Source organism: Anabrus simplex, chromosome 14, assembly GCF_040414725.1.
Source record: "Anabrus simplex isolate iqAnaSimp1 chromosome 14, ASM4041472v1, whole genome shotgun sequence".
Taxonomy (NCBI): Eukaryota; Metazoa; Arthropoda; class Insecta; order Orthoptera; family Tettigoniidae; genus Anabrus; species Anabrus simplex.
The window spans coordinates 54,888,052-54,960,140 of record NC_090278.1 but is presented as its reverse complement, the minus strand read 5'-3'; the positions used below and the strand labels follow the sequence as shown (position 1 = coordinate 54,960,140).

Below are 72,089 nucleotides of genomic sequence, written 5' to 3'. Positions count from 1 at the left end.
AACAGTGTTCCACAGACCTTGGGCTGTTATCTCGACAGAACATTCATTGCAATGGAACAGTGTTCCACAGAGCTTAGGCTGTTATCTCGTCAGAACATTCATTGCGATGGAACAGTGTTCCACAGAGCTTAGGCTGTTACCTCAAGAGAACATTCATTGAAATAGAACAGTGTTCCACAGACCTTGGGCTGTTATCTCGACAGAACATTCATTGCGATGGAACAGTGTTCCACAGAGCTTAGGCTGTTATCTCGACAGAACATTCATTGCGATGGAACAGTGTTCCACAGAGCCTAGGCTGTTACCTCGACAGAACATTCATTGTAATGGAACAGTGTTCCACAGACCTTGGGCTGTTATCTCGACAGAACATTCATTGCGATGGAACAGTGTTCCACAGAGCTTAGGCAGTTATCTCGACAGAACATTAATTGCGATGGAACAGTGTTCCACATAGCTTAGGCTGTTACCTCAAGAGAACATTCATTGCAATGGAACAGTGTTCCACAGACCTTGGGCTGTTATCTCGACAGCACATTCATTGCGATGGAACAGTGTTCCACATAGCTTAGGCTGTTACCTCAAGAGAACATTCATTGCAATGGAACAGTGTTCCACAGACCTTGGGCTGTTATCTCGACATAACATTCATTGCGATGGAACAGTGTTCCACAGAGCTTAGGCTGTTACCTCAAGAGAACATTCATTGCAATGGAACAGTGATCCACAGACCTTGGGCTGTTATCTCGACAGAACATTCATTGCGATGGAACAGTGTTCCACAGAGCTTAGGCTGTTACCTCAAGAGAACATTCATTGCAATGGAACAGTGTTCCACAGACCTTGGGCTGTTATCTCGACAGAACATTCATTGCGATGGAACAGTGTTCCACAGACCTTGGGCTGTTATCTCGACAGAACATTCATTGCGATGGAACAGTGTTCCACAGAGCTAAGGCTGTTACCTCAAGAGAACATTCATTGCGATGGAACAGTGTTCCACAGACCTTGGGCTGTTATCTCGACAGAACATTCATTGCGATGGAACAGTGTTCCACAGAGCTTAGGCTGTTACCTCAAGAGAACATTCATTGCAATGGAACAGTGTTCCACAGAGCTTAGGCTGTTACCTCAAGAGAACATTCATTGCGATGGAACAGTGTTCCACAGAGCTTAGGCTGTTACCTCAAGAGAACATTCATTGCAATGGAACAGTGTTCCACAGAGCTTAGGCTGATACCTCAAGAGAACATTCATTGCAATGGAACAGTGTTCCACAGAGCTTGGGCTGTTACCTCAAGGGAACATTCATTGCGATGGAACAGTGTTCCACAGAGCTTAGGCTGTTACCTCAAGAGAACATTCATTGCAATGGAACAGTGTTCCACAGAGCTTAGGCTGTTACCTCAAGAGAACATTCATTGCGATGGAACAGTGTTCCACAGAGCTTAGGCTGTTACCTCAAGAGAACATTCATTGCAATGGAACAGTGTTCCACAGACCTTGGGCTGTTATCTCGACAGAACATTCATTGCGATGGAACAGTGTTCCAAAGAGCTTAGGCTGTTACCTCGACAGAACATTCATTGCGATGGAACAGTGTTCCACAGAGCTTAGGCTGTTACCTCAAGAGAACATTCATTGCAATGGAACAGTGTTCCACAGACCTTGGGCTTTTATCTCGACAGAACATTCATTGCGATGGAACAGTGTTCCACAGAGCGTAGGATGTTACCTCAAGAGAACATTCATTGCAATCGAACAGTGTTCCACAGACCTTGGGCTGTTATCTCGACAGAACATTCATTGCGATGGAACAGTGTTCCACAGAGCTTAGGCTGTTACCTCAAGAGAACATTCATTGCAATGGAACAGTGTTCCACAGACCTTGGGCTGTTATCTCGACAGAACATTCATTGCGATGGAACAGTGTTCCACAGAGCTTAGGCTGTTACCTCAAGAGAACATTCATTGCAATGGAACAGTGCTCCACAGCCCTTGGGCTGTTATCTCGACAGAACATTCATTGCGATGGAACAGTGTTCCAGAGAGCTTAGGCTGTTATCTCGACAGAACATTCATTGCGATGGAACAGTGTTCCACAGAGCTTAGGCTGTTACCTCAAGAGAACATTCATTGCAATGGAACAGTGTTCCACAGACCTTGGGCTGTTATCTCGACAGAACATTCATTGCGATGGAACAGTGTTCCACAGAGCTTAGGCTGTTATCTCGACAGAACATTCATTGCGATGGAACAGTGTTCCACAGAGCTTAGGCTGTTACCGCAAGAGAACATTCATTGCAATGGAACAGTGTTCCACAGACCTTGGGCTGTTATCTCGACAGAACATTCATTGCGATGGAACAGTGTTCCACAGAGCTTAGGCTGTTACCTCAAGAGAACATTCATTGCAATGGAACAGTGTTCCACAGACCTTGGGCTGTTATCTCGACAGAACATTCATGCGATGGAACAGTGTTCCACAGAGCTTAGGCTGTTACCTCAAGAGAACATTCATTGCAATGGAACAGTTACCACAGACCTTGGGCTATTATCTCGACAGAGCATTCATTGCGATGGAACAGTGTTCCACAGAGCTTAGGCTGTTATCTCGACAGAACATTCATTGCGATGGAACAGTGTTCCACAGAGCTTAGGCTGTCACCTCAAGAGAACATTCATTGCGATGGAACTGTGTTCCACAGACCTTGGGCTGTTATCTCGACAGAACATTCATTGCGATGGAACAGTGTTCCACAGAGCTTAGGCTGTTACCTCAAGAGAACATTCATTGCAATGGAACAGTGTTCCACAGACCTTGGGCTGTTATCTCGACAGAACATTCATTGCGATGGAACAGTGTTCCACAGAGCTTAGGCTGTTATCTCGACAGAACATTCATTGCGATGGAACAGTGTTCCACAGAGCTTAGGGTGTTACCTCAAGAGAACATTCATTGCAATGGAACAGTGTTCCACAGACCTTGGGCTGTTATCTCGACAGAACATTCATTGCCATGGAACAGTGTTCCACAGAGCTTATGCTGTTTCCTCAAGAGATCATTCATTGCAATTGAACAGTGTTCCACAGACCTTGGGCTGTTATCTCGACAGAACATTCATTGCGATGGAACAGTGTTCCACAGACCTTGGGCTGTTATCTCGACAGAACATTCATTGCAATGGAACAGTGTTCCACAGAGCTTAGGCTGTTATCTCGTCAGAACATTCATTGCGATGGAACAGTGTTCCACAGAGCTTAGGCTGTTACCTCAAGAGAACATTCATTGAAATAGAACAGTGTTCCACAGACCTTGGGCTGTTATCTCGACAGAACATTCATTGCGATGGAACAGTGTTCCACAGAGCTTAGGCTGTTATCTCGACAGAACATTCATTGCGATGGAACAGTGTTCCACAGAGCCTAGGCTGTTACCTCGACAGAACATTCATTGTAATGGAACAGTGTTCCACAGACCTTGGGCTGTTATCTCGACAGAACATTCATTGCGATGGAACAGTGTTCCACAGAGCTTAGGCAGTTATCTCGACAGAACATTAATTGCGATGGAACAGTGTTCCACATAGCTTAGGCTGTTACCTCAAGAGAACATTCATTGCAATGGAACAGTGTTCCACAGACCTTGGGCTGTTATCTCGACAGAACATTCATTGCGATGGAACAGTGTTCCACATAGCTTAGGCTGTTACCTCAAGAGAACATTCATTGCAATGGAACAGTGTTCCACAGACCTTGGGCTGTTATCTCGACATAACATTCATTGCGATGGAACAGTGTTCCACAGAGCTTAGGCTGTTACCTCAAGAGAACATTCATTGCAATGGAACAGTGATCCACAGACCTTGGGCTGTTATCTCGACAGAACATTCATTGCAATGGAACAGTGTTCCACAGAGCTTAGGCTGTTATCTCGACAGAACATTCATTGCGATGGAACATTGTTCCACAGAGCTTAGGCTGTTACCTCAAGAGAACATTCATTGCAATGGAACAGTGTTCCACAGAGCTTAGGCTGTTTTCTCGACAGAACATTCATTGCGATGGAACAGTGTTCCACAGAGCTTAGGCTGTTACCTCAAGAGAACATTCATTGCAATGGAACAGTGTTCCACAGACCTTGGGCTGTTATCTCGACAGAACATTCATTGCGATGGAACAGTGTTCCACAGACCTTGGGCTGTTATCTCGACAGAACATTCATTGCGATGGAACAGTGTTCCACAGAGCTAAGGCTGTTACCTCAAGAGAACATTCATTGCGATGGAACAGTGTTCCACAGACCTTGGGCTGTTATCTCGACAGAACATTCATTGCGATGGAACAGTGTTCCACAGAGCTTAGGCTGTTACCTCAAGAGAACATTCATTGCAATGGAACAGTGTTCCACAGAGCTTAGGCTGTTACCTCAAGAGAACATTCATTGCGATGGAACAGTGTTCCACAGAGCTTAGGCTGTTACCTCAAGAGAACATTCATTGCAATGGAACAGTGTTCCACAGAGCTTAGGCTGTTACCTCAAGAGAACATTCTTTGCAATGGAACAGTGTTCCACAGAGCTTGGGCTGTTACCTCAAGGGAACATTCATTGCGATGGAACAGTGTTCCACAGAGCTTAGGCTGTTACCTCAAGAGAACATTCATTGCAATGGAACAGTGTTCCACAGAGCTTAGGCTGTTACCTCAAGAGAACATTCATTGCGATGGAACAGTGTTCCACAGAGCTTAGGCTGTTACCTCAAGAGAACATTCATTGCAATGGAACAGTGTTCCACAGACCTTGGGCTGTTATCTCGACAGAACATTCATTGCGATGGAACAGTGTTCCACAGAGCTTAGGCTGTTACCTCGACAGAACATTCATTGCGATGGAACAGTGTTCCACAGAGCTTAGGCTGTTACCTCAAGAGAACATTCATTGCAATGGAACAGTGTCCCACAGACCTTGGGCTGTTATCTCGACAGAACATTCATTGCGATGGAACAGTGTTCCACAGAGCTTAGGATGTTACCTCAAGAGAACATTCATTGCAATCGAACAGTGTTCCACAGACCTTGGGCTGTTATCTGACAGAACATTCATTGCGATGGAACAGTGTTCCACAGAGCTTAGGCTGTTACCTCAAGAGAACATTCATTGCAATGGAACAGTGTTCCACAGACCTTGGGCTGTTATCTCGACAGAACATTCATTGCGATGGAACAGTGTTCCACAGAGCTTAGGCTGTTACCTCAAGAGAACATTCATTGCAATGGAACAGTGTTCCACAGACCTTGGGCTGTTATCTCGACAGAACATTCATTGCGATGGAACAGTGTTCCAGAGAGCTTAGGCTGTTATCTCGACAGAACATTCATTGCGATGGAACAGTGTTCCACAGAGCTTAGGCTGTTACCTCAAGAGAACATTCATTGCAATGGAACAGTGTTCTACAGACCTTGGCCTGTTATCTCGACCATCGCCCTCTACTATGACTGCGCTAATACGCCTTCCCAATACAGCAATATGAGCGATATGGGCCTAGTTCCCATTTCTACCACCGAGCGCTGCTTCGCTGGCATTGAAACACGATTGTTCATTGCAGCACACGTTAAGTGTTTAGTATATTTCTGTTCAAATGTATAGCCAATCACTCAAAAAACATATTCGAATCACACCTTACACCTTAATAAAGAAATTCAGTGAAGAATGTACCCCTCCACAGCGGAAAAGCTGTACAAAATAATGTTAACGGTAGCTAGTAAATACTATAGAAACTTATATTCACACACTTTTCTGTTTAAGTGTTTCGCATTGTCGCGTTCAAATCTTTCAAAGATCTCTGTTATTTATCTGGCTATATTATTTAAGAATACAGGAATAGCACACTCGCAAATAACTTCACTCAAAAACTATGAATGTCCGATTTCAGGACAACTGAAGTGAGGAAAATCACGCAACACAGGCTCTAAATAGTCACTCATAGATGCAAGAGGATTTTTAGGCACAAATGGTTGTGCTATCAATAAAAAAATCATGAATAACTTTCAAAACCCACAGTGGCAAATCAGATGGGTACTGAGGCCTGCTGTTTTAATCTCTTTTATAAATCAAGTCCATTAGCACTGTTGGACACCTTGGTCTTGTCAAAAGAATCAAGCATCTTGTCTCGCTACAATGTTGCTACGTTTGTGCTACTGACACGTATGTCGAATAACTTTTTATCGATAACTTTTATTTGACAATGGTACCTGCATTAAAAATCTTGCATATCTGTATACGAATGGTCTTTCAAATATTATAGGGCTGTTACTACTTCAGTCGCGAAATTATCTTTCGGGCGCAGCATATTCATTTTCTTAAACTTAGACGGCTCGATGTTTTTGCGTGTAAGAAAAAATTAACCTGTTACACAGTTTAATTTGATTGTATCTGATACAGTTTCTTGATAACATCACCTTTTGTATCCTGGGAAACATTATTTCCAGAATGTACCATTTGTCGAAAGCAACAAGAGGCATTTCACTATCAACAGGATGACAGATCTTTGGTTTAATGTGTTTTGAAGAAGACAGTCTTCTTATCCTGCTAACATTAGTCTTATGATTGTCACTCACAATGCGCAACACGAAAAAACCGCAAGCTTCGACTTCCTTTATTGTTTTGAGAGTTAAAGTATGTATCTCTGTACCTAAGTGCCTCTTAAAGAAGAAAAATGCTGTTGTAATCTTTATTTTGTAGTCACAGCAGAAATTATAAAACAGAAAATGTTATTGAGCAGGGTAATTCGATTTCTACATTCGCTTGCATGACAGTCATCTTCAGTAGTTTTTATTAGCTCAACATGGAATGAAGCGTCTTTCTGTTGAAAGAAGGTGTCGAGTTTCTTGTCATATAACAACTACTGTTCGATGGACTACCAACAATCACAATCTCTCTGCTTCATTTACGCACTGACTTTCTGCTAAAGTGTGTTATTCCTGTCTCGCAGTTTATATCTCCTACGTAGCGTGAAAGTGTGGATTTATTCGGTGTGGCAAACATATCGTTTCTATGATCTTGAATTGAAATTCGACGAGAAATAAATGTTTTGAAGTAACATTTAGCCATTTATAACGTTACTCATTGAAAGTAAATTAATGAAACCAAATTCCACTTGCCGATCTGCTTTTCATCTTACATTAAGGAACACAGTAGTAAATAATATTATTTACATAAACATTAAAACGGTTCACGACCAACGAAACAATCCAAACAAGGTAAACACTGGCTCAAATTACACTAGCACTATTAGCAATGTCACCGAGCGTGTCTCGTCAAGCAGACTAATGCCAGCTTCTCAGCGCTCCAAGTGCCTGAACTTGTAACTACGCCGTGTTCGCTCGTTTACATGTGTAACCGGGCGAATGAGCAGGCGTATTAGCGCAGTCATAGTAGAGGGCGATGTCTCGACAGAACATTCATTGCGATGGAACAGTGTTCCACAAGGCTTAGGCTGTTATCTCGACAGAACATTCATTGCGATGGAACAGTGTTCCACAGAGCTTAGGCTGTTACCTCAAGAGAACATTCATTGCAATGGAACAGTGTTCCACAGACCTTGGGCTGTTATCTCGACAGAACATTCAGTGCGATGGAACAGTGTTCCACAGAGCTTAGGCTGTTACCTCGACAGAACATTCATTGCGATGGAACAGTGTTCCACAGAGCTTAGGCTGTTACCTCAAGAGAACATTCATTGCAATGGAACAGTGTTCCACAGACCTTGGGCTGTTATCTCGACAGAACATTCATTGCGATGGAACAGTGTTCCACAGAGCTTAGGATGTTATCTCAAGAGAACATTCATTGCAATCGAACAGTGTTCCACAGACCTTGGGCTGTTATCTCGACAGAATATTCATTGCGATGGAACAGTGTTCCACAGAGCTTAGGCTGTTACCTCAAGAGAACATTCATTGCAATGGAACAGTGTTCCACAGACCTTGGGCTGTTATCTCGACAGAACATTCATTGCGATGGAACAGTGTTCCACAGAGCTTAGGCTGTTACCTCAATAGAACATTCATTGCAATGGAACAGTGTTCCATAGACCTTGGGCTTTTATCTCGACAGAACATTCATTGCGATGGAACAGTGTTCCAAAGACCTTGGGCTGTTATCTCGACAGAACATTCATTGCAACGGAACAGTGTTCCACAGACCTTGGGCTGTTATCTCGACAGAACATTCATTGCGATGGAACAGTGTTCCACAGAGCTTAGGCTGTTATCTCGACAGAACATTCATTGCGATGGAACAGTGTTCCACAGAGCTTAGGCTGTTACCTCAAGAGAACATTCATTGCAATGGAACAGTGTTCCACAGACCTTGGACTGTTATCTCGACAGAACATTCATTGCGATGGAACAGTGTTCCACAGAGCTTAGGCTGTTATCTCGACAGAACATTCATTGCGATGGAACAGTGTTCCACAGAGCTTAAGCTGTTACCTCAAGAGAACATTCATTGCAATGGAACAGTGTTCCACAGACCTTGGGCTGTTATCTCGACAGAACATTCATTGCGATGGAACAGTGTTCCACAGAGCTTAGGCTGTTACCTCAAGAGAACATTCATTGCAATGGAACAGTGTTCCACAGACCTTGGGCTGTTATCTCGACAGAACATTCATTGCGATGGAACAGTGTTCCACAGAGCTTAGGCTGTTACCTCAAGAGAACATTCATTGCAATGGAACAGTGTTCCACAGACCTTGGGCTGTTATCTCGACAGAACATTCATTGCGATGGAACAGTGTTCCACAGAGCTTAGGCTGTTATCTCGACAGAACATTCATTGCGATGGAACAGTGTTCCACAGAGCTTAGGCTGTTACCTCAAGAGAACATTCATTGCGATGGAACAGTGTTCCACAGACCTTGGGCTGTTATCACGACAGAACATTCATTGCGATGGAACAGTGTTCCACAGAGCTTAGGCTGTTACCTCAAGAGAACATTCATTGCAATTGAACAGTGTTCCACAGACCTTGGGCTGTTATCTCGACAGAACATTCATTGCGATGGAACAGTGTTCCACAGAGCTTAGGCTGTTACCTCAAGAGAACATTCATTGCAATCGAACAGTGTTCCACAGACCTTGGGCTGTTATCTCGACAGAACATTCACTGCGATGGAAAAGTGTTCCACAGAGCTTAGGCTGTTACCTCAAGAGAACATTCATTGCGATGGAACAGTGTTCCACAGAGCTTAGGCTGTTATCTCGACAGAACATTCATTGCGATGGAACAGTGTTCCACAGAGCTTAGGATGTTACCTCAAGAGAACATTCATTGCAATGGAACAGTGTTCCACAGACCTTGGGCTGTTATCTCGACAGAACATTCATTGCGATGGAACAGTGTTCCACAGAGCTAAGGATGTTACCTCAAGAGAAAATTCATTGCAATCGAACAGTGTTCCACAGACCTTGGGCTGTTATCTCGACAGAACGTTCATTGCGATGGAACAGTGTTCCACAGAGCTTAGGCTGTTACCTCAAGAGAACATTCATTGCAATGGAACATTGTTCCACAGACCTTGGGCTGTTATCTCGACAGAACATTCGTTGCGATGGAACAGTGTTCCACAGAGCTTAGGCTGTTACCGCAAGAGAACATTCATTGCAATGGAACAGTGTTCCATAGACCTTGGGCTTTTAACTCGACAGAACATTCATTGCGATGGAACAGTGTTCCACAGACCTTGGGCTGTTATCTCGACAGAACATTCATTGCAATGGAACAGTGTTCCACAGACCTTGGGGTGTTATCTCGACAGAACATTCATTGCGATGGAACAGTGTTCCACAGAGCTTAGGGTGTTACCTCAAGAGAACATCCATTGCAATGGAACAGTGTTCCACAGACCTTGGGCTGTTATCTCGACAGAACATTCATTGCGATGGAACAGTGTTCCACAGAGCTTAGGCTGTTATCTCGACAGAACATTCATTGCGATAGAACAGTGTTCCACAGAGCTTAGGCTGTTACCTCAAGAGAACATTCATTGCAATAGAACAGTGTTCCACAGACCTTGGGCTATTATCTCGACAGAACATTCATTGCGATGGAACAGTGTTCCACAGAGCTTAGGCTGTTATCTCGACAGAACATTCATTGCGATGGAACAGTGTTCCACAGAGCTTAGGCTGTTACCTCAAGAGAACATTCATTGCAATGGAACAGTGTTCTACAGACCTTGGGCAGTTATCTCGACAGAACATTCATTGCGATGGAACAGTGTTCCACAGACCTTGGGCTGTTATCTCGACAGAACATTCATTGCGATGGAACAGTGTTCCACAGAGCTTAAGCTGTTACCTCATGAGAACATTCATTGCAATGGAACAGTGTTCCACAGACCTTGGGCTGTTATCTCGACAGAACATTCATTGCGATGGAACAGTGTTCCACAGAGCTTAGGCTGTTACCTCAAGAGAACATTCATTGCAATGGAACAGTGTTCCACAGACCTTGGGCTGTTATCTCGACAGAACATTCATTGCGATGGAACAGTGTTCCACAGAGCTTAGGCTGTTATCTCGACAGAACATTCATTGCGATGGAACAGTGTTCCACAGAGCTTAGGCTGTTACCTCAAGAGAACATTCATTGCAATGGAACAGTGTTCCACGGACCTTGGGCTGTTATCTCGACAGAACATTCATTGCGATGGAACAGTGTTCCACAGAGCTTAGGCTGTTACCTCAAGAGAACATTCATTGCGATGGAACAGTGTTCCACAGAGCTTAGGCTGTTACCTCAAGAGAACATTCATTGCGATGGAACAGTGTTCCACAGACCTTGGGCTGTTATCTCGACAGAACATTCAGTGCGATGGAACAGTGTTCCACAGAGCTTAGGCTGTTACCTCAAGAGAACATTCATTGCAATTGAACAGTGTTCCACAGACCTTGGGCTGTTATCTCGACAGAACATTCATTGCGATGGTACAGTGTTCCACAGAGCTTAGGCTGTTACCTCAAGAGAACATTCATTGCAATCGAACAGTGTTCCACAGACCTTGGGCTGTTATCTCGACAGAACATTCACTGCGATGGAACAGTGTTCCACAGAGCTTAGGCTGTTACCTCAAGAGAACATTCATTGCGATGGAACAGTGTTCCACAGAGCTTAGGCTGTTATCTCGACAGAACATTCATTGCGATGGAACAGTGTTCCACAGAGCTTAGGCTGTTACCTCAAGAGAACATTCATTGCAATGGAACAGTGTTCCACAGACCTTGGCCTGTTATCTCGACAGAACATTCATTGCGATGGAACAGTGTTCCACAGAGCTTAGGCTGTTACCTCAAGAGAACATTCATTGCAATTGAACAGTGTTCCACAGACCTTGGGCTGTTATCTCGACAGAACATTCATTGCGATGGAACAGTGTTCCACAGACCTTGGGCTGTTATCTCGACAGAACATTCATTGCGATGGAACAGTGTTCCACAGAGCTTAGGCTGTTATCTCGTCAGAACATTCATTGCGATGGAACAGTGTTCCACAGAGCTTAGGCTGTTACCTCAAGAGAACATTCATTGAAATAGAACAGTGTTCCACAGACCTTGGGCTGTTATCTCGACAGAACATTCATTGCGATGGAACAGTGTTCCACAGAGCTTAGGCTGTTATCTCGACAGAACATTCATTGCGATGGAACAGTGTTCCACAGAGCTTAGGCTGTTACCGTGACAGAACATTCATTGCAATGGAACAGTGTTCCACAGACCTTGGGCTGTTATCTCGACAGAACATTCATTGCGATGGAACAGTGTTCCACAGAGCTTAGGCAGTTATCTCGACAGAACATTAATTGCGATGGAACAGTGTTCCACAGAGCTTAGGCTGTTACCTCAAGAGAACATTCATTGCAATGGAACAGTGTTCCACAGACCTTGGGCTGTTATCTCGACAGAACATTCATTGGGATGGAACAGTGTTCCACAGAGCTTAGGCTGTTACCTCAAGAGAACATTCATTGCAATGGAACAGTGTTCCACAGACCTTGGGCTGTTATCTCGACAGAACATTCATTGCGATGGAACAGTGTTCCACATAGCTTAGGCTGTTACCTCAAGAGAACATTCATTGCAATGGAACAGTGTTCCACAGACCTTGGGCTGTTATCTCGACATAACATTCATTGCGATGGAACAGTGTTCCACAGAGCTTAGGCTGTTACCTCAAGAGAACATTCATTGCAATGGAACAGTGTTCCACAGACCTTGGGCTGTTATCTCGACAGAACATTCATTGCGATGGAACAGTGTTCCACAGAGCTTAGGCTGTTACCTCAAGAGAACATTCATTGCAATGGAACAGTGTTCCACAGAGCTTAGGCTGTTATCTCGACAGAACATTCATTGCGATGGAACAGTGTTCCACAGAGCTTAGGCTGTTACCTCAAGAGAACATTCATGCAATGGAACAGCGTTCCACAGGCTTTGGGCTGTTATCTCGACAGAACATTCATTGCGATGGAACAGTGTTCCACAGACCTTGGGCTGTTATCTCGACAGAACATTCATTGCGATGGAACAGTGTTACACAGAGCTTAGGCTGTTACCTCAAGAGAACATTCATTGCGATGGAACAGTGTTCCACAGACCTTAGGCTGTTATCTCGACAGAACATTCATTGCGATGGAACAGTGTTCCACAGAGCTTAGGCTGTTACCTCAAGAGAACATTCATTGCAATGGAACAGTGTTCCACAGAGCTTAGGCTGTTACCTCAAGAGAACATTCATTGCGATGGAACAGTGTTCCACAGAGCTTAGGCTGTTACCTTAAGAGAACATTCATTGCAATGGAACAGTGTTCCACAGACCTTGGGCTGTTATCTCGACAGAACATTCATTGCGATGGAACAGTGTTCCACAGAGCATAGGCTGTTATCTCGACAGAACATTCATTGGGATGGAACAGTGTTCCACAGAGCTTAGGCTGTTACATCAAGAGAACATTCATTGCGATGGTACAGTGTTCCACAGAGCTTAGGCTGTTATCTCGACAGAACATTCATTGGGATGGAACAGTGTTCCACAGAGCTTAGGCTGTTACCTCAAGAGAACATTCATTGCAATGGAACAGTGTTCCACAGACCTTGGGCTGTTATCTCGACAGAACATTCATTGCGATGGAACAGTGTTCCACAGAGCTTAGGCTGTTACCTCAAGAGAACATTCATTGCAATGGAACAGTGTTCCACACTCCTTGGGCTGTTATCTCGACAGAACATTCATTGCGATGGAACAGTGTTCCACAGAGCTTAGGCTGTTACCTCGACAGAACATTCATTGCGATGGAACAGTGTTCCACAGAGCTTACGCTGTTACCTCAAGAGAACATTCATTGCAATGGAACAGTGTTCCACAGACCTTGGGCTGTTATCTCGACAGAACATTCATTGCGATGGAACAGTGTTCCACAGAGCTTAGGATGTTACCTCAAGAGAACATTCATTGCAATCGAACAGTGTTCCACAGACCTTGGGCTGTTATCTCGACAGAACATTCATTGCGATGGAACAGTGTTCCACAGAGCTTAGGCTGTTACCTCAAGAGAACATTCATTGCAATGGAACAGTGTTCCACAGACCTTGGGCTGTTATCTCGACAGAACATTCATTGCGATGGAACAGTGTTCCACAGAGCATAGGCTGTTACCTCAAGAGAACATTCATTGCAATGGAACAGTGTTCCATAGACCTTGGGCTTTTATCTCGACAGAACATTCATTGCGATGGAACAGTGTTCCACAGACCTTGGGCTGTTATCTCGACAGAACATTCATTGCAATGGAACAGTGTTCCACAGACCTTGGGCTGTTATATCGACAGAACATTCATTGGGATGGAACAGTGTTCCACAGAGCTTAGGCTGTTACCTCAAGAGAACATTCATTGCAATGGAACAGTGTTCCACAGACCTTGGGCTGTTATCTCGACAGAACATTCAATGCGATGGAACAGTGTTCCACAGAGCTTAGGCTGTTACCTCAAGAGAACATTCATTGCAATGGAACAGCGTTCCACAGGCCTTGGGCTGTTATCTCGACAGAACATTCATTGCGATGGAACAGTGTTCCACAGAGCTTAGGCTGTTACCGTGACAGAACATTCATTGCAATGGAACAGTGTTCCACAGACCTTGGGCTGTTATCTCGACAGAACATTCATTGCGATGGAACAGTGTTCCACAGAGCTTAGGCAGTTATCTCGACAGAACATTAATTGCGATGGAACAATGTTCCACAGAGCTTAGGCTGTTACCTCAAGAGAACATTCATTGCAATGGAACAGTGTTCCACAGACCTTGGCCTGTTATCTCGACAGAACATTCATTGCGATGGAACAGTGTTCCACAGAGCTTAGGCTGTTACCTCAAGAGAACATTCATTGCAATGGAACAGTGTTCCACAGACCTTGGGCTGTTATCTCGACAGAACATTCATTGCGATGGAACAGTGTTCCACATAGCTTAGGCTGTTACCTCAAGAGAACATTCATTGCAATGGAACAGTGTTCCACAGATCTTGGGCTGTTATCTCGACATAACATTCATTGCGATGGAACAGTGTTCCACAGAGCTTAGGCTGTTACCTCAAGAGAACATTCATTGCAATGGAACAGTGTTCCACAGACCTTGGGCTGTTATCTCGACAGAACATTCATTGGGATGGAACAGTGTTCCACAGAGCTTAGGCTGTTACCTCAAGAGAACATTCATTGCAATGGAACAGTGTTCCACAGAGCTTAGGCTGTTATCTCGACAGAACATTCATTGCGATGGAACAGTGTTCCACAGAGCTTAGGCTGTTACCTCAAGAGAACATTCATTGCAATGGAACAGCGTTCCACAGGCCTTGGGCTGTTATCTCGACAGAACATTCATTGCGATGGAACAGTGTTCCACAGACCTTGGGCTGTTATCTCGACAGAACATTCATTGCGATGGAACAGTGTTCCACAGAGCTTAGGCTGTTACCTCAAGAGAACATTCATTGCGATGGAACAGTGTTCCACAGACCTTGGGCTGTTATCTCGACAGAACATTCATTGCGATGGAACAGTGTTCCACAGAGCTTAGGCTGTTACCTCAAGAGAACATTCATTGCAATGGAACAGTGTTCCACAGAGCTTAGGCTGTTACCTCAAGAGAACATTCATTGCGATGGAACAGTGTTCCACAGAGCTTAGGCTGTTACCTCAAGAGAACATTCATTGCAATGGAACAGTGTTCCACAGACCTTGGGCTGTTATCTCGACAGAACATTCATTGCGATGGAACAGTGTTCCACAGAGCTTAGGCTGTTATCTCGACAGAACATTCATTGGGATGGAACAGTGTTCCACAGAGCTTAGGCTGTTACCTCAAGAGAACATTCATTGCGATGGTACAGTGTTCCACAGAGCTTAGGCTGTTATCTCGACAGAACATTCATTGGGATGGAACAGTGTTCCACAGAGCTTAGGCTGTTACCTCAAGAGAACATTCATTGCAATGGAACAGTGTTCCACAGACCTTGGGCTGTTATCTCGACAGAACATTCATTGCGATGGAACAGTGTTCCACAGAGCTTAGGCTGTTACCTCAAGAGAACATTCATTGCAATGGAACAGTGTTCCACAGACCTTGGGCTGTTATCTCGACAGAACATTCATTGCGATGGAACAGTGTTCCACAGAGCTTAGGCTGTTACCTCGACAGAACATTCATTGCGATGGAACAGTGTTCCACAGAGCTTACGCTGTTACCTCAAGAGAACATTCATTGCAATGGAACAGTGTTCCACAGACCTTGGGCTGTTATCTCGACAGAACATTCATTGCGATGGAACAGTGTTCCACAGAGCTTAGGCTGTTACCTCAAGAGAACATTCATTGCAATGGAACAGTGTTCCACAGACCTTGGGCTGTTATCTCGACAGAACATTCATTGCGATGGAACAGTGTTCCACAGAGCTTAGGCTGTTACCTCAAGAGAACATTCATTGCAATGGAACATTGTTCCATAGACCTTGGGCTTTTATCTCGACAGAACATTCATTGCGATGGAACAGTGTTCCACAGACCTTGGGCTGTTATCTCGACAGAACATTCATTGCAATGGAACAGTGTTCCACAGACCTTGGGCTGTTATCTCGACAGAACATTCATTGCGATGGAACAGTGTTCCACAGAGCTTAGGCTGTTACCTCAAGAGAACATTCATTGCAATGGAACATTGTTCCATAGACCTTGGGCTTTTATCTCGACAGAACATTCATTGCGATGGAACAGTGTTCCACAGACCTTGGGCTGTTATCTCGACAGAACATTCATTGCAATGGAACAGTGTTCCACAGACCTTGGGCTGTTATCTCGACAGAACATTCATTGCGTTGGAACAGTGTTCCACAGAGCTTAGGCTGTTACCTCAAGAGAACATTCATTGCGATGATACAGTGTTCCACAGAGCTTAGGCTGTTATCTCGACAGAACATTCATTGGGATGGAACAGTGTTCCACAGAGCTTAGGCTGTTACCTCAAGAGAACATTCATTGCAATGGAACAGTGTTCCACAGACCTTGGGCTGTTATCTCGACAGAACATTCATTGCGATGGAACAGTGTTCCACAGAGCTTAGGCTGTTATCTCGACAGAACATTCATTGGGATGGAACAGTGTTCCACAGAGCTTAGGCTGTTACCTCAAGAGAACATTCATTGCAATGGAACAGTGTTCCACACACCTTGGGCTGTTATCTCGACAGAACATTCATTGCGATGGAACAGTGTTCCACAGAGCTTAGGCTGTTATCTCGACAGAACATTCATTGCAATGGAACAGTGTTCCACACACCTTGGGCTGTTATCTCGACAGACCATTCAATGCGATGGGACAGTGTTTCACCAAATACAGTAGAGATAATACGCGACACTTACGGATTTCGCCTTGCTAAAATGGGAGACAATTCGACGGTGGCGCTCCTAGTGACTTGACCTGAACAAACCGCGCTAAATTCAAATATCAATGGAAATGTATATACGGAAATTGATAAATAAATTACGTCTAGAAAGAAAGTGTTATTGAGATATTAACTTCGAAGTTGCTAAAGCAATTCTGGATAAATGAATGAAGAATTATTTAAAAGGTTATTATTCAAAGACTGAAATTAGACACATAAACAAGATATGAAATTGGCTGCTGTGAAATTGCTTGATCTTTCATTTATGCATTACTTTTTTAGCTTTAGCTTTCCTGCCTGAACTTTTACGGTTGGATTTGTCTTTTTTCTCATTTAATAACATTTTATCATCACATTAAGACACTTGTCAAAGAAAATATCAGCACATTCCTTACACACATGATGCAATGAATTAACAATTAAAATCTGGACATTTTCCTCTTAATATGAAGCCTACTAACAGAAAGAAAATCTATAAAATCCCGGCTCTATTCTGAGAAGAGGGATAAAAAGAGAAAAGTATGAAAATGTTGTCGATAGTGATGCTTTAAGGAATATTTACGTACAATTAGAGCAAAAATGTAACATACCCTTGGCTGTATTGTCGAGGAATTCTAAAGTCGCTGGCCTGGAAATGATCTGAACAGATCTTATAATTCTTATATAAGCGTAACGTCCCTTCTTTCTTGTACACCTTATCGAAATCGCTTCTGTGACATTTCAAAACCCACAGATCACACCTACAACAACACATCGGCATTGAAGGTTAACTGCTGCACTATACAATAAAATATGCGTATTACATTTTAAGCCAGTTAAAATATGGGTCGAGCAGGTCAGAAGATTATGAAGTACTATAAAAATCTGTCACTGGAAGAATATATATGCAAACACAATATTACTTACATGTTCTTGTCACGAGGGAACCGGAAGAACGACCGCGCATTTTTCTCTACTTCGTACTTACTGCAGCCAAACACAGCACATACCTTTCCCCTCATGTTGAGAGGAGATATCAAGGAATGACACATGCTACTATTTAATGACGTCAACTCACTGAAAACGCATAAATCAAAAATACACGTGCTATTATGAGAGAATCAGTACTGTTCAGGTCTATCCGCTAGAGTGAGCTCCAATAGCTGTCCCTCGATATCTCGCTCAGTGTCGCGTATTGTCTCTACTGTATTTGGTTCCACAGAGCTCAGACTGTTACCTCAACAGAACTCTCGTTGCGATGGAACAATGTTCGATAGAGTAACAACGAAATGTATTAGGACGCGCGCTTCGGTTGTTACCTCAGCAGAAAACTCGTTAAGGTGGAACAGTGTTCCAAATTCACGGGATTCAATCAAGAACCATGCTAAGTTGTAATGAACTAGAATCACTTCAGTAATTATTAATAAAATAATGAAGGGTTGAGGAAGAACAGCTATCTGTTACAAATATAACAGGGTTAGTTGAGTAACATGTGATTCTGGTAACATGTTACCAGGCTGGAACACTGTTATCTTAACTGTTATGTTAAATACCGCCCATCTCTACCCAAGAGTTCCTTCATGTGTAGAGATGAGCTTAACCGATATTTCAGAATATCGGTGACAGGCGTATCTGTGACACAAAAATATCTGTGACTTTTATCGGTGATTCTGTCACAGGTAGCACGAGCATATGATTATCGTCACGGTCAGTCGGTCACTCTTCCGTCGCGGGCGGCCAGTATGGAAATACTGTACTATAGTTGATATGATAAGATATATCATCGGGCAGTATTTTTGCGGAAGATTCGGGACTTTAGAAGTGGGAAAAAAATAATATTCACTTTAAAATTGTAAAGTTTTAATAAAGCATAGGGAAAAAGTTATTAACATGATGTACAATAAATTAACAATCGGAATGTGTCTCCGGGATACCTGGTGCTTACAGTACTTAAATGTAGGTTTAAGAATAAAATGACTAACTTTTATGACGAGTGTTACTCATACAGTATAATGTCATACAAGTACAACATACAACAGGGGCTGATAATCAACCTTGAGGTCCGTTACAGAAACAATATTTATTTATTTATTTATTTATTTATTTATTTATTTATTTATTTATTTATTTATTTATTTATTTATTTATTTATTTATTTATTCATTTATTCATTTATTTATTTATTTATTTATTTATTTATTTATTTATTTATTTATTTATTTATTTATTTATTTATTTATTTATTTATTTATTTATTTATTTATTTATTTATTTTATACACCTGCATGACAAAGTGCAATGAAGATTGAAGAAAATGGAACAGAAAAACGAAGGCATATTATATTCATAGTTTCTTCACTAACAACGAGTAAGAAATTGATGAACTTAATACAAAGATTCCTCCCATATATATTTATCATTCAATACTGAGTTACAGTGTAAACTGTGGCACACTTCTTAAAGCTTACTGTATCACAGTTGCAAAGTACTGTAGCAAGCATTCGTCAGCTTACAATTGGACACACTTGCTGTTCTGCATGATAATTTAAGTCCTGCCACAAGCATTTGCAGGTACTCTCTCTTTGCTTGTTAACTGTGCATTTCCAATAGACCTATAGGGCCTACTTTATCACAGAACGTAAAAGAGTAGTAACTATTATGACATGCACTCTAAACGACAGTCCTAACACCATCATAAATGGAAAATTCACTGTACTTTCCATATACAATGATGGATTGTAAAAACAAATTTAAAATGTGTACCGGTACCTATTAAGTTATAACATTGTACAATTTTAGCAAGTACTGGTAACTGGACTTCACCCTTACAACCTGGAAGAAATTTTTCAGCCAATTTTGCCCTTTCTTGCATTTAGTTATGCAAATTATGGTTTATTTGAATGGAAACAAATGTGCTTTATAATGTAGCTACTAACTAAAACGATGACATGGTGCATAAGTGCACAATACTAAAGTTGCGCTTCGAATTGCTACTTTACCCTTGTAAAATCAGAAAATAGCATTACACAAAATGACATGTTCTTTATGAACTGAATTTCAAGTAAAAGAAACAAATAACCATGAAGATCTCTTAAGTAGCTCTTTAAGAAAAATAACACACACACTATGAGAGGTTGTGTTGATAATTAAAAAGCATATCAACGATAATGCGTATAGTACATGTCCGTATTTACAAATGTACACAACACATAGGAAGAACACTAGCATGTTTCATTACTCTTTTCCAGGACACTTTCTTCAAGATGACAAAAGTAGTCACTGAAATAGTTGGTTTAGTAATCTTGCAAAACAATACCTAAAGTAGGGCCCACGAGAGTTGAGGTCTGACAGGTGAGCGGCGAAAGCTGTAACTACGAAGTACGCTGCGTTGTCATAGTTACCTCCATTTGCGGCCTACCACCCTTTCAGACAGGCTGAGTGTTTAATAAAACATGTAAGCCTAGGCCTAATGCAATTCATTTACCCTTGACCGGTTCCTAAGCTCGTGTTAATAATTCCAGCATTTAAGACAGAACACGACATTATCGATATATATATATATATACAAGATTTCATAATCACTAACAAAAACATCAGTTTCTGACAATAATCTCAACAAATGCACATGTTAATTACAGTATAGAACAACACTACCCACATTGATAGTTTTTTTATTATTTAATGCCGATTGTTAACGGTACCTGTACAATTCAGGAATAAACTACGGTTAATAAACACAATAGGAAGACGATACTTCATCTAGAAAAGAAATCAGTCAGAATATGAATGACAATAATGGAATTAAGGAAACATTTAGACTTTCCCCCGTAATTGCTCAGAAAATAGCAATAAAATGTACAGACATGTAATGTACACAAAACAGTGAATCGAAATATTTGTTTTAAAAAAAGTACTCACTGCTCTGCCGACAGCAATCAGTCATCCAGAAGGGACTCTATCCCATCCATATCCTCTCCTCTACTATCCTGCTCGTTGTCACTGTCACCTCTTTCGAGTAAAAGAATCCTTCCATTAATTCGCCTGTACTCGAAACCAATTTTGTGTAGTAATCTCTGCAGAGACGTTCTTTCTTCACGAAATAACTTACTCCGTTTCAGAGAGGATAGTAATTTCTTAACACAGTGCGATGCTCCCGCCTTATATAACAATCATACACATGGCGACGAATAGCATCCTCCTGGAATGAATCAATGCTCGTAATATTCGCGCACCCAGGCCTGTTTTTACCTGGAGTTGTTAATTTCTCTTCTGGGGAAGTGAATTTCTCCTTTGAGACCCTCCAAACAGTACTTTTGCTAATTCCCATGGCTCTGGCAGTCGTTCCTGAACTTTGTTGAAAGGTATTAGAGGAGATCCTGTTTCCTTAATACTGTATGCTTCCCTTTCGAAGAAATCCCGCACTGACACAATCATTTCTCTTCCCTGGCTTCGAACAGTCATACCTCGGCCAGTTGTATTTTTTGGCGTTTCTTTTGACTTGGAAGTCATTGTAAAACAATCAAAAGAACCGATCAAATAAAACTACACGGATTCTTAATGAATGATGGAGTACTTCACACTAACACTATAGTCACACTACAAGACCGCTAACACCTACAGACGAACAAAACTAGGAAAACTGAACAACTAGCCACTGATAAACTTAAAGAAATAAACTAACACCTAACATAATATTCTGAAAACAAACACATTAAGCAGCAACAACAAGCACAGCTAAAACAGTACCATTCGGAATAACATCACAAAAGCGACTGAGAGCAAGCCAACCCACGTGGTGATAGCGTCCTAAAATGTTGCAACTCTGGTATCGTTGCCATAGCAACCACTGCCTTCGTAATATACAGACCATACTGTAGAAAGCGCGTCAACCAAATCAGCTGATCAATTGAGGCGAACCAAGCGAATGTTACAAATTGTACTGGTGAATGTAATCCACAAGGATTGGGGGCATTCTTAGGATAATTGTGACCGTTGAGGGACAAAAATGTATATTTAAGTATGTTGCATGTTTTTATTTAAATTTATCACATCAGGATTTACGTAAACAGCTGTTAATAAAATAATGAGACCTCACAGCTTAGGTTAGATCTGGTATCTTCACGCGGTGAGTAATGCAAATTCAAGGGACGTAATATTTCTCGTGTAAATTATTCATTGAAGTGTCATCGTATATGCAACAAATTTAAATGCAGTGTGTGAAAGTACGCATTTGCCACAATGCTAAGAACTTGTGTGTACCACTGAGAAAATACAACTATCCAAGTAAATATACATTAATATTTTCATTTTCTTCTTATGGGGGAAGGTTACCTTTATGAAAAACAAAAATCCCAACTCAAAATATACCTGTTACGAAGAATAAATGTGTATGTTTCACTCATTTTCCAGAGCTAATGATGAGTTCTGCTTCTGACATTCTTGTTACACAGACTTACGGCAGAGCGTTTTATTGTTGATACAGAACAAGTATAAAAATGTACAGTAACCAATTGAACCTACATATGTTCATTTCTTGGTTTCGTAATGTTGAGTACGCGCTGCTTTTTCTCCTCAAACTTAATGCGAGTAAAAACCATTCCTCGGCAGTTTCCGTGAATGTGGGAAGTAACTAATAGATCTGGCTGATCAGTGCATTAATATTTGGGGAAACATGGGCTATTCCTAAATAAAAAAATGATAAATTATTTGTATAAAGAAAGGGTCTCGTGAAAGTCTTCGAAGGAAAGTGCCAGAAGTCTCAACAACAACAAAAACCCATGGCCATCTAGAGGTATGGATATAAAGTTTTTTATTACACGTTTGTTATCTCCATATTTGTATTAATTCATAACAATTATTTGTTGGGTACATTGACGAGCAAAACCCTCAAGCTTTGACCGCGTAGATCATACTTCAAACCTACTTCTCCTAAAATTACCCAGACCTGACTTTGATGCGATTACAGATTTTAGTGATCTCACCTGTAATATTAATACAATATTTGTAAATATTTCATAATTACAAAATGTATAGACGCATCATGACCTTGCATTACACGGTTCGGGCGGAGGAAACAGTTCGCCTCTTTGTGTGACGTCATCGGAGGTACAGTACGGCCTGTACATCACGAAGGCAGTGATAGCAACAGACCATTTTCGAGCAGCGTTAGTCAACTTTTTCTCGCCGGTGGCGCTAAACGTCAGACTTCAACTCTCGTGGGCCCTATTGTAGCTTCACAAAACCAGTAGCACAGCAGCTGCAACAAGACAGCACCACAACCCAGATGAACTGGGCAACAATCATTGTGATCGTTACCACATCATATGTGAGAAAAGACAAGTGCCCGTAACCGAGTTCTGTACCAGAGACTAGTGAAAACATTTTTTACAAGTTTATGTACATTGTGCAAATTTCTTCTTAATAATAAAATAATAAATATGCTCAGAATATAAACATTGATTATCACATAGGCCTACTTAGTAGGAAGTATAAAATACATTTAAATATAGACATTAGAGACTGCAAATGTAGGATGTTGCTAGGTTTGGAAGTTGCAGTATCTAGACTTAAACAAGACAACGAAAAAACCCTTTTCTACACTCCAAGTTTGGAATTGAGGAACAAGTTTTGTTGTGCCTTTTTTCATGCAATCTCCTTCTCCTGTCATTGAAGACTAAGCTCCCCTTGGAGAAGACTCGTTCACAGGGTACCGAAGTAGATGAAACACACAACATTTCTTGAGTTATTTCACTCAAGAAGGGAAACTGAACTTTGTGTTCACACCACCATTTTAATGCATCTTCAGTTCTACTTAGAATATCACATTCTATAAGTATCTCTGAACTTCAATAATTGACCTGGATGTAGGAGTCCCTTGTGGAAGTGCTTGAGGTCTATTAGTGACCATGGAGAAAATTCATCTCTGTTCTCAACAGTGGGACTTTGAGGTTTATCACCTTCCACAGACCTAAGGTTCGAAGCGATCAAATGTTGTAGCTTCTTTTTACAGTTTTCCAATGCTGGGTGATTTTGAAAAGCAAAGTTTTATAATCTTAGATCAAGAAAGGTGCATAATCCAAGAGTGTTGCTGTCTTCAACATGGCCAAATCTCTTCTTGAGCCTAGAGCTCAATGTTTGTATGATATTTTCTGACAAGTCCGTAAAAGTTTCAGTACTAAATTTTTCATAAACTGACTGTAAGATATAGCAAGATATAGCAGATATCCTGGATTCAGGAGGCCAAATGGACTGTATTGCGATTGACTTTATCCCTCGCACACACACCCCTCACTAGTCCCACAGCCTTTGCATTCTCCGTTTACCCCACCATGCTTCCCTTCATGCTTATAATTCAGTAAATAATCTTTGTAACATGCTGCAACCGAAATTTTAAATCTGTAACCATTATTGGGAATAAAATCTCTCAACACACTACACCCCCCCCCCTAGCCAAGAGGCCCTTTTCTCACCACTCCTTAATATTACACATCTCCTTCTTCTATCAAATCTCCTCAACTCCGCCCAAGCTCCCTGCCAGAGGGAGGGCGGAACCCTTCAAGTGGCCCTCCCCACCCCTTCAGGGTGGGGAATGAGAACAGGTTCGAACGAACGAACGAACGTGATGGAGAACAACATTCTTCGTCGACTGCAGTGATAGGGCATTTCGCCGTCTGTCTCTACAGTGGACTGCATACTCCTTTACCTCATTTTTTTTTGATTCGGCCGGGTGACGCCGCAACTCTAACATCGCACCCAACCGACCCATTAAAGCATATCAGCCAGACACCAAGTTGGAAGTCGGCCTCCTCAACACCATGGATAGCTGTGTGATCCTTGACGTTGACCCTGCTCTCCAAGACCACGCCATCCTGACACAACTCCAACGGAAAGGCGTCGCAGCTGACAGCGTCTCTAGAATACTGCAAGACGACGTTCCTACACGTCGTGTCCTTCTTCGTCTCTTCAGGCCAGACCATCTTCAACGAACCGTCACCAACTGCCAGCACCACTGAGTGGAACCTAGTCCTCCGTATTAGATGACGCATCCACAGCACCACCACAACTGACACCTCCCCACTCATCATCGTCCTATTTCTCTCCTATTCCTGTCACCACCACCGCCACCATTATCACCACCGTTACAGCAACTACCACGAAAACCACCCCTCTCTTTTCCCACATTCCGGTCACTACTGTTGTCTCAAGCCAGCATTCACCACTCATGACTTCTTCCCTTCCTGCACAACCTCAACACCCATACCTACCAGCCCCATCATCAGCGTCTACCAACTGTGCACCGCCTTCGTCATCTTCACCTGCCGACGAACCAGCAGCCTCCGCGCCACCATCGCCATCGCAGCCCTCTTCAACTCTTCACACCATGTCAAGTTGTGTGATCCGCGGTGTGGATCCTGCTCTCTCCGAACGAACCATTCTTCGTCAACTCCAAGCTGAAGGCGTCCCAGTTCGTCGCGTCTTCCGAATTCAGAACAGATCCGGCCCAACCTATATGGTTCGTATCCACGTCCCGAGCGCCGCACACGTCGAACACCTAATTAACAACGGCGTTCACATCTATCACCATCGCCATAAAGTGGAGCCCTCTATGTCCCCACCCCAACCTGTTCGTCATCCCATCAACAGCCCTCATCGTCGCACCTGGCCAGCAACTTTTTATCAATCTCGTCCATGTGTCAGTCCACCCCTCTACCCACCTAGTTTCGTCCCTTACTCACCTCCGACGCTTGAAATCATACGATACTTAACATCTTCCATCCACAATATCTCTATGTCCCTACACCTCCTAACCCTCCATTTCCATCTCCGTACACTTCTCTAAAACTGCACTCCTACTGCACACCCCCTTTCCTTCCTGTCACCGCAGCCAAGAGGCCCCATCATCTAATTCTACACATCGTTCTACCCACCTTCTTCATTCTTCGCACCACACAGCTCTCTTCACTTCTCCTGGTCCGAGAGAAAGCGTAACTTCTCACGCACGCAGTGACAGTTTATACCACTGCATACGTCTTCACGTCCGTCGACATCCGCACACCAAACTCTAACACGGCGATTTATAGTCGCTTAAAAAGTGTATAGACAGGTGGTCTGAGTGGTGCTCAAATTGAGGTTTCACTTCAGGAATGGTATTTCTACTTTAGGGAGACTTCTCCCCGCTCACCGAGAGGACAATCTACATTTCCGCCTTCCCCACCGAATCTTGCAGAGCAGCGAACTGGATTGGCATGTACCGTTAGGCCGTCACCACCACCAGCGATACATGTACCACCTATACATCGACGACTTCTATTGCGTCCGCCGCCTTCGACTCCACCACCGTGGCCTACCATGCTGCCATCATGTCCCCCTTCGCTGATCCCAACTACCAGGCGAGATTTCTACCTCAAGTTGAATCTCAAACGTGGGACACCAACAGCCCTCAGTATAAAAGGTCCGCCCCAACCACCCCTCCAGAAGATGCACAACCAACCCGACGCTTGGCGGTCAACACGACAGATACTCGTCAGGACAATCTAGATCAATCTCCACGTATTCCCACCGAAACTGCATCTGAACCTCCTCTTCCTCCCACCAGCGACTCGCTTTCAGTCTCAGAAGGGACTAAAAGGGGTACCTGACTTGAGAGAGGATGGGTTAGCGAACTAGGGGTCTTTAGCTGAGTCGAGGCATGATGTGTGCTAAGCTGTTGTCTATCTAACCTTCTTGGCGAACTCTTGTAGGACATTTTATTCAGAGGCGGTGGGGTCGAGCAGAGTAAAGCTCCTCCAGAGGCACCCTTGCCTTAGGTAGCAGCTGAGCAACCTGTGCTGTTGTTGTATTTGCACTGGTGAACTCGAGGAGTCTTTAGGTGAGTCGAGGCATGATGTGTGCTAACTCTTGAAAGTATCGGCCAAAGAAAGACAAAGGCCACGAAGGGCGTGGAAATGAGAGAGCTCTAATAACATCGCAGCCGAAGAGAACAAGAGTTGGGCAAGCCAGGCCGGAAAGGATAGATGAAAGTGAGGAGCCTGGGACAAGTAAGTGGAAGCAATGCTAGGACTCAGCTGAGGGCCCAGTCGTTGCAAACACACGCTCCCAAATAAAATCCCTTTTAGTCGCCTCTTACGACTACCACTCACGTTCCCTCCGGGAGTCGGAACAATCAGCCAACAACGGTACCCCGAGGTTTTCCAACACCTAGACCGTGGCGTTGCTAGACCACTCCCGGCGGAGTGCCGGCGATACGGAACCCTGTCATTTCTGAACAGAATGTTGCTAGACCACTCCCGGCGGAATGCCGGCGATATGGAACCCTGTCATTTCTGAACAGAATGTTGCTAGACCACTCCCGGCGGAGTGCCGGCGATACTGAACCCTGTCATTTCTGAACAGAAAGTTGCTAGACCAATCCCGGCGGAGTGCCGGCGATACGGAACCCTGTCATTTCTGAACAGAATGTTGCTAGAGCACTCCCGGCGGAGTGCCGGCGATACGGAACCCTGTCATTTCTGAACAGAATGTTGCTAGACCACTCCCGGCGGAGTGCCGGCGATACGGAACCCTGTCATTTCTGAACAGAATGTTGCTAGACCACTCCCGGCGGAGTGCCGGCGATACGGAACCCTGTCATTTCTGAACAGAATGTTGCTAGACCAATCCCGGTGGAGTGCAGGTGTTACGGAACCCTGTCATTTCTGAACAGAATGTTGCTAGACCAATCCCGGCGGAGTGCAGGCGATACGGAACCCTGTCATTTCTGAACAGAATGTTGCTAGACCAATCCCGGCGGAGTGCAGGCGATACGGAACCCTGTCATTTCTGAACAGAATGTTGCTAGACCACTCCCGGTGGAGTGCCGGCGATACGGAACCCTGTCATTTCTGAACAGAATGTTGCTAGACTAATCCCGCTTGAGTGCCGGCGATACGGAACCCTGTCATTTCTGAACAGAATGTTGCTACTGTAGACTAATCCCGCTTGAGTGCCGGCGATACGGAACCCTGTCATTTCTGAACAGAATGTTGCTAGACTAATCCCGCTTGAGTGCCGGCGATACGGAACCCTGTCATTTCTGAACAGAATGTTGCTAGACTAATCCCGCTTGAGTGCCGGCGATACGGAACCCTGTCATTTCTGAACAGAATGTTGCTAGACTAATCCCGCTTGAGTGCCGGCGATACGGAACTCTTAGTCTGGGAAAAATGCATCGTCGGTTGTAGGGGTTCTACCATATCATGAGTGGAGAGAAACTGTACAAGGAAATTTTAGTGAAATGATTTAAGTAATTAATGTGTACTGATTTGCATTCCACTTTGGTACATGTAAGACGTGAACAAAGATGTTGCTGCACGCCCCCTAAACATTTTGTCACGAGCCGCACAGCGGTGTGTTTCCAGGAAATGCAAAATGAAAATCCCAAGAACATGTGGTCATAGGAGAGGAAAAGGAACCACAGTGAAATGTTGAACAAGTTCTGGAAGAAGAAAAAAGGACTAACCGTGGTCCAAAGTAGGCCAAAATCGAAGAGGGAAAAGGAATCCATAATAATAAAATAATAATGGTTTAAAAAACTGTTTATTTACAAAATTAAATAGGATATTTGCTACATAGTAACAGAACAATGGTGGTTTTGTAGCATTTCCTGTATTATGCAGTTGGTTTGATCGTTGCGTCTTGTGGTGGAGACCTTATGAGTACTCCATCATTTCCGTGACAAACCAGCCCTATCATCTGCACCTAGTGGGTCAGGAGTCCTGCCAGGTCTCGAGACGTGCAATGGATGACATTGCTGGTGTGTGGTAACCCTGATTTGCCTGCCCGTAAAAGATCCAGGTGCCACACTAATGCAGAGAACGCGATGCCAGAGATGTTCGCCTGACATCCATCTCAGTGTAGCATCCAGTTCTAGTCGGACAGACAAAGAAAGGATTTTTTTAGTACTCATTTTTATGTCGTTTAGTTGATAGTAGTTTCTGGTGAAGGGATAGGGAGTTTGAGTTTGCTTGTTTGTTGTAGTTGGGAGTGAGCTATGCTACCATGAACTAGGCAGGTTCGTCCGAACCTAGCTCATGAAAGCAGCAACCAGCTCGAAAGCCAGTCACCACTACCAACCAAGGTTTAGGTGTCCATTTTGTACCTACAAGACACTTCGATCGTCTCTGCCGCAAGAACTTAGTGGACAGCATTAACAAATAGCTGCTAATTTCCCTGTGTTGATTTTCAACGTTTCAAAACGTTCCTCGCTGAGAGAGGGAGCTCGGACTTTGCAGTTCTGTCGGATCAGGATTTTAGAATGTGACAGAACTTTTAATCTTCTTCACAGAAGAAGTTTGTGGTGTCAATTCAACAGCGCTGCTGGATGGCAGATCCCAAAGGCATCCGAGGCTGCATCCACTGTCGGAAAGAGAGAAAATGTATATATATCAACAGTCTGTGATTCTAAGCATATAATCAGTGAATAAAATAAATACGAAATAATTGAGGAGTGTCTTATTTATTTATTTATTTATTTATTTATTTATTTATTTATTTATTTATTTATTTATTTATTTATTTATTTATTTATTTATTTATTTATTTTGGCAACCAAAACAGCGAGAAGCCGAATTACAGAGTTCCGTAATGAAAAATATATATACAATGGTGTAGCACAATGTAAACTTTAAAAAAAAAAAGAACAGTGAAGAAAAATTATCTAATGTCAAAAGTAGCGGAAGAAAATTATAAACAAAGACAAAGTCACCTCCGTACAGGCCATGAAGGCCCTTGGAGGAGTGGAGGGTAAAGGCTTCCACCATTGTTAACCGCGGCACGTGATGGAGTAGAGTGGTTAGCTCTACGATCGGCCGCCTTTGCCCCCCGAGGAATTAATCTGGTACTCATATTTGGTATAGGCTGAGTGAACCTCAGGGCCATATGCACCTCCGGAAGTGGAAATCTCGTTTCTTAAATTTTACGATTTCCTGACAGGGATTCGAACCCACGTACTTCCGGGTGAACTGTATGGCAGTGCGCATAAATGTTGTTTGTTAATTTTCGCTCAAGTATGCTCCAGAAATCTCAACAAATCAGCCTCATTCATTTCATGAAGTTACTTTTTGACTGTGGTGAGACGACCCTTGAACGGGGAAAATGGCGACATCTTGAAATCTGAAGCAAGAGTAACTGGCTCCTATCTGCAATTAGTGGAAGGAAGGCACAAAGGTTCCGAAACAGAACCGCTGAATATGTCGGTAGTTTTCGCAAGAGAAAATCCCTCATAAACCTGTCACTGTAGGGTGCATTGCATTATGTTAATTTAAGGGGCAGTCAAATCAAAACAGAACATCCACCATAGCATACATTCCGCGCGAAAGGTGGCAATACTGTTAGTACGTATCGAGTAGCGTATACGAGTCCAACACTCGGCCACCTGGATTCCTTGCTGCACACCCTCTTTTCTGCTCAAGTTGTAAGCAAAGAGAATGCTTGTAAGGAGCGATAAGGAGTCTTGATTTCAGTAATAGCCGCGTGAGCGCTAAAGGTGTGGTTTGTATGTTCCATCTCTCGGTTCAGTATTCGACTAAACTATTGGAATGGCTGCAATAGCCGGTAAAAAAGTACCAAATATGTATTATGTTATCCAGTCCAACTGTAAGAATACGATTAATATAATGACCCTATTTATGTTACATTCTCCTCTGCCTTATTATTACCATATATATTTTACCGAACTCGTACGCTCATGTTCATCGATAGTACTGATTTTATAGGCTACTTACTGAACGTATTTATAATTATTATGAAAAGTCTTGTCAATACAATTTGAGGTTAGGTATATAGGGGAAGGTCGGGAGGTATCGGACGGCGGCTGGTATCGGACAATTCACAGATGTCTTTTGTTAGCAGCATGTGGCAGAACCTGTTTAGCTACTCACAGGTCCGCCTGCATGTTTGAAGGGTGGGTACATCCTATTCAGTTGAAAGGCAGGGTCGTTTATGAGTGGTGGTGTGTTTTTGTCCTTTGTGTGATTTTCGGCCGGCACGGATTTATTTTTACCAAGAAGTAGCAGCAACAAGGATAAGTTGCATTGAACTTTAATTACATTAGCAGAAGCAGTATTCCTTACTCTGTAATATCGTGGGTTTAGAATCAGTTTCTTTTCGAACGTTCTCGTTCAGTTCTAGTTGTTTCTTAAGGGAGTCATTCGGGCGGTATCGGACACGAAACTGGCGTGCGGTATCGGACACATACGTTGCAGTTCCGTCCGGGTTATTGATAGTATTATCCTTTGTTTTAGGTCAGCATGGGGAAGATACGAGTTAATGGGAAGAAAGCAATATAATATTAGCCGTGAATAGTGTCAGGGACAATAGAATGAGTATTAGAGAGGCCAGTCAATGTTCCTCTGTTCCACAAAAGCACGTTAGATGATAGAATTAAAGCTCTTGAAGCTAGTAAGAGATTCCAATAAAAGCGTGTACGGCGAACAGTGAGACTTTTCAGAGAACATTCTCAGATGAAGAAGAATTTTAAAACTTGTGTATCAATTTGCTGATGAATTGAGAGCTGAACATAGGTTTAATAAAACTAAAATGATGGCATAAAGACCCTTTTTATGATTTTATGAAGAGGCATTAAGACCTCCGTTTGAGGACGGCTGAGTCTATCAGCTTGCAGCGAGCAGTAAGCTTCAACAAGGAGCAAGTGGACATATTTTTGATAAAATAAATGATCTTGTGACTAAATATTTGTTTAGTCCATCAAGAATCTTCAACGCTAATGAGTGTGATATTTCCAGAATGGCTAAACGTTAATTTGTTTTATTTTGAATGTGAAAAAAATAAAATTTTTGTTAAAAAAGATTCACCGTCCGATACCACCCTCCATTTTTCAAACCTACGAAAGTGTAATGATCTCCTTAATTTGTTAATATTGTCCGTGTTTTAAATTGTGATTAAATATATTCTAGTGAGTACGTTGATACAAGAATATAGATGCTTATAAAATGCATTACATTAATTTTTTCCTATTCCATAAACAAATTATGGCAGAAAAGTTAAACTGTCCGTTACCTCCCGACTTTCCCCTACATAATTCCTAATGATGTTGACAGGAAGGAAATATCCATGTAAAATCCATCTGCGGTGTAAAAAGAATCTGTTGAAGTAAATTTTAAAAAATAGTATATGCTACATATAGCATACTTGAATAATATTTTATATTGATTTAAAGGTGGCGTCCGGGGTATGTTCGATCACTAACCTAAGTTTCGCCCAGTGGGTACTGAAAGTTTTACCTATTGATATATAAATGAATTCACTTTGGAAACTCTTAGTCTGTTCTCGCAAGTTATTGCGCAACGCTACGAAGTACGTCCCTCTAAAAATTCAAATCAACGACCCTTGCCACCAAACGCTAGGAAGTAGAACGCAGTAAAAATCGAAATTCGCTATGAAGTAGTACGCGAAAGAAATTCAAATCGCCGGGTATTAGCGCGATTCTAATAGTTTAGTTAAATACTGACAGATGGCACATACAAAACACGCCTTTAGTACTCATGCGGCTTTTACTGAAATCGAGACTCCTTACTGCTCCACACAAGCATTCTCTCTGCTTACAAGTTGTGCAGAAAAGAGGGAGATTCTCTACTTCTCGCTAGGAGCGACATCTCCGAGTGGAACATCAAAGCTACTCCTTACTCCTTAATTTTTTTTCGGCCGGGTGGCTCACCATCTTTACCTCCGCTACCTCGCCGACTCTAAAGAGCATATTGGCTGACACCTAGTTGGTAGTCGGCCTCCCCGCCATGCTTACCTGCCTACTCCGTAACGTCAACCTCGCTCTCTCAGATGACGACATCGTCCAACAAATCCGCCAGGCAGGCGTTCCAGTTCATTGGGCCACAAGACTACTAAACAGTTCCGGACTGTCACCAGATGTCCTTCTATATTTCCACACAGAGGACGACGTCTGCCGCCTCCTGAACAACGGCGTCCATATTCATCACATCTTCCATCGTGTGGAAGTTACTCCTGCGTCACTCATGGATCAGCTCATAGCCACTAATTTTACTCCACCTGCAACGGTCGCGCCACCACAGGAGACTTCCTACCAGCTGCCTTCGCGCCAAGTGGAATCTACGCCGTCAAGCCAGCCAACATCACACGCCGTTTCTACATCGCCGATAACTACCACTACCACCACCATCTCCACTACAACATCAACCTTCAACCCCTCCCCTATTCCCACCACTGTGGTTACAACCAGTCATCCTGCGTCCATAATGATTTCTTCCCTCCCTCTTCCTTCAACACCTGAAGAACGTCATGCCTCATACATGCCTCCCGCAACGTCTGCAGCACCGTCGTCTTCGTCGTCTTTCAACGCCGCCGAAGAAGCACCACCCTCATCGCAGTCATCACCGTCTCGCCACACCATGTATAGCTGTGTGATCCGTGGAGTGGATCCTGCTCACTCAGAACAAGCCATCCTCCAACAACTTCGAGCAGAAGGCGTACCCGTCCGTCGAGTCTTCAGGATCAAGAACACCTCCGGTCTGACGTACATGGTCCGCATCCACCATCTCATCGCCAATGGAGTCTACATCTTTGGCCATCGCTACAAAGTCGAGCCATCTCTTTCACCACCCCAACCTGTTCTACATAACTCCAACAATGCCCGTCGTCACACCCGGCCACCCCCTCCATATCGACCCCCTCCACCCGTTTACCCTCCCCTCCCATCAATCAGTTTCTTCCCCCCATCAGCTCCAACACTCGACATCTTGAGATTCCTAACTTCCTCCCTCTATAACATCACGGCGACCCTGCACCTCCTCAGTTTCCATTTACAGCCTGGTACCCTCCTCTAAACATGTCACTCCTCCCGCACACCCTCATAAACTCAACCCCGTAGCCTTTCATCCAAATTTTCATACCGTTTTTCCCTCTTCTTCATTTGAAACATCTCACTGTTCTCTCCACATCTCCCGACCCGAGAGATCGCGACACGATCTAGGGGGCCCGCCCCGTCCTTTGGGCGGGGAATGAAAGCTTTCCAGCAGCAGCAGCAGCAGAAAAGAGGGTGTGCAGCGAGGAATCTGGGTGGCCGAGTGTTGGACTCGTATACGCTACTACGTATCGATACTGCCTTCACTGTGATAACTCACAGGTGCATGCAGTTGTTGGTGCGCGGACTGGTCTAGTGTGTTCGTCCAGCTGTAGAAATCGAGGCAAGCAAAGAAGAACAGAGAAGTGTGGTTCATTTTCTGGTGGCTCAGGGTGCTGGAGTCGCATGTCTGCTGTGTATGGCGAACACTGCATGTCCATGACGAGCGTGCACGAGTGACATAGGAGATTCCGAGATAGGCGCACATCACTGCCCAGGACAGGCACATGGAGCCATTACTCCTGATATAGCAGAGGGGGGATTGATGGGCTTATCCGGGAAAACCGACGAACCACGGAGGAATCGGTTGTGAATCCATTAGCGACCTACTTTTTTCTACGCAACCGAAATTGATCATCTCGTTTCCCAGTGGGATAAGTGTATTAACGCTTTTGGTATTTACTTTTGAATAAAACCATTCCATGGTCACGTTGTAGTGGGTGTTCGGTTTTCATTGACTGTCCCTTACAGGGCCCCCTGAGCTGAGACCTGGCACTGTTTCCACGCACTTGTGCCAGGCTCCTCACTTTCATCTATCGTACTCGACCTCCCTTGGTCAACTCTTGTTCTTTTCCGACCCCGACGATCCTAGGTTGCGGGGGATAGGGAGTCTTTCATTTCCAGGCCCTTTGTGGCCCTTGTCTTTCTTGGACAGATATTTTCATTTTTCGAAGTGTCGGATCCCTTCCACTTTTTTCTCTCTGAGTAATGTTATATACAGATTGGTTTGCCTACTTGTAAAACAATAATTACCACAACCCCTTATAGATTTTTTAAAACTATTTTGCTTTACGTTGTATCGACGTAAACAAGTATTATGGCGACAATGGGATAGGCTAGAGCTAGGAGTGGGAAAAAGCAGTCATTGCCTTAATTTAGGTACAGCCCCAGCATTTTTCCTGGTGTGAAAATGGGAACCGCGGAAAACTATTTTCAGGGCAGCCGACAGTGGGGTTCGAACCCACTATCTCCTGGAAGGAAGCTCACAGCTGAGCGCTCCTAACCGCGCAGCCAACTCACTCCGTCCCTTATAGATCAATCCGTTTCAGTATCTTGGGTGCAATATAGTTAAATAATTGCAATATCCGCGGATAACCATTCGCGGGTGCGGATAATATTTTGTATATCCGCACAGGGTTTTACCCATTGTCCCTATAAGTCCCATCTGTGTCGGAGCGACAAAAGAAAAAGTTATTTGAAATCGAGTAAAATATTTCTCTGGTAATTATAATTGAGTCCAATTAATTTTTTTCTATAATTTTTGTCTTATTGTAGGTAAACTCACCTCAACAGCTGATGGTTATCTTCAATTAGCAGCAGCTGAACCTCTCCTCAGAGTTGATATCCACTGAAATAAGATTAAAAGAATACGGAGCAAATTAGTGTCAGAGCTGTGAGAAAATTTACCTCCAAGAGAACATTATATCATGATTAAGAAATTTCCAAGTCGAAAACACACTTCTTGGACAAAGACATGCAGCGTACTGTATCTAGGACCACGTATTTTTAATACTCTACCCCCAGAAATGAAGAGTGTCTGTGACATTTCCCCTTTCAAAAAATAAATCAGTATTTTCTCCACATGCAATGCAGTAGTTGAATATTATCGATTGCTACGAGCAATACAAACCAAACCAAACCCCACGGCACTACAGCCCTTGAAGAGCCTTGGCCTACCAAGCGCCCGCTATTCAGCCCGAAGGCCTGCAGATTATGAGGTGTCGTGTGGTCAGCACGACGAATCCTCTCGGCCGTTATTCTTGGCTTTGTAGATCGGGGCCGCTGTCTCAGTCAGATAGTTCTTCAAATCTAATCACGTAGGCTGAGTGGACCACGAACCAGTCCTCAGATCCAGGTAAAATTCCCTGACCTGGCCGGGAATCGAACACGGAGCTTCCGGGTAAGAGGCAGGCACGCTACCCCTACACCACGGGGCCGGCAGGAATAAACACCAGAAAGACTTAATTCCTTAAAAGTTGTACCAAACCTTATCATAGCTAGTTTACGTTCTATATGCCTTTTATTTTAGGTTTCTTAAGCTTTTGTGGAGAAATTGCTGCAGGGTCTGGACAGTCTTGGGTAAGGAATACAAGATGAAAATAAATAAGCCCAAAACAAAAGTAATGGAGTGCAGTCTAAGGAAGTCAGGTGATGCAGGAATTAAAAAGATGTCTTTGAATACTTTCGTCTGGACCGTGGCATTGTATGGAAGTGAAACATGGACGATAACTAGCTCAGAATGAAAGAGAATAGAAGCTTTTGAAATGTGGTGCTACAGAAGAATGCTGAAGATGAGATGGATAAATCGAATCACAAATGAAGAGATACTGAATCAAATTGGTGAGAGAAGATCAATTTGTTTAAATTTGACGGGAAGAAGAGATAGAATGATAGGACACATTTTAAGAGACCCAGGAATTGTGCAGTTGGTTTTTGAAGGAAGTATAGGCGGTACGAACGGTAGGTTTAGACCGAGGTAGAGCAGATATAGGATGCAGTCTACGGACTGATGACTCAAACAACAACATACCTTTTGTACCTTTCCAACAGACACTCCTCTAAATATTAAAGATAAGGAAAGGGCCAAAGCCAGTAGCGGCGATAGGGAATTAGAAGTGAGAGGAAGAGAATGTAGACAACAACAACAATTACTGGGGTTCGTGGGATATAGCGGGGGCGGTGGGAGGGGAGTATATACACCAAAACTAAAACAAAAGCTACAAAATGATAGGTTTTTGATGCCCTCTGAGCGAATTTCGACAGAGAAGTAAAGGCTGACAGTCTACCAAATTGATTTAATACTATAAGTGGCGTATCTTGGGAACAAGACGTGGGCTACCAATAGACTTAAGTTATCCCTTTTCGATGGTTGACTTTAGTGAACGTCAAGCCTTCGGCGTTTTGAGCTGCAGCCAATGGCCATCGGAGAAGCCTGCTGAGTTCTCAAGTCTGTTTCACTAGTTGCTGCCCTGGCCTCTGCTACTGTCAATACTCAACACCTGATCAGTGGAGATGGTAGCCTAAGGTTTAGCAAATTAAAGTTCGGCTTTATGCCTAAATGGATAGAATGCTTGACTTTAGTCCGATGGCCCCGGTTCAATTCTCAGAATCAATCTCCTCGCACTCTCAATTCCCCTGGCTTGGGGATTGGGTGTTTATGACGTCTTCGCCATTCATTTCATCCTCATTAAGTCATCATCAAGCCTATACAGATGCCATGCTCTATTATTATTATTATTATTATTATTATTATTATTATTATTATTATTATTATTATTATTATTATTAGCCTCCGTGGCTTAGGCGGCAGCGCGCCGGCCTCTCGCCGTTGGGTTCCGTGGTTCAAATCCCGGTCACTCCATGTGAGGTTTGTGTTGGACAAAGCAGAGGCGGGACAGGTTTGTCTCCGGATACTCACGTTTTCCCTGGCATCTTTCATTCCAGCAATACTCTCCAACATCATTTCATTTCATCTGTCAGTCACTAATCATGGCCCCAAAGGAGTGCGACAGGCTTCGGCAGCCGGCACAATACCTATCCTCGCCACTAGATGGGGGCTTTATTAATTTCATTCCTCGGCTGGTCAAATAACTGGAAACAGGCTGTGGATTTTCATTTTTTCAGCTGGCCTTCGGTTCTGAGGACCCGGGTTCGTTTCGCGGCCGGGTGGGGGATTTTAACCTTCATTGGTTAATTCCAATGGCTCGGGGGCTGGGTGTTTGTGCTGTCCCCAACACCCCTGCAACTCACACACAACGCATAGCACTATCCTCCACCACAATAACACACGCAGTTACCTACACATGGCAGATGCCGCCCACCCTCATCGGAGGGTCGCCTTACAAGGGCTGCACACGGCTAGAAATAGCCACACGAAATTATTATTATTATTATTATAAAATACTAAAATGTTTGCTTGCCAACATCAGGCAGTTCACAGTTCAATACTATAGTAGTAAACACATACAGCTGCAGAAATGTTATCACTTGAAAATACCAACGAACACCTTTAACAATGCCGAAATATGAACAACGTGCTATACAAACCATTATGCCCACTGTTGGCAGCCCTGAAGATGGTTTTCCGTGGTTTCCTATTTTCAAACCAGGCAAATGCTGGGGCTGTACCTTAAGGCCACGGCCGCTTCCTTCCAACTCCTAGCCCTTTCCTATCCCATCGTCGCCCTAAGACCTATCTGTGTGGCTGCGACGTAAAGCCACTAGCAAAAAAAAAAACATTTAGCAAACAAGGCTCCTGCCTCCTTATCGTCATCCCCGTGGAACTATGAAGTGCAGAAGGCCGTAACTAATTACCTATTGAGCTGCTATGATAAGACCAATATAAACAGAGAAATCTAATACCTACTTCGATCCCGTTAATATTGTTTACATGCGATTAAAGAATGACGTGTGGCTGTGCAGTTTGGATCACGCAATTATCAGCTTGCATTCCAGAAATGCTGGGTTCGGACCTCACTGTCGACAGCCCTGAAGATAGTTTTCTGTGTTTGCCCATTTTTACATCAGGAAAATGCTTCCTTCCCACTCCTAGCCTTTGTTATCCCATCGTCGCCATAGGACCTATCTGTATCGGTGCGATGTACAGCAAAGTGTAAAAAACAAAAATAAAGAATTGAAGCAGATAGGAAGTGCAGGGATTTTCAAGGTTACATGGTTGTAGGAAAGGCAGATGCTGCATACAGGAAAAACAAGGAAACCGTTTGAAGAAGCGAGAACTAGGTGTAGGCATATGAATATTAAGTGCTTAGACTGCACACCACCTCTACGGAAGGAAGACAAGGCAGAAAGATGGCAGAAACATATCCAACAACTGTACCAAGGGAAAGAAGTAGACGATAAGGTTCTGGCACAAAAAGAGGCTGCTGATGCTGTTGAAGTGGGAAACCCAATTTTGAGGTCAGAATTCGATAGAGCTTTGAGAGGCCGAAATAGGAACAAGGCACCTGGAATTGCTCACATATTCTCAGAACTACTGACTGCCTTAGGAGACGTGGTGACGTTATTCCATTTAGTGTGCAAGATGTATGATACAGGAGAAGTGCCATCTGATTTTAGATAAAATGTTATTATACCTATTCCCAAGAAGCAGGTGCTGGCAAGTGTGAAAATTACCGCAATCTTAGTTTAGTAATTTACCGTATCTCACGTTTGCAAAAATTTTAACTCTCATTATTTACGGAAGAATGGAGAGACAGGTTGAAGCTGAGTTGGGAGAGGATCAGTTTTGCTTCTGAAGGAATGTAGGAACGTCTGAGGCAATCCTCTCTTTACATCTGGTCTTGAAGATTCCAATTAAGAAGGACAAGCCTACGTACATGACATTCGCAGATCTAGAAATAGCATTCGTTAATGTTGATTGAACCAAGCTCTTTGAGATTTTAAAGGTGATCGGGATCACATACCGAGAAAGAAGAATTATCTACAATCTGTACAAAAATCAGTCTCTAATTAAAAGAGTCTATGAAAAAGATGCAGCAATCCAGAAAGGAGTAAGGCAAGGCGGCATTGTGTCTCTACTCCTCTTCAATGTTTACATAGAACAGGCGGTACATGAAATCAAAAATGAATTTGGAAAAGGGATCACAGTCCAAGGAGAGGAAATCAAAACTCTAAGACTTCGCTCCCACAGTCATACGTGCACTGTACTATGGTTCAGAGCTATACTGGAACAGGCGCCTGAACTATGACTTAGTGTCACGGTGTTAGAGGAATCCCCCCACACTCATATGTGTACTATGGTTCAGAGCTATGCTGGAACAGGCGCCTGAACTATGACTTAGTGTCACGGTGTTAGGGGAATCCCCCCACACTCATACGTGTACTATGGTTGAGTGCTATGCTGGAACAGGCGCCTGAACTATGACTTAGTGTCACGGTGTTAGGGGAATCCCCCCCACACTCATATGTGCACTATGGTTCAGAGCTATGCTGGAACAGGCGCCTGAACTATGACTTAGTGTCACGGTGTTAGAGGAATCCCCCCACACTCATACGTGTACTATGGTTGAGTGCTATGCTGGAACAGGCGCCTGAACTATGACTTAGTGTCACGGTGTTAGAGGAACCCCCCCCCCCCCCCCACACTCATACGTGTACTATGGTTGAGTGCTATGCTGGAACAGGCGCCTGAACTATGACTTAAGTGTCACGGTGTTAGAGGAATCCCCCCCACACTCATACGTGTACTATGGTTGAGTGCTATGCTGGAACAGGCCCCTGAACTATGACTTAGTGTCACGGTGTTAGGGGAATCCCCCCACACTCATACGTGTACTATGGTTGAGTGCTATGCTGGAACAGGCGCCTGAACTATGACTTAGTGTCACGGTGTTAGAGGAACCCCCCCCCCCACACTCATACGTGTACTATGGTTGAGTGCTATGCTGGAACAGGCGCCTGAACTATGACTTAAGTGTCACGGTGTTAGAGGAATCCCCCCCACACTCATACGTGTACTATGGTTGAGTGCTATGCTGGAACAGGCCCCTGAACTATGACTTAGTGTCACGGTGTTAGGGGAATCCCCCCCGCACTCATATGTGCACTATGGTTCAGAGCTATGCTGGAACAGGCGCCTGAACTATGACTTAGTGTCACGGTGTTAGAGGAATCCCCCCCACACTCATATGTGCACTATGGTTCAGAGCTTTGCTGGAACAGGCGCCTGAACTATGACTTAGTGTCACGGTGTTAGAGGAATCCCCCCCACACTCATATGTGTACTATGGTTGAGAGCTATGCAATCAAAAATGCATTTGGAAAAGGGCTCACAATCCAAGTAGAGAAAATCAAAACTCAGAGAGTTGCCGATGATATTATTATTTTATATGAGTCTTCATAATATCTGGAGAAATTGCTAAATGGTATGGACACACTCTTAGCGAAGGAGAGCAAGATGAAATAAACAAATCCAAAACAAAAGTAATAGGGAGTGCAGTCGAACGAAGTTAGGTAATGAAGGAAATATTAGATTAGGAAATGAAGTCTTAAAGAAAGTAACCCTCCCCCCCCCCCCCCCACGGCACTTAACGCCCTTCAAAGGGCCTTCGGGCTGAGCAGCGGTCGCTGGGGAGGACAAGGCCTGCAGATTACAAAGGGCCGTGTGGTCAGCACGACGCATCCTCTCGGCCGTTATTCTGGGCTTTCGAGACCGGGGCCGCCATCTCACCGTCAGATAGCTCCTCAATTCTAATCACGTAGGCTGACGTAGAGATGGGCACTATTGACTGATAACTATCGAACTAGTCGATAGTTTAAACTATCGTAACTGTCGACTACTTTAAAAAACAAGTCGACTGAATTCAGTCGCACTCCCGTCACAGCGACACGGAAACGAATGGAACTATCGGTGTGTGGTCACTTCGGATATGTAATATATAATATGTTAACACTATAGGTACCTACTTAATATGGCGATTTTCTCTTGTCGTTTGTGCACTTTATTTCGTTGCATATTTGTTTATATTAATTACGTTATTCATAAATAAGGCATAACTATAATAATAACCTAGAAAATACAGTAGTAGTGTGTTTGGCTATTTTCTCATATATATCTTGATTGTGTACTACAGCAAAAAGTTTAATATATTCTTATTGTTGGCATTGTTCAGGAATAGAGCCTCATTGTCGTCTTTCTACGTTTCACTGTCCATTTAGCACCAAGAAAAGCCATTCGTATGATGATGGTTCGTATTAAAGACATCTCTCTATTTATTAGCCCCTTGTACGGACGAGTGCGTAAATCGGATTTTAACCTGCGCAACTGTGAATTCCTCGATAGTGTGATTATATAATCCGGGATTGGGGTATGCGCCCAAGGTACAGTACTATTGTGGCATTTGCCAGGAATTAATGTAGAATACCCCATGGAAAACTGGAATACGGACCTGGGATATCCAGGTGGTGCAGCTTCTTATTCCTAATGTGGAGCGGAGTGGACTTCTCGGCTGCGAACGTGGGTCCCTTTGAATAAATTTGAAAGTCACTCAGTATAACATTAATATTGTTCTAATGGGTGTCTATACAAGTGATTTCTAATTATTGGTAAATTGTGTTAAATTGAGTCGAATTCGTAAAAGTACGACTCTCCACTTTTGATACGGAGAGTTTCGACTGGAAACATTCGATAGTTTTTCATGGACTGACTATAGTTCAGTTATTATGAGTTTCGACTTGACGTTTGAGCGCTGCCTTTTGGCGGAGGGTAAGTGAATTAATCAACAGCCAATCATAGACAGCCGATCGCTCCGATAGAGCGCGTTAGACTCCAGTTCTGGTTAGCAGTGTTGTCGATTTGTTGTTTACTGTAACCACGTGCTATCAGCTGTGTGTTGTATTGTGCTCCGTTCTTTTCGCGGTCTTTATGTGTCTTTGTGCTAGGTTGTTGTTCGTTAATATTTCGCAGTTTAGAGTTTATAAATGTATTATTTAGTATTTTTAATAGTGAAAATGAAAAATGAAAACCTACAACCTGTTTTCCAGTCATTGACCGGGTCAAGGATGTAATGAATGAAACTTATATAGGCTGTTATTACAATGGGGTCGCCACTCCCATGGTGATTTATTAATGAGTGATGAATGCTATGAAATGATAATGGAGAGGGTTGCTGGAATGAAAGATGACAGGGAAAACCGGAGTACCAGGAGAAAAACCTGCCCCGCCTCCGCTTTGTCCAGCACAAATCTCACGTGGAGTGACCGGGATTTGAACCACGGTATCCAGCGGTGAGAGGCCGACGCGCTGCCGTCTGAGCCACGGAGGCTCCATTTTTAATAGTATAGCGCGTTATATTGTAGTAAATAGTGTCTAACAGGTGATCTATTTTATATAGTAGCTTAGTTTAACATTTCGTTCGGTAGTTATATAGTAGGTTAATTTTAGGCCCGTGTGCGAATTTGATGTTCTGTCATGTCGACGCCTACGTTTAAGGATGAAGCTCCCAAGAGAAGAAAGCCCTTCGGACGAGGTACTCCACTAAGGAGCCGGGCCCGGGAAATTGTTTGTTATGTTAGAGAGTCATTCTTGACAAAGCACCAACAATGGCGGCTAGAAAGAATGAGTTGATTAAGTGGTTGAAGGAGCACAATATTTCGGTTCGCGATGACATGGGGAAGGCGGATCTTATGCTTCTCTTGAAACAAAACAAGCCCCAGTACCCAGTTTATGTGGTGGGTAGCCAGAAGGAACGGGCATAAAGTAGTTCAGACGATTATGTTGAAGACTTTATTATCTCTTTAGGGTCAAGCGAGAGCGAAACCTCAACAGACGATGACAATGCCGATAGCGACTGAGAAATGAGTAGGATTATTTCCTTCGTTACGGGAAACTGAATCTAACAGCAACGCGAGATCTTCTACATGGTGAGTAGAAATTTAATTTAATTTTCTCACGGTTTATCTGTTCGAGCATTGGCATATTTTTATCATGTAGCCTTGTCCTAAATGTGTTGTGCATTATTGATCTTACGTGAATCATGTGTGTTGCTACAAAGAATAACCGATTATGGACATATATTCCAGTATTTACATTTCAGTTCGTATTGTGTATCGTAAATCAGCTGTTTGTATTCGTGGCAATTTGGCACCACCGGCTGACTTTCGGCTAACTGTCAAGTCGAAACTCATAAAAACGGAACTATACTTGCGTGATATGAATACTTTCATTCGACAGTTCGAAGGGACTATCGCCCGAATAGTCGATAGTGCCCATCTCTAAGGCTGAGTGGACCTCGAGCCAGCCCTCAGGTCGAGAGAAAAATCCCTGACCTGGCCGGGAATCGAACCCGGGGCCTCCGGGCGAGAGGCAGGCACGCTACCCCTACACCACGGGGCCGGTTTACTTCTACCATTTATTCTACTACCCGAGTACCAATATTAAGGAATGCAGACTGGCACAATCAATGAAAGTCTTTCTCAAGAAAATAAATCTGTTCTCTACAAACATTGATACCGATACGGTATAGGAATTAGCAAGATGTTTTGAAAAACTTTCGTTTGGAGCGTGGCAATGTATGGAAGTGAAACAACGATAACTAGGTGAGAACGAAAGAGAATAGAAGCTATTGAAATGTGGTGTTACAGAAGAATGCTGAAGGTGAGATGGATAGATCCAATTACGAATCAGGAGGTACTCAATCGAATTGATGAGAGGAGATTGATTAGGCGAAATATGACCAGAAGAGATAGAATGAGTCCGCCTCTGTGGTGTAGTGGTTAGCGTGATTAGCTGCCACCCAAGGAGGTCCGGGTTTAGATTCCCGGCTCTGCCACGAAATTTGAAAAGTGGTACGAGGGCTGGAACGGAGTCCACCCAGCCTCGGGAGGTCAAATGAGTAGAGGTGGGTTCGATTTCCACCTCAGCCATCCTGGAAGTGGTTTTCCGTGGTTTCCCACTTCTCCTCCAGGCAAATGCCGGGATGGTACCTAACTTAAGGCCACGGCCGCTTCCTTCCCTCTTCCTTGCCTGTCCCATCCATTCTTCCCATCCCTCCACAAGGCCCCTGTTCAGCATAGCAGTCTGGGCGAGGTACTGGTCATTCTCCCCAGTTTCATCCCCCGACCCAGAGTCTGAAGCAGTAGGACACTACCCTTGAGGCGGTAGAGGTGTGAGTCCGACGGAAAAACCGACCCTGGAAGGTAAACAGATTAAGAAGAAGAAAAACAGAATGATAAGACATATCTTAATATACCCAGGACTTGTTCAGTTGGTTTTTGAGGTAAGTGTAGGCGGTAAGAACGGTAGGGGAAAACTAAGGTATGGACATGACAAGCAGATTAGAGTAGATGTAGGTTGCAGCAGTTACGTAGAAATGAAAAGGTTAACACAGGATAGGGTGGCACGGAGAGCTGCATCAAACTAGTTTATGAACCGGTGATCCAAACAATAACAATACTGTTTCGCCACTGCTTAACCCGGCTCTGACAATTTTCTTATGATGAAGTATCGATCAAACGAAACTGAGCCTCCTTTCGAATCGAAGTATACAGAAATTTATGTCCATAGATCTAGGAAGGAAAAAGTAACAACTCACCTCAGCACAGCAAATGCCGCAGAGACAGTTGGTCGCTCTGCGTCTCGAACCAACCTCCTCTCTCCCCTGTGGGTGCTGAGAGGAAAGAGGCTCGTAAACTCGACCAGCTCTCATTTATAGCGAACCGCGTCGGCGTGATGTAATCTGATGAAACACCAAAGTCTAGCCTGCCAACATTAACAAGCGGTAACCAGACCTCGCCGCTCTAGCGCACGGTAACATTATATTACTTTCAACTTATCCCAGTCTTGGGTAAACAGTACAAGATGAAAATAAATAAGTCCAAAACAAAAGTAATTGAGTGCAGTCGAACGAAGGCAGGTGATGCAGGAAATATTAAATTAGGAAATGAAGTCTTAAAGGAAGTAGATGAATATTGTTACTTGGGTAGTAAAATAACTAATGATGGCAGAAGTAAGGAGGACATAAAATGCAGATTAGCACAAGCAAGGAAGAGCTTTCTTAAGAAAAGAAATTTGCTCACTTCAAACATTGATATACGAATTAGAAAGATGTTTCTGAAGATTTTCATCTGGAGCGTGGTATTGTAGCCGGCCCCGTGGTGTAGGAGTAGCGTGCCTGCCTCTTACCCGGAGGCCCCGGCTTCGATTCCCGGCCAGGTCAGGGATTTTTACCTGGACCTGAGGGCTGGTTCGAGGTCCACTCAGCCTACGTGATTAGAATTGAGGAGCTATCTGACGGTGAGATAGCGGCCCCGGTCTAGAAAGCCAAGAATAACGGCCGAGGGGATTCGTCGTGCTGACCACACGACACCTCGTAACCTGCAGGCCTTCGGGCTGAGCAGCGGTCACTTGGTAGGCCAAGGCCCTTCAAGGGCTGTAGTGCCATGGGGTTTGGTTTTTTTAGCGTGGTATTGTATGGAAGTGAAACATGGACGATAACTAGCTCAGAAAGAAAGAGAATAGAAGCTAATGAAATGTGGTGTTACAGAAGAATGCTGAAGGTGAGGTGGATAGATCAAATCATGAATGAAGAGATACGAATCGAGTTGGTGAGAGGAGATCAGTTTGGCTAAATTTGACGAGAAGAAGAGATAGAATGATAGGACACATCTTAAGACACCCAGGACTTGTTCAGTTGGTTTTTGAAGGAAGTGTAAGCGGTAAGAACGGTAGGGGTAGACCATTTTTTTCTTGCTAGGGGCTTTACGTCCCACCGACACAGATAGTTGTTATGGCGATGATGGGATAGAAAGGCCTAGGAGTTGGAAGGAAGTGGCCGTGGCCTTAATTAAGGTACAGTCCCAGCATTTACCTGGTGTTAAAATGGGAAACCACGGACAATCATCTTCAGGGCTGCCGACAGTGAGATTCGAACCCACTATCTCCCGGATGCGAGCTCAAAACAGCGCGCCCCTAACCGCACGGCCAACTCGCCCGGTAGGGGTAGACCAAGGTATGAATATGACAAGCAGATTAGAGCAGATGTAGGATGCAATAGTTACGTAGAAATTAAAAGTTTAGCACAGGATAGAGGGGCGTGGAGAGCTGCATCAAACCAGTCTATGGACTGATGACTCAAACAAAAACAACAACAACATCCCAGTTATTTCTGGGATTGCCAAAGTTCATTTTCGGCATGGCCAGGGGTCAAGCACCTCCGTTGTAAAGCGCTGAATATTATTAATTACAGGTAATTCTTGCACCACCGTTTAACATTATTTTCGTCTCTCAATATTCACATTCGCATGGTCACGATTTTCCGGATATTTCCAGGTCTGATTTACTTTTTTTTTTTTTTTTTTTTTTAGTAAGGTACGTTGGCTGATAGGGGAAAATGCTACGATTCTTTTTAACTTGGGAGTTTGCGTGGCACTTGAATTGACTCTCGAACTTCCCTAACAATAAACTCGGTATCAGAATGATGAATACACACAACACTACAGTACTGGGCCTTATCATTTGGTTCCAAGTTTTCCCTACGAATGCACTTAACCCATTTTTGTATCAATACTGGATCATTTAGAAATCGGAATACAGATGCTTGTGCACCAACCCTGTAATTGGACATACATCCAGGCTTTAAACATAATGCACAGGTAACTGAAAATATAAAGAAAATACTTTCAGAGAAGAATACGAGAACCACCACCGACATTGTTCGAATAAATAAGCTCTTTAAGAACAAACAGCTTCTAACAGCACTGAAAGATGCTCTATAGCCTCTTTAGGAGTATAAATAAAATATGTAATTTACGATTAATAATATTCAAATTTCCGTAAATAAAGCAAATAAAATCAAAACAAATCAAAACAAACCCATGCTAGCACTCCAATTGCCGCCATTATGAACAATTTCGATAGGTCGGTTAAGGTCTAAGGCAGGGCCTGTCAAGGTGCATGCGCCTGGTGCATGCACTGTGCACGGTGCAAAATACTACTTCGCTTGGTTGACCAGAGTGCAGACCCCCACTCCTCGATTTGGAGTAATAGCGCTGTCTCTCTCTTTTCCCACGCCTGCCTCGCTCTCTCCCCCTGTCTCCCTCTCCTCACTTGCTCCGTAGCGCTCCAAATCCGAGCCGAGTTGAGCCAAGCTTAGCCGACTAGCCAAGAGACGAAGCATTGGTCCGAGCCGAGCCTAGCGGTACCGATGCACTGTGCACAGGAACTCTGCACCGCTGTTTGCACTCGTGAGATTTTGAGCGTTTGAGAGGCCCTGGTCTAACGTATTGTCAACGAGCTAATTCTAGCTCGTTGGATATTGTAGCTGGTCTTGGTTTTACAACAGGTTAGAAGGCCATGGAAATCTCGTGATCCGTACCGAGGCGAGGCGATATATCCAGTTTTATCGTTCGTTCTGATTACCATTTCTCGATTAATAAAACTGAAAAGTGAGGCAAAACTTTCATGTTATTTGAAGAGAAAATGGGCTAAATTGTATGCTGTCTCAAGGATCCTTTTTTAAATATAGTGAAAACGTATCTGTAACCACTATTCATTCATATTTCATACTTCGACGAATTCATTAACCTACTACACCTAAGTAACATTAGCCTCTAACTTATTAGTAACAAACGTACAGTCACATTAAACATTTCCTACACCTTGCGTGCTATACAAACAATAAAGTGTGTGCTTATTTATGTTATATTAGTTATAAAGCACTCGTATGGTTTACATTTATTTCTCTTTTAAAGCAGTATCTTAATGGAAGTGGTTTTCAACAATTCTGTTCCGATTACGAACTGGAGGATCAGCTTGATCTGCTAAGCCATGTACATGAATTTCCTCGAAGACTAAATAATTCCTGTTGAGTCGTTTTTTCTCTTCCAGGTAGTACAGGTAGTAATGGAGTCCTTCATCTTCCGGGGGGGGGGTCATCTTCCTTTGTTTGCATAGCAATATTATGTAGCACAGCCAGATAAAGATGTTGTTTCAGTTGTTTTTAAAGCCAGTGGTAAGGCCAGAAATCTCCTTTTTCACACTCCATTTTGTCGTTCAACAGTGTTTCTTGTCTTAATACGGGTTCTGTTGTAGTTTTTCTCGCCTTGATTTCGTGGATTTAAGAATGGCGTAAGAAGAAAATGTGTAGGTCGATATCCATTATCCCCTAGGATATGTCCTTCTTGGATTCTTCCCGTCTCACGCTTAACTCTAATTTCAGAATTATCAAAAGTAGGCTAATACTATCATGAGCCGATCCAAGCCATCTAGCAACAATTTCCCTTATCAGTAAATTGGCATCACAAATATTCTGTATATCAATTGAGAAAGAGAACGTTCTGTTGAGGAAAACTTCTGCATTATGCCCACCAGGAGACAGTATAGGTATGTGTGTACAGTCGATGGCACCTATTAAGGTAACTTAGGGAGATCCCGACATGAGGGAGAACTCGACACTTTTAAGCTTAGCGCCCCTGGTAACCACAGTACTCTACAGGTCGAACTAGTAACTACATGTATTGGAGCCGTAGGGTGTTGTGCTCATGGTGATCCTGGTAGCAGACGATTATCACTATAAATACAAGACATCTGAATAGTTGAAGGTGAGTATGTAAGTGATATATGATGTAAAAGTAACGTACTATAAGATAATGAGTAGGTTGTAGAACAAAATACGTAGACATGCGATATTTTTAAGGCAATGTTTGAGGTTAGGCGCACAAAGCACGTTTTGGAGAAGCGGCCATGTCATTTCCAAATCGCCAATCATTCAGCGTGGTAAGTGCTGCCACCTCTTGCCTGCCAATGTAACTCGGGGAGATGTCGACATGACAAGCGTGTGAGATCTCGACACTGTCATTTATCCGTACAATCCCGATATCCTCCAAGAAGACATTTTTGAATACGACCTTGTGCAAGACGAAGAAAATGGTTCAAATCACGTACATGTTGGAGAAGATATTGCTGTCGAAACTAAGGCCAGTAGTCCTACATTATCACAGGAACATGAAGCCTCACGTGCATTTACACCTCCGAGTTGCTCAGTCCAGGAGTTATCTCCTCTTCCGATATTATGACTCCTATCTGGAAAAGGAAGAGGAAGAAGAGTGCAAGAATCCGCCATGGTGACTTCTCAGGATTACCGACAAAAGTTAAGGAAGAGGAAACGCGGAAATGAACAGAATCCCTCAAATCTAAACAAAACAACGAGAACTCGGCGTGTTGGTAGTGGGGAAGCTAGTTCCTCAAGCAGTCTTAATTGCTCTGAGAATTACTGCGCAGTATGTGATGGCTATTTCTATGACGACAACCGAAATGAGGCATGGGTCCAGTGTAGTGGGGAATGCAGGAAATGGTTCCACGAGATGTGTGTAGAAAATGGAAACGACGAACAGTTTATATGTGCCCACTGTGTACAATAGCTGTGTAACTCTTCCGAGGTCCTACCTAGTGTCAGGTTCTCCCTAAGTGCGGGAGAAGTGGACATTTTTGCATCGTTTATTTATTTTCTAATTTACAATGATATGACGTTTTATTTTTGGCCATTAATAATAGAAAACATACACTAACTGTCTACAAATTCACCAGGTAAAAATTGAACTGTTTTGCAAATAAAGCATTATCGAAATTACAGGTTTTTGCTTAGCGTGTCGAGATATCCCTAAATTACTATACACCAGATAAGTTGCTAATCATATAAAAATCCCGAATAACTTAACAAGCTTCATCACCTTATGAAAAACACACATACAGGGGTCTCAAAGAACCAATTGCTTCAGAAACTTTCCTAATATAGCGACAGATGGTTGATTTAATACGCTATTCACGGTTTCGGAGCGCAAACATATCTACGAAATGTCACTGTCATGTTTGTCCCAAATGGAACATAATAATTGCTTTTACACAAATAAAGTCTAAAATCTGCGACAAATTAAGGAATTTTTTACTTGCAGAGAATAATATGGATACATACTTTACTACCTTACAACTATTTTTTCTGCTACGTCGCAGCGCTTCCGTACGTGTTTTATTTGTCTAACACTTTCGTGTGTGATGTCTTTGCTCACTGAAATTGTTTGAATTAATTAGGTGTCGTTTTCATCATGTTGCTCATTCGGTTTGTTCCCTAACTCATTCATTAAATGATATATTTATTGGTCCAGGGATCATGGTAATTTCCTTTCAACAAAAAAGTAATATATTTGTATATTATATTTATATGTATATTGTTTGTTGTTGTTTGTCCAACCCTTGTCCCGTTTCCCTACGGGGTCGGGTATGAGGTGAGATGAATTTGTCGTGGCGGTTTTTTATGACCGGATGCCCTTCCTGACGTCAACCTCATCAGAGGAGTTAATGAGAGATGAAACGAATGACGTGATATATGATAGTAGGGAGAGGGTGAAACCCGGTGCCGGCACATAGCCTACTCCTGTCGAATAGCACCAAGGGGTCTGCTCAAGGCTTAACGCCCCCATCCGACGGACGAATCACCATCAACAGCGTCATATGCCCTCACTCCATATGAGCACTGCGGAGAGGTTTGGAATTTAATCCAGGCTTTTGGCACGCAATCTAGTGATTAGAAATTGTATACCACCACCTCCCCTACCCTGCCGGCCAACATTCTGATGGTGAAAATTTTTTCGACCAACGGGACTCGAACCGGCTAACCTCGGTGTTAGACCGTTTTTAGACTTCAGCGCCTTAACGATCATGGCCACTAGGCGGGCTATTTATATGTATATTATATTTATTTATATATATTTATTGGTCCAGATAATTAGAATTCACTGGCATAGCACTCCCATTCGTCGGTGCTAGTCCTGGACCTCAAGAAAGAAACAAAAGACGGCGCGAGCAGCGGTATACAACATAAGGGAGCCCTGTCTACAGCCCGTAAGTACGTGTATATATTTCTCTAGTAACGACGGTATTTCTTAATTTACTGCAGATTTTCCCCTTCATTTGTGTAAAAGCAATTATTATGTTCCATTTGGGACAAATATTACAGTGACATTTCATAGATATGTTTGCGCTACGCAACCGGCATTCACAACTGCTAGTAGGCTACCAATTGAAACGAACCAGAAAGAAAAGTAGTTGATGTATTGGTGTTAACGGATGGTTTCTGTCAGTAGGATATTCCGGTCTATTTTCAATTTGCTCTAAAAGTTTCAGTACTATCTTCTTAGAAAGCCTGTACGTAGTTAAGAAACTGAAGTCATCCATTGAGAAGAAATGATCATTACGGTCAGAAATTGTACGTTCAGGTCCTAGATTTTCCAGTAATTCTATATACAGTAATTTGGCATCAAAATTGTCTCCCACGTTCTAGATCTAAGTAACTTTGGTGAAATACTTTAACACTTCGTGTAAATCGCCAAAACGCTTTAAAAAGTTCTGTATTTTCTAACTAGTACTGAACAATGGAGTGTTTACACATCATAGCCACCATTTTTAAACGAATCGTCATGGTTGAAGGTCGAAAATCGGCACGTCAAAATTAACGGTGCATCTGACGATCGTCAGAGTGAACAAACAGCCTTTGAAGGAAAAGTTAAACAGTCGTGAAACTACTTTGATAAGAAGTTATCGAGAAATTTTCTGACATTTTTATTATTTAGCGTACTGTATAATAGCGTCAGATAACGTTTTATAGAAAGAGAAAGATTTAACGAGTTTGCTGGTATTTTAAAACGATTCAAACTCTATCACAGGGGTTTCCAAATGGCGGCCCGCGAAGCCATTTTTGCGGCCGCGAGAGCACTGTAAGAAATAATGTGAAGAAAAGTCACAAACATATATATTAGCTCGTTCAAAAACGTATTATTATTATTATTATTATTATTTTTTTGCTAGTTGCTTTACGTCGCACCGACACAGATAGGTCTTATGGGGACGATGGGATAGGAAAGGCCTAGGAGTTGGAAGGAAGCGGCCGTGGCCTTAATTAAGGTACAGCCCCAGCATTTGCCTGGTGTAAAAATGGGAAACCACGGAAAACCATCTTCAGGGCTGCCGATAGTGGGATTCGTACCCGCTATATCCCGGAGGCAAGCTCACAGCCGCGTGCCCTTGACCGCACGGCCAACTCGCCCGGTGTATTCATTTTTTTTTAAATACACCTTATAAACCAAAGTCAGAACTAATTATTCTTAAATACTAGTTCCTCTTTTCAAGTATTCACTTGTTCTCAACAGATTATGTTTGATTTTTAAACATTTCAAATCCAAATTCCAAGCAATAATCTTATTATTTTTGCGTCCCACTGACTACTTTTGATGGTTTTCGGAGACGCCGAGGTGTCGAAATTTTGTCCAGCAGGAGTTCTTTTACGTGCCAGTAAATCTACATACACGAGGCTGACGAATTTGAGCACCTTCAAATACCACCGGACTGAGCCAGAACCTACCAAGCTGGCGTCAGAAGGCCAGCTCTTCAACCGTCTCAGTCACTCAGCCCGGCTCCAAATTTCACTCCTTTAAGACATTTTCAAATAATGTTTTAAGCAATTAAAATGATCAAACCCTCATTTCAATTGAACTATGCATACTATGTCATAATGGTGCTTCTGTACTGTTTGCAGAATTTTACGAAAATTGGCTTATTCAAGTGCGGCCCGCGAATATGACTAAGGTTTTCAAAATGGCCCTCAAGCCCTTACAAATTGGAAACCCCTGCTCTATCACATACTGTATCGATCCATTTCTAGCCGTTCTGGAATTTGAATTTAGTAACTTTCGCTCAGCGGTAGTTGGTAGGACTGACAATGCGTTGGCTCGATTTCATTAGCAGTTCGTACTTACGTGTAGCTGTGGTGGTTGTCAAATAGTTTTTCTTATTACGCTGCTCCACTATTTTACTTTCTCTAAATAAGTTGCTTATTTTATCATATTCATGCTTTTTTTCTAGTTAAGAATCATTAACAGAGTGAAGAACAACGTTATATTGATCCAAGGGTCTTCCCGCTCTGCAACTACGTCACTCACCGGAAGTGGGTCAGGCCACGTCAGTGTTCAAGGATGTGTGGGGAGCAAGGAGGAAAGAGAGGCAGGGAAGAACCGAAGAATGAGTCAATGCGAGCGCTGCATTGCGCAATAGTCCCGCTATAGCACTACAGTGCAACTACCGCGGAGAAAACAGATAAAAGAATGAAGCCGAATGGTCAACGCGCTACGGCCAAGTTCTGCAATCGAGAGACGAGTACGATACAGTAGTTTGAACCTCATCGCCGGCTGTCCTGATTATGGACCTCCTGTGTGTGGGGGCGGTAGAATAACACCCACGGTATCCCCTGCCTGTCGTAAGAGGTGACTAAAAAGGGGTCTCACGAACTCTTAACTTGGGAGCGTTGGTTGGCGACCACGTCGCCCTTAGCTGAGTCCTACCGAGCTCGATAGCTGCAATCGCTTAAATGCGGCCAGTATCCAGTAATCGGGAGATAGTGGGTTCGAGCCCCACTTCGGCAGCCCTGAAGATGGTTTCCCGTGGTTTCCCATTTTCACACCAGGCAATTGCCGGGGCTGTACCTTAATTAGGGCTACGGCCGCTTCCTTCCACTTCCCAGGCCTTTCCTATCCCATCGTCGCCATAAGACCCATCTGTGTCGGTGCGACGTAAAAAAAAAAGCGTTAGCTGAGTCCTGGCATTGCTGCCGCTTACTTGTACCAGGCTCCTCACTTTCATCTATTCTATCCGACCTCCTTTGGTCAACTTTTTTTTCCGACCTCGACGTTATTAGGTTTACAAAGCCTTGTCTTCCTTTGGCCGATACCTTCATTTTTCGAAGTGCCGCATCACTTCCACATTTCCCTCTGAATAGTGTTAATAATGAAGGTACAAGAGAAGAGATATTAAACATCCGTCAGTTGATTGAAAAAAAAAAAAAAAAAAGCAAAGAATTTCAACTTCCTCTCATCGTTTGCTGTTTATTTATTTATTTATTTATTTATTTATTTATTTATTTATTTATTGCACACTGCAGGACTTAGTGTCCCAATTACAGTGGCAACTACGAAAGATAAGCTACAATTAACATGATGAAACTTATATCTAAACTATATCCTACAATTTTACCTAATCTATAATATTGATAAACAATATTTATTTTTATTTTTTATTTATTGTCTTGTTTTATATGGCGGGACTCAGGCTATGAAGCCTGTCCGACCATACATACACCTACATGAAGAGTTAAATATACACTAAATTATCTCCAGTTATCTTAAGGTATCAATTAAATGTTTTAATTAACATAATAACTTAGCTATGATCTAATCCTACTATGTTATAAGAAATTATTATTATTTATTAACCAGGTTTGACAGAGTTTCTTAAAGCAGAGGTGGTTTGACACGCTCCTAATTTCAGCAGGAAGGGAATTCCAAATTCGGCTGGCGGTGACCATCTACTGTAGCCAGTTGAGCGGTGAATGGGAATGCTTAGTACTGCGGTGGATGATGATCTGGTAGGAATGCTAGAAGTTGATGCTAGGTAATGGAACTGTGCGGCAAGGTATTCAGGTGTGTTAAGGTTCAGTATACGATGTAACAGGGAAAGAGTGTGTAAATTTCGTCGCTCTCTTAAGCGTAGCCATGAAAGCCTACCAAATGCGGGAGAAATATGGCTAAACCTTGGTATATCTGAAATAAATCGAACGCATGTGTTATGTGCCTTTTGGAGTATGATGGAAAGTGAGGCGTTCAGGTTACTGTCTACTACGTCACAGTAGTCGAATATTGGCATTACCATACTTTGGATAAGCAGTTTTTTTACATTTTGGGGGAGTAAATCTCTGAGTTTTTTAAGGGAATGTAAGGAATAAAACACTCGCTGACATATACCTGTTACATGATCGTTCCAACTAAGGTTTTTATCCATTATCATCCCTAAGTTTTAACTGTGTCTTTCAATTGTAACTGAGTGCCTCTTAATGTTACTGAGTGGGTATGGCCGTCTGTAAGTCGTGTGTGGGTTTTTTGGGTAGCTAAAAGAATACACTGCGATTTTTGGGCATTGATTTTTAGTGCATGGTCATCGGACCACCTACATATTCTTCCTAGGTCGCCATTCATATTATTTATTGCAGTCGGTAAGTCACGAGGATGTGCATGTGTATATATCTGTATGTCGTCTGCGTACACATGATACTGACAATGTTTAATTACTTGTGTTAGTCCTGAAATGAAGATCAAAGTATTTTTCTAAAAACTAAAGAACCTTATGTTAATGTGGTGGAACAACACACGACAAAGTAAAATGATAAAATAAAGGAAGCAATACACGTACAAGCATAATATTATAGAATTTCACCTTAGAGTTTCCCCATTTTTAGGACTTCATACAATTGGGCGAAGAAGTTCAGTTACAAACTCACACAAGGGCGGTTTAAACTACCGCAAGGCTTTTGACTGTGTTCAGTGGGAGAAAATGTGGCAAGTTTTGTTTGAAATGGGTGTTTCTCAGGGGCGTATTCTCCTTGAATGCAAGACATTCATTGCATGCGTTATGATAACACAAAGAACTGTCTGATGTACGATTTTAGGTTGTTTCAAGTCAAATATTAACGATTTCATCTCTCAGAAGTTCAAAAGGTCCGCGCAACTGTACTAGTTCCGTTGCTTGACTACGTGTGGTGCTGGTGTAGTCTCCCCGTCTACTCCACTCTAGGAAGAAAGAGACAGCAAATGGAGGAGTTAAGGACGTAAGGCATTCAATCTTAAAATTGCATTCGGTGGCAGACGTAGTTCTGAAACCCTCCGAACGATGTCGCTGCAATTGAAACTTGGTCAGAATTTGTCACCCCATACCCGTGCTACCCTCTGCCATGTGTTAGCAACTTGGAGAAAGTCGGCATGGTTACAGCGAACGGGACCCACAGATTACCCCCCAGCGAGAACCCAACGTGACGAAACTGACCAATGCCACTGGGGTGACTTACCTCCAGTGCTTCAGTTGTGGCTAACTAGTGAGTTAATTCATTGTGTGTTTTGCTGATTAGTGAGCTCATTCTGTGTGTGCTGTTCTTGTGCTATTCGTCGTTTTCGGTGTTTTATTATATTTTGCGCACATGTGGTACTAACGATGGATGAGTCTAAAACGGATATAATTGTAAATCAGTTTGAAAAGCCATTTACTGGCCGTTCGTTTGATGAAAAGATTCATATAGTTAGAGACCTCTACCTTCCCTCGTAGATTTCTTCCCCTTCTTCTTCTTCTTAATCTGCTTACCCTCCAGGGTTGGCTTTTCCCTCGGACTCAGCGAGGGATCCCACCTCTACCGCCTCAAGGGCAGTATCCTGGAGCTTCAGACTCTGTGCCGGGGATACAACTGGGGAGGATGACCAGTACCTCGCCCAGGGGCCTTGCAGAGGATGCGGATATTGGAAGGGATAGACAAGGAAGAGGGAAGGAAGCGGCCGTGGCCTGAAGTTAGGTACCATCCCGGTATTTGCCTGGAGGAGAAGTGGGAAACCACGGAAAACCACTTCCAGGATGGCTGAGGTGGGAATCGAACCCACCTCTACTCTGTTGACCTCCCGAGGCTGAGTGGATCCCGTTCCAGCCCTCGTACCACTTTTCAAATTTCGTGGCAGAGCCGGGAATCGAACCCGGACCTCCGGGGTGGCAGCTAACCACTAACCACTACACCACAGAGGTGGCCCTCGTAAATTTAAAAACAGAACATAAGAATTGTGTATGCACGTTCAATCCGGAAACTTACAGTAAAACTGTTTGGCTCGAGTTCACCTACATGTAATCAGGGTGAGTAGAATTGAAATTTACTTAATACATTGTGTTAACTGAATAGTTACTAGTTGCATGCCTCAGTGGAGATTCCAGGATACGCCACTGGTGTTTCTGCACATCTACTTTGGCTGACAAGAATGGTCTGGGAATTTCAAAATCCAGAAAGGTGTTCGACGGGGCTGTATGCTCTTCACTGTCGCAAGCACATAATGAAAGCTGCAATTTAGGAATGGGATGGCGGATTTTCTCTTGGTGGTAAGAAAATATAACTTAGAATATTTTCAGTCCGTCAAAAACACAAGTTCAATATAATATATAACACACTTGTAACAACAAAACTACATAAGAGAAGAACAGAGTATGGCCAAAAATGTAATGACGAATTTGTTCCATGTATGGAAGGAAGTAGTATAACACAGGGATTCTGCGGCCACCACCACCACCGGGCTCCCAGAGGCCTCCTCCACCTCCACCACAGCCAGAGGCCTCCCAGAGGCCTCCTCCACCTCCACCACAGCCAGAGGCCTCCCAGAGGTCTCCTCCGCCTCCCGCGGGAAATTTGAATTGGTAAACAAAGCCACGTGCTTTTTGACAGCTGTCATCGACAACAACGCATCGCTAAACTCACTGCTGCCATCTTGACGGGCCTAAACCACAGTGGTACCAACTTAACCTAACTAGCGCGAGATTTGAATAGGTAAACAAAGCCACGTGCTTTTTGACAGACAACAACGCATCGCTAACCTCAGTACTGCTATCTTGACGAGCCTAAACCTCAGTAGTACCAACTTAACCTAACTAGCGCGAGATTAGAATAGGTAAACAAATCCACGTGCTTTTTGACAGCCACGTGCTTTTTGACAGACAACAACGTATCGCTAACCTCAGTACTACCATCTTGACGGGCCTAAACCTTAGTAGTACCAACTTAACCTCACTAGCGCGAGATTTGAATCGGTAAACAAATCCACGTGCTTTTTGACAGCTGCCATCCGCCATCTTTAAACTACAGAGCATCGTGCTGCCCTCTTTATAGCAGTAGCTGCAAATTCGTCACCTGTCATCAGCAGTGCTGCCATCTTAACGGGCCTAAACCTTAGTGCTACCAACTTAACCTTACTAGCGCGAGATTTGAATCGGTAAACAAATCCACGTGCTTTTTTGACAGCTGTCATCCACCATCTTTAATCCATAGAGCACAGTGATGCCCTCTTTAGCTACTTACCTTTGAAATGTGGTGGCGGATAATTTGAAAAATGCTTTTTGACGGCAGCCATCTTTGAGCATCGTGCTGCCCTCTTTAGCTAGATACCTTTGAAATGTGGTGGCAGGCAATTCCACGTGACAGCAGCCATCTTTGAGCACAGTGCTGCCCTCTTTGTGGCGGTGGCAAATTCCACGTACTCTACAAACTCACGTGCTTTTTTCTGACAGTTGTCATCCGCCATCTTGCATCACAAACCTCAGTGCTGCACTCCTTAGCTAGATACCTTTGAAATGTGGTGGCGGCAAATTCCACGTGCTCTTGTTTGGAAACAAAGCCACGTGCTTTTTTGTGACAGCTGTCATCCGCCATCTTTAATCAATAGAGCACTGTGCTGCTATCATGCGGGCAATTTCGTCAGCTGTCATCCGCCATCTTTAATCCACAGAGCACCGTGCTGCCCTCTGTAGTAGCGGGCAATTTGAAAAGTTATGTTAGCTGTCATCCGCCATCTTTAACCAAGAGAGCACCGTGCTGCCATCTTTAGCTAGATACCTTTGAAATGTGGTGGCGGCAAATTGAAAAATTCCACGTGCTCTTGTTTAGTAAACAAACTCACGCGCTTTTTGTCAGCTGTCATCCGCCATCTTACATCGCAAACCTCAGTGCTACACTCTTTAGTTGAAATATAGTGGCGGATAATTGAAAAAGAAAAATTCTACAGCAGCCATCTCTCGACGCCAATTGCACAAGATGGTGGCTATACATGACTCATTAAAGGTGCTTATGCAAGATGGCCGCTAAACATAGGTTCTTATGAGACTCCCTTGGGATGCTTGCGCAAGATGGCGGTTATACAAGGCTCCTTATGAGACGCCCTAGGGATGCTAGCGCAAGATGGCGGTTGCTCTTATGAGGTGGCTTAAGGGTCCTTGCACAAGATGACTAGAGACCCCCTAAGGATGCTTGCGGAAGATAGCGGACGCAAGATGGCGGCTATACACGACTCCTTATGAGACGCCTTAAGGGTGCTTGCGCAAGATGGCTGCTGCTCTTATGAAGAAAGCTAGCTTAGAGGCTAACGTGTCATGCTAGTTCGATTCATTAAATTTGGGGCTATGCAAAATGTTAAATATCTCGAAAACGGTGCATCGTAGAGCAAAACGGACAAAATTGTTTCTGCCCAATACCTCGGTCCGTAGTACGAGGAACATGATAGCATAAGAAAAACATAGTCTAATGATGAGATCAACGGTTCGGTTCCTACTTAGGCTCTTTGGCATTCGCTCTGTTTTAGCTTGTATTGAAGCAAGTCTTCGTAAAATGATCAGGTCTAGCTATGGTAGAGAGTATAACGTGCCGTGCAGGTTCGATTCATTAAATTTGGGGCTTAAATGCAAAATGTTAAATATCTCGAAAACGGTACATCGTAGAGCAAAACGGATAAAATTTTTCTACCTGATACCTAGGTTTGCAGTATCACGAACATGATAGCATAAGAAAAACATAATCTAATGATGAGATAGACGGTTCGATCCCTACTTAGGCCCTTTGGCATTGGCGGCTAACTAATTCTACAAGATGGCGGCTATACATAGCTTCTTATGAGGCAGCTTAAGAGCGCTTGCACAAGATGGCTGCTGCTCTTATGAGACGCCCTAGGGGTGCTTGCGCAAGGTAGCAGCGGCAAGACGGCGAATATACACAGCTCCTTATGATACGGCCTAGAGGTGCTCACACAAGATGGTGGCTGCTCTGATGAAGAAAGCTAGCTTTGCATCGTGCAGGTATCTTTACAGCACTAAACCTCATACCTTTGAAATGTGGTGGCGGGCAATTTGAAAAATTCTACGTGCTTTTTCTTAACAGCAGCTATCTTTAAACAATAGCGGCTATACATAAGCTGTTAAGGCCTCCTCTTATGTCAAGGCATAGCTCTATCGAACAAGTTTAAACCTGCATCGGGATAGCTAGAGTAAGCACGTGCTGCAGTGATGACGTCATTATGTATGTTTAGACTTGCAAATCACTAAAGAAACATAACAAGACTAGAATCGAACACTGCACTCTATGCCGTTAACTTTATCATGTGATCGGAACATTGATTGAAGTGTTTAGAACACTAAATAAGTGATTAAGACTAAAATGGAACACGGTACTCGATACAACATGTGTTTAGAACATGTCAGGGGATGCCTTTGTTCTAAGAAGATTAGATTACCGCACATTCCTTGTAGGGCTAATAGGCTAAAGGGCTAATGGGCAAAAGGGCAAAAGGGCTAATGGGCTAATGGGCAAAATGGCTAAAGGGCTAAAGGGCTAATGGGCTAAAGGGCTAAAGTTCTAATGTGCCTCTCCTCTCTTTATCCGGGCTTGAGTACGGCTCTACAACTAGAGGCGGAGTTAACACCCTAAGGAAGGGAGAATGTTGGGAAATAATCTATACGAATATAGCTACTCGATCGACTATATACTACAGATGGATGACTTAGGTGAGGGTAAGCGCTTACTTAATAATACCTACACGACGTAATTCATGCTCTATTTCAAAAATATCTCCTTTGTACTGTGTGTAACCAGCATCATGATAGGCTCTTAGCAGTTGTAAACGTTTTACGAGTACGTTGGAGTCTTTACAGTATCTTATATCTACATAGGGTAACAGAGGCTTGTTGTGAACTTTGAGTCTATATGCAGACAGTTGATGTGTAGGGGCTTGTTTTGATGTAATACGTGCTTCAGCAGTAGCGTTTCTAGGTACAAACTTAACTTGTTTCGATAGCGATGAAGCGTTGAAATTTCCTTCTTCTTTACCTTGCATCTCTTCTTGAGATGTTTGCACTGCGACAGAACGTGTAGTAGGCTAAGGAAATGAAGTAAAATCATCAAGCCGTAATGGCAATGAAACATTAAGATCTTCTTCTTCTTCTTCTTCTTCTTCTTCTACTTCCGCTTTACTACTGTTTTGATCAACATCATTATCCTTATTATCATAATCATGATCTTGCCTCTCTTTATCTTGAAGTTTGTGCTTAGTAACAGAACTTGCAGCAGGCCTAGACAACAAGGGAGAATTAAAAATATCTCGCAGAGGTGTACTTTTTAAACATAAATAAGTGTTCGCTTCAATATGGTTGAGCTCTTTGTATTTTGTTCTCGATGAAGCTACATTACACGCGGCTTCATGACGTTGAGCGTTGTATGCGTTCTTGAACTCTCTTCTACAATGTTTGCATTGAAGAATTGTCCTACATGATATCTCATGACGTCTCTTGTGATAGCTTCGGGAAAATGCTCTTCCACATTCTTCGCAAATATACCTAGAAATAGGTTTTTCCATGACGGACTTTTATCTTCTGCTAACAGATTCTTCTTTAAATCTACTTGACATTTGTTACTCTCTACTTCGATGATGCGAACAGCTTAGCGATTAACAGTAAACTAACACAAAAGCGTATAACGAAGGTAGCAACAGTAAGGTTTAAGCCCATCAAGATGGCAAGAGTGAGGTTAGCGACGTTCTGTTGTTGGATTTTAAATCCCGCGCTGTAACAAGCATAAGGTGGCAGCCTTGAGGTTTACCACCGTAAAGATGGCAGCAGTGAGGTTGGCGACGCTCTATTGTCCTTCAATGTGAGGTTAGGGTCCGTCAAGAAGACAGCTGTCAAAAAAGCACGTGGCTTGGTTTACTAAACAAGAGCACGTGGCAGTGACGTCACGGTCACGTAATCAATCCTTAGCTCGACGTCGTTAAGAGCAGCATTAGGATTAGCTATGTTTAAAAATCTTAGGAACAGAGCAGCAGTATGAATAGCCATGTTTTAAAGCGTGTACACATCACCTATCTATTTTACATGCATCGACCCTCGTACTAAACTTCTTCCGCTAGATCGTGCTGCTATCTTAGAATAACCTATACGTATGAACTTACAGTACAAAGAATAGCCATGTTTCAAAGCGTGTACACATCACCTATCGATTTTGCATGCATCAACTCTCGTACTAAACTTCTTCCGCTAGATTGTGCTGCTATCTTAGCATAACCTATACCCATGACCTTAAAGTACAAAGAATAGCCATGTTTCAAAGCGTGTACACATTACCTATCGATTTCGCATGCATCGACTCTCGTACTAAACTTCTTCCGCTAGATTGTGCTGCTATCTTAGCATAATTTTATACACATGAACTTACAGTACAAAGAATAGCCATATTTCAAAGCGTGTACACATTATCTATCGATTTCACATGCATCAAATATCGCACTAAACTTCATCCGCTAGATTCTGCTTCTATCTTAGCATAACTTATACGCATGAATTTAAAGTACAAAGAATAGCCATGTTTCAAAGCGTGCACAGATTACTTATTGATTTTGCATGCATCGAATCTCGTACTAAACTTCTTCCGCTAGATTGTGCTGCTATCTTAGCATAACCTATACCCATAAATTTAAAGTGCAAAGAAGAGCTATAGCGTGTACACATCACCTATCGATTTCGCATGCATCGACTCTCGTACTAAAACTTCTTCCGCTAGATTATGCTGCTATCTTAGCATAACCTATGTGCATGAACTTAAAATGCAAAGAATAGCCATGTTTCAAAGCGTGTACACATCACCCTGAACTTCTTCCGCTTGATTGTACTGCTATCTTAGCATAACCTATACGCGTGATCTTAAAGCACAACAAATAACGATGTTTAACAGCGTGTACACATCACCAATTGATTTTGCATGCATCGACTATTTTTACCGCTAGAGTGTACAACGATCGCATATGTGTATTGCTAACGTATGTGTATAAAGCTAAAGCACAAAGAATAGCTATATTCCAAAGCGCGTACACATCACCTATCGATTTTGCATACATCGACTATCGTACTAAACTTCTCCCGCTAGAGTGTACAACGATCGCAATTGTGTGCTGCTACCTATGTGCGTGAATTTAAAGCATAAAGAATAGCGTGTACACATCACGTATCGATGATGCATGCGTCGACTATCGTACTAGGCTTCTCCCGCTAGAGCATGTAGCAATCGCTTTTGTGTATCCCTAACCCATGTGCACGAACTTAAAGCACAAAGAAGAGCTATGTTCCAAAGCGTGTACACATCACCTATCGATGATGTATGCATCGACTATCGTACTAAACTTCTTCCACAACAGCGTGCGATCATCGGTTGTGTGTGCTGCAATCTTAACATAACCTATGTGCACGAAGTTATAGCACAAAGAATAGCCAAGTTCAAAGCGTGTACACATCACCTATCGATTTTGCATGCATCGACTTTCGTATTAAATTCTTCCACTAGAGTGTGCGGCAAACTTATAAGTATGCTGCTAACTTAGTATAACTTATACACATGAACTTAAAGCATAAAGAATACTGATGTATAAAAATCTTGCGAACATAGCAGCAGCAGTAAGAATAGCAATGTTTTAAAAGCGTGTACGCATTGCCTATCGATTATACATGCATCAACTAGAGTACAAAACTTCTCCCTCTGGAGTGTGCTGCTATCTTAGCATAACCTATGTGCACGGAATTAAAGCACGTAGAATAGTTAAGTCTCAAAGTGTGTACACAACACCTATCGATTTTGCATGCATCAACTGTCGTACTAAACACATCCCGCTAGGATGTACAACGTTCACATGTGTTTGCGCTGCTATTTTAGCATGAGCTATGCGAACGAACTTAAAGCATAAAGAATAGCGATGTTTGAAAATCTTTCGAACACAGTAGCAGTAAGAATAGCAAGGTTTAAAAGCGTGTACAAATCACCTTTTGATAATGCATACATCAACTATCGTACTAAACAACCTCTACGCGAGCGTGCGACCATCGCTTGTTGTGCTGCTATCATAACATAAACTATGTGCACGAACATAAAGCATAAAGAATAGTTATGTGTAAAAACCTTGTGAACATAGCAGAGTGTTAACTACGTAGGTGTAGACATTGAACTTTGCATGATGAAGCAGCATACTACGTGACCGTGACGTCACTGCCACGTGCTCTTGTTTAGTAAACCAAGCCACGTGCTTTTTTGACAGCTGTCTTCTTGACGGACCCTAACCTCATATTGAAGGACAATAGAGCGGTGCTAACCTCACTGCTGCCATCTTTACGGTGGTAAACCTCAAGGCTGCCACCTTATGCTTGTTATAGCACGGAATTTAAAATCCAACAACAGAACGTCGCTAACCTCACTCTTGCCATCTTGATGGGCTTAAACCTTACTGTTGCTACCTTGGTTATACGCTTTTGTGTTAGTTTACTGTTAATCGTTAAGCTGTTCGCATCATCGAAGTAGAGAGTAACAAATGTCAAGTAGATTTAAAGAAGAATCTGTTAGCAGAAGATAAAAGTCCGTCATGGAAAAACCTATTTCTAGGTATATTTGCGAAGAGTGTGGAAAAGCATTTTCCCGAAGCTATCACAAGAGACGTCATGAGATATCATGTAGGACAATTTTTCAATGCAAACATTGTAGAAGAGAGTTCAAGAACGCATACAACGCTCAACGTCATGAAGCCGCGGGTAATGTAGCTTCATCGGGAACAAAATACAAGGAGCTCAACCATATTGAAGCGAACACTTATTTATGTTTAAAAAGTACACCTCTGCGAGATATTTTTAATTCTCCCTTGTTGTCTAGGCCTGCTGCAAGTTCTGTTACTAAGCACAAACTTCAAGATAAAGAGAGGCAAGATCATGATTATGATAATAAGGATAATGATGTTGATCAAAACAGTAGTAAAGCGGAAGTAGAAGAAGAAGAAGAAGAAGAAGAAGAAGATCTTAATGTTTCATTGCCATTACAGCTTGATGATTTTACTTCATTTCCTTAGCCTACTACACGTTCTGTCGCAGTGCAAACATCTCAAGAAGAGTTGCAAGGTAAAGAAGAAGGAAATTTCAACGCTTCATCGCTATCGAAACAAGTTAAGGTTGTACCTAGAAACGCTACTGCTGAAGCACGTATTACATCAAAACAAGCCCCTACACATCAACTGTCTGCATATAGACTCAAAGTTCACAACAAGCCTCTGTTACCCTATGTAGATATAAGATACTGTAAAGAATCCAACGTACTCGCAAAACGTTTACAACTGCTAAGAGCCTATCATGATGCTGGTTACACACAGTACAAAGGAGATATTTTTGAAATAGAGTATGAATTACGTCGTGTAGGTATTATTAAGTAAGCGCTTACCCTCACCTAAGTCATCCATCTGTAGTATATAGTCGATCGAGTAGCTATATTCGTATAGATTATTTCCCAACATTCTCCCTTCCTTAGGGTGTTAACTCCGCCTCTAGTTGTAGAGCCGTACTCAAGACCGGATAAAGAGAGGTGAGGCACATTAGAACTTTAGCCCTTTAGCCCATTAGCCCTTTAGCCCTTTAGCCATTTTGCCCATTAGCCCTTTTGCCCTTTTGCCCATTAGCCCTTTAGCCTATTAGCCCTACAAGGAATGTGCGGTAATCTAATCTTCTTAGAACAAAGGTATCCCCTGACATGTTCTAAACACATGTTGTAGCGAGTACAGTGTTCCATTTTAGTCTTGATCACTTATTTAGTGTTCTAAACACTTCAATCAATGTTCCGATCACATGATAAAGTTAACCGCATAGAGTGCAGTGTTCGATTCTAGTCTTGTTATGTTTCTTTAGTGATTTGCAAGTCTAAACATGCATAATGACGTCATCACTGCAGCACGTGCTTACTCTAGCTATCCCGATGCAGGTTTAAACTTGTTCGATAGAGCTATGCCTTGACATAAGAGGAGGCCTTAACAGCTTATGTATAGCCGCTATTGTTTAAAGATAGCTGCTGTTAAGAAAAAGCACGTAGAATTTTTCAAATTGCCCGCCACCACATTTCAAAGGTATGAGGTTTAGTGCTGTAAAGATACCTGCACGATGCAAAGCTAGCTTTCTTCATCAGAGCAGCCACCATCTTGTGTGAGCACCTCTAGGCCGTATCATAAGGAGCTGTGTATATTCGCCGTCTTGTCGCTGCTACCTTGCGCAAGCACCCCTAGGGCGTCTCATAAGAGCAGCAGCCATCTTGTGCAAGCGCTCTTAAGCTGCCTCATAAGAAGCTATGTATAGCCGCCATCTTGTAGAATAAGTTAGCTGCCAATGCCAAAGGGCCTAAGTAGGGATCGAACCGTCGATCTCATCATTAGACTATGTTTTTCTTATGCTATCATGTTCCTGATACTGCAAACCTAGGTATCAGGTAGAAAAATTTTATCCGTTTTGCTCTACGATGTACCGTTTTCGAGATATTTAACATTTTGCATTTAAGCCCCAAATTTAATGAACCGAACCTGCACGGCACGTTATACTCTCTACCATAGCTAGACCTGATCATTTTACGAAGACTTGCTTCAATACAAGGTAAAACAGAGCGAATGCCAAAGGGCCTACGTAGGAACCGAACCGTTGATCTCATCATTAGACTATGTTTTTCTTATGCTATCATGTTCCTCGTACTGCGGACCGAGGTATTGGGCAGAAAAATTTTGTCCGTTTTGCTCTACGATGCACCGTTTTCGAGATATTTAACATTTTGCATTTAAGCCCCAAATTTAATGAATCGAACTAGCATGACACGTTAGCCTCTAAGCTAGCTTTCTTCATAAGAGCAGCAGCCATCTTGCGCAAGCACCCTTAAGGCGTCTCATAAGGAGTCGTGTATAGCCGCCATCTTGCGTCCGCCATCTTCCGCAAGCATCCTTAGGGCGTCTCTAGTCATCTTGTGCAAGGACCCTTAAGCCACCTCATAAGAGCAACCGCCATCTTGCGCTAGCATCCCTAGGGGGTCTAATAAGGAGCCTTGTAAAACCGCCATCTTGCGCAAGCATCCCAAGGGTGTCTCATAAGAACCTATGTATAGCGGCCATCTTGCATAAGCACCTTTAAGGAGTCATGTATAGCCACCATCTTGTGCAATTGGCGTCGAGAGATGGCTGCTGTAGAATTTTTCTTTTTCAATTATCCGCCACTATATTTCAACTAAAGAGTGTAGCACTGAGGTTTGCGATGTAAGATGGCGGATGACAGCTGACAAAAAGCGCGTGAGTTTGTTTACTAAACAAGAGCACGTGGAATTTTTCAATTTGCCGCCACCACATTTCAAAGGTATCTATCTAAAGATGGCAGCACGGTGCTCTCTTGGTTAAAGATGGCGGATGACAGCTAACATAACTTTTCAAATTGCCCGCTACTACAGAGGGCAGCACGGTGCTCTGTGGATTAAAGATGGCGGATGACAGCTGACGAAATTGCCCGCATGATAGCAGCACAGTGCTCTATTGATTAAAGATGGCGGATGACAGCTGTCACAAAAAAGCACGTGGCTTTGTTTCCAAACAAGAGCACGTGGAATTTGCCGCCACCACATTTCAAAGGTATCTAGCTAAGGAGTGCAGCACTGAAGTTTGTGATGCAAGATGGCGGATGACAACTGTCAGAAAAAAGCACGTGAGTTTGTAGAGTACGTGGAATTTGCCACCGCCACAAAGAGGGCAGCACTGTGCTCAAAGATGGCTGCTGTCACGTGGAATTGCCTGCCACCACATTTCAAAGGTATCTAGCTAAAGAGGGCAGCACGATGCTCAAAGATGGCTGCCGTCAAAAAGCATTTTTCAAATTATCCGCCACCACATTTCAAAGGTAAGTAGCTAAAGAGGGCATCACTGTGCTCTATGGATTAAAGATGGTGGATGACAGCTGTCAAAAAACACGTGGATTTGTTTACCGATTCAAATCTCGCGCTAGTAAGGTTAAGTTGGTAGCACTAAGGTTTAGGCCCGTTAAGATGGCAGCACTGCTGATGACAGGTGACGAATTTGCAGCTACTGCGATAAAGAGGGCAGCACGATGCTGTGTAGTTTAAAGATGGCGGATGGCAGCTGTCAAAAAGCACGTGGATTTGTTTACCGATTCAAATCTCGCGCTAGTGAGGTTAAGTTGGTACTACTAAGGTTTAGGCCCGTCAAGATGGTAGTACTGAGGTTAGCGATACGTTGTTGTCTGTCAAAAAGCACGTGGCTGTCAAAAAGCACGTGGATTTGTTTACCTATTCAAATCTCGCGCTAGTTAGGTTAAGTTGGTACTACTGAGGTTTAGGCCAGTCAAGATAGCAGCACTGAGGTTAGCGATGCGTTGTTGTCTGTCAAAAAGCACGTGGCTTTGTTTACCTATTCAAATCTCGCGCTAGTTAGGTTAAGTTGGTACCACTGAGGTTTAGGCCCGTCAAGATGGCAGCAGTGAGGTTAGCGATGCGTTGTTGTCGATGACAGCTGTCAAAAAGCACGTGGCTTTGTTTACCAGTTCAAATTTCCCGCGGGAGGTGGAGGAGACCTCTGGGAGGCCTCTGGCTGTGGTGGAGGTGGAGGAGGCCTCTGGGAGCCCGGTGGTGGTGGTGGCGGCAGAATTCCTGTATTATGCTATTGAAGGATCTCTCTATCTCGTTCTTCTTCTTCCTCTTAAACCGTTGACCCTCCTTCCTCCCTCCACCACTACACCACAGATGCGGACGTTATTATTATTATTATTATTATTATTATTATTATTATTATTATTATTATTATTATTTCGAATAACCCAGTTGGAGGGTACGATAAATCAACTTTCGATATTTTTCGTTGTATTCGAGTTCCTTTGCTTCCAAATTTCCTTCATCCTTTGAGAGTGTCGTTCTTTCTCTTCTTGAGTCCACTTTCTTCTAGTTGTCGGTTTCTTCCTCTCCTGAAATCCTGCCTTTTGAGTTACTTAACTAAAAAGTTTTCTGTTTTCTATTGTGCCTGTTTTAATTCCAGCGTTCTTCATATCTTTTTCAATTTCAATGAATCATGTGGGTTTGGATTTATAACTGTTCAATAAATTGAAGATCTGTTTAGTTAGTCTGTACCGAGCTCGATAGCTGCAGTCGTTTAAGTGCGGCCGGTATCCAGTATTCGGGAGATAGTAGGTTCGAACCCCATTGTCGGCAGCCCTGAAAATGGTTTTCCGTGGTTTCCCATTTTCACACCAGGCAAATGCTGGGGCTGTACCTTAATTAAGGCCACGGCCGCTTCCTAAGTTAGTCTGTTGCTTTCCATTCTATTAATGTGTCCAAAAAACTGTAGTCTTCTCTTCCTCATTACATCAGTTACTTTTTCAATTTTCAAAAATAGCTCTCTGTTTGCCCTTAACCTGTATTCTGCATTGTTATTTCTTTTAGCTCCTAGTAATTTTCTCAAAATTCTTCTTTCAACTTTCTCTAGTTTTTCGAGATCTCCAATTATTCTAGTTAGATTAAGTGTCTCTGGTGCATAGAGTTTCGTGTTATATACAATGTAGTCAATATGAAACATCCTTTCCATTGTGTGTACTCTAGTTTCTATGGCTGTCTTTTCTTTTGTGTTGTTCGTTATCCATTCTCCTAGGTATTTAAAGCAATTTGTTTAAAATGAAATTTATAATCCTACATTTGATGCTTGATTTTGCAATTCTCTGATTTGTTCTTGAGCATTTTCCCGTGAGTCAGTAATTAATGCCATGTCATCTGCCAAAACTAGACAATCTATAGTGATTTTATTTGAATACCTTTAGTATCAATTGAATGGCTAAATGCAGAAAGGGAACATGTCCACTTTTTCACGAAACTCGTTTTTAACCGGAAATGGCATCGGTTGTGTCTTGATTGCGGACAAGGCAAAAATCGTCCAGATTCCGAACAACTAAATATACCCTGTCCAGATTGCGAACAAGAGATTAGTGTTGACGTGAGATACATAAAACAGATACAATTTTCAAAACAGTCTCATATGTAATATTTGTTCTAGTAGTATTAACATTAACTGGTATATTGGGATGTTTTAGATAACCTAACCATATTTTAAAAAATATTTTTCTTATTGAAATTTTTTAATAATTTAGTTGGAGGTAATCTTACCATTTAGAAGATTATCTTTTTTATTGTATAACATAACTAGAGGGGTAGTTGTTTATGGTGGATTAGTGAGAGTTGTATAACTTAATAGGTTTTTGTTATTATTATGATTATTATTATGTTTATATATATAATTCGCTGGGGCCATCAAGGACCACGTTAAGTCTTGTTGCATTTGACACTGAAGTTGGCCTTCTTTAGAGCCCAAATTTCCCTCATTCTTTGTGAGTGGGCCTGCTTGAGCTCCTCCGTACAAGGGGCACCGTGTCTTCTCTTCGGTTGCTCGTCTCGGTTTAGCCCATTCGTCAATATTTTCTTGCGGAAGCGATCTCTGTTAAGGGCGTCTTCAGCTGAGATATGTAGCATTTGCAGGTCTTCTTTGGCATTTCTAATCCAGGGAATTGTGGTTTGGCGGTTTGAATAAAAAAAGTGAAAGATCTCTTTAGTTAACTTTCTTCCGTCCATTCTTTTCAGATGACCGTAAAATCGAGCCCGTCTTTCTTCAGATTGTATCGGTAATTTTCTCTATTTTGCTGTAGACTTCCTCACTGGATCTCTTTTGATGGATTCCACTTCTGTACTTTGATCCGAAGATTCCTCTCACAATTTTGCGCTCTTTTTTCTCCAGTTCTTCAAGGAGTCCTTTGTTGGCATTTAGAGACAGGGTTTCGGCTGCATATAGAACTACTGGCTTCATAACTGTTTCATAGTGACGTATCTTGGTGTTCTGGGAAAGGCATTTTTGTTGTAGATTGTGCAGGATGTTTGGTAGGCTATTTCCAGTTTGCGTACTCGCTCCTGAAGTGCTTCTTTGTCCAGTTCATTTTTCATGATGATCTCACCCAGGTATTTGAATTTGTCTACTCGGGTGAGTTGTATGGAGTTTTGGTGGGGCCTCTTTGATGTTAGTCATTACTTCTGTTTTCTCAAACGATATCTGCAGACCAGTTTGTTCGGCAATTTCCTTTAACATTTCAACTTGAGCTCTAGCGGTTTCTACGTCGTTTGAGAGAACAGCAATGTTATCGGCAAAATAATACATAAGAAGTGAAATAGTCAGTTTATTTGGAAACAAGTGGGTTTTTTTCTTACATGCTTTCAACTTTTTTTGTGTATTACCCAGCATTCCAATTGTGTGTACCAGAATTTGGTGTACCAACTGAGGGTTAATTTTTCTGCAGCCCGTCAAATTAGAATTTTGTTCACATCCAAGTCAACATTTCTAGTATCCGCTTGTTCGCAATGTGGACTGTTCGCAATCTGGACTGTTTGCAATCAGGACGACACCATGGCATCTTTGGACCTAGCCGCTTCGTTCCCTACAGAAAGGGAATCTCTTCCAAAAGTAGACATGTATGAAATAAGCATTAGGGATACCGGTATGTATTTGATGCAGAAAGGGAACATGTCCTGTACATGTTTCCTTTCTGCAGAGAACAGTCTTGTACGATAGATAGAGCTGTCATATCTACAGCTCCTTCTGATAAAACAAAAGAAAGTTTATTTGATTTATGGAAAATGGCTACTTCTAGTGATGATGACATGTGCAGTTCTCCAGACGGAAAGAGAAAGAAAGGTGTAAGGAATCCCGAT

At 42.8% G+C, this 72,089-nt stretch overlaps 1 long non-coding RNA gene across 1 annotated transcript; it reads right to left on the bottom strand.

Annotated features, from left to right (window-relative positions):
- Positions 1–28,536: 28,536 nt before the first annotated feature.
- Positions 28,537–45,283, bottom strand: LOC136885248 (uncharacterized). Its single transcript, XR_010861513.2, has 3 exons — positions 45,180–45,283; positions 35,414–35,476; positions 28,537–29,372 (listed from the first exon to the last, which is right to left on the bottom strand). It is a non-coding gene; the product is annotated as an uncharacterized lncRNA (long non-coding RNA).
- Between the last annotated feature and the right edge of the window lie 26,806 nt (positions 45,284–72,089).